Below are 72,089 nucleotides of genomic sequence, written 5' to 3' on the forward strand. Positions count from 1 at the left end.
GATTCTTGGTTTCCAACATCCTTTTTCACAAGTCAGAGTCCCTAACCACTACTCATTGTTCCTTACCTTATTACACATATACATATTCATCGACACTTCTTCAATATTTCATCTTAATAAATACATAGCATAATCAAATTCCTCATATAACATCAGGTTATTGATCATAAACATACCTCAACAGCATAATACACATCGCCGCCGTAAAAATAACATCATAACACCCCAGTCAAATCTCAAAAACGTCGTAGCTTTCCGCAATAATGTCAAAACCTAAAAAAATCTCTCTGCTCATTTCAAGAGTGTCATCTACCTCAAACGAACTTTAAAATCATGCTCCCTTACCAAATACATCATTCAAAGCTCTCATAGTATCACAATGGTTCCGAAAAAATATGAACAGTTCACAAAGTACAGACAAAATACAATTTCATAAGTGTGAAGTTATCCAATTACGCAAACATCTCTCACTGATGTAGTAAAAAAATGTTTGTTTCTCTGTTAAATAATCAGATAGCTGTGTAATTCTGTGTTAGAGAAATATGGTACCGATGTGTAAAGTTGTATAAGCAAATACCATATTAGCTAGGGCTCCTTGTGCTTGCCAAACACATGGTACACAAACTAAGCGTGTACCCCCCTGAGGATTAATGTAATTATACCCTCAGGTGTTATAGATTACAGCAATGGAATGAAATGTATCACGGAAAACCTTTGTATCATTGTAATTCAAAAATCTTTAAAAATAAATGTTTTAAGTACAAAATTAAATACTCAAATGCGTGTCCTGTAGCACTAAATTGTGCGTCTTGTTGTAACATAATCTCTGTCATTACTTAAGGGTAAAAAATGTGCCAAGTATCGTAATTATCGTCATCCGCAAGCAAAGTTCTGCGGAAGTCAATGTACTTACCTCATGATAAACAAAAGTGAAATGCTTTGCCTATAGATATCTTACTTATTACGCTTATTGCCGTGATGAACAAAGTACTGTGCTGCAACGTATTGTTGTGCTACGGAAGAGGCTATACCACAAAAGTTACTACTAAACCATGTTTTACTTTCCAGAATAATACAGAAAAACATTGCAGATATAAAACGGATACAGTGCAAAAGCAATAATATAAACTGTGTCACTCATTAGTAGCGTCGTGATATAATCGTGTAGCTGTCAAAGAAACCAAATACCAAGTCATCTTTAATCTCACAGAAAGTACTTCAAATAAAGAATGTCTTTTCAACTAAACCAAAATGTTGCATTAAAATCTCATTAACAGTATATGCTCTAAGTATGTAAGCCATATATTCGTTACGTAATCGTGCAACTAACAAGGAAGAATGTACAAATAACAACACTGTGTCGTCTGTTCACTATAACAATGCATTCGTAATTATTTGTCTAAGTTCCCTAGGTTCTTGACTGGATAGTTAACTTTAAAACATTGTTGCATGTTAACAAATTCTAAGTCTGACAAAGCATACTAGTAATGTAAAGTGAAAAGTTATATGGCAAAGACAAAGTTAAAAAGCAGATTATCTTTCAATAAACGGTTTTACATGTGAAATGTGGTGTAAACCTTTACTCTTCCTAGTACGCAGAGTTTCAACTTCAATGCAATTATCATGTGATATACGTTGGATTCTGTAACGTCCATTGTAAACTAGAAAGAATTTGTGACTCAAGTGTTTCTTCTTATGTGACAGTGAATGAGCATTAATGAGAACTTTCTGACCAATATATAATTTCTTTGCATTTGCTTTACCGTGTAGTTTTCTCCTTTTGTCTGCTGCAGATTTTATATTTTTAAGAGCCAAATCAATTACGTCTTTGTGTCGAAGTTTACGTGTATTCGGGAAAGGTACAAGCTCTCTGATTCTGTTCGGTGGTTCTTCATTCTTCAGTACAAGAGTAGGTGGTAAAGCAGTGGAATCATGAGGCATTTCATTCAGCACATTTTGAAATAAGTGTAAATATCTGTCCCAATGCTGATGCTTTCTGTGACAATAAAGTCTGCAAAGCTTATTGATTTCTTTCATAATCCGTTCAGACGGGTTACAATGTGGTGAGTACAATGAAATAAAAACAGGTTTGATTTTATGATTCCGAAGCATGCATGACCAAACAGCAGATCTGAATTGCGGTCCGTTATCTGAAATGACTTTAGCAACGTGGCCAACTTCAAGTAAGACATTTTTAACAAAGGCGTTGGATACAGACCGTCCAGTGGCTTTACGTAACGGAGTGAAAGAAACAAATTTTGAAGTAAGTTCAACAGCGACTAGAACGTACGAAAATCCATTCGATGTTCTGACAAGGGGTCCCAAGAGATCAACAGCAGCAAATTCTTTTAATTTAGAAGGAATAATAGGAAACAATGGAGCACGACGTGAGATAGTAGATGGTTTCGCCTTTTGACAAAGTTTACAAGTAGACAAAACTCTTCGAATTCTCTTTTCCATATTAAAATAACAAGTCGTTCGAAGAATATGATAACATTTTCGTGGACCAAAATGTGCGTAGCTGAAATGAATGTACCAAATGAGCTTATTAACAAAATCGTCTGGAATGCAAAGTACCCATAGCTTGTCATCAACAGTGCAGCGTTTGAAGAGTATGTTGTTTCTAACCAGGTAATAATGCCGAATCTGAGTGTGTGTCTTTTCATGCCATTTACTTTTTATGTCTTTCCAAATCGGATCTTTATCTTGTTCACGAGCAATGTCCTTTAAAGATGTGGTGATGAAGTTTTCAAAGGCGACTTTCTGAATGTAGAGAATACTGAAATTTTTCTCGATGTTGCCTTCTGTATTACTTTTCTCAAGCCCAGCCGGTGCGCGTGACAGTGCGTCCGCAACAATGTTCTAGTTGCCGGGAATGTAGACTATTGTGAAGTGGAATTCTTGCAGAAACAATGCCCAACGTTTTAACCTGTCATGATTTAATTTTGAAGACATAAGAAATTGTAATGCACGTTGATCACTGTATACTTTTACGTGCTTACCAGAAAGAAAGAAACGGAATTTGTTAAATGCCCAAACGATAGCTAAAGCTTCTAATTCAGTAACGGAATAATTTTTTCAGATTTTGTTAGCACTCGGCTAGCAAAAGCAATGGTTTTCTGAACGGTAGTGTCATTTTCTGTGGCTTCTTGAAATAAATGGGCACCAAGACCGACTTTAGAAGAATCCGTGCTAAGGCAGAAATCTTGTGCCAGATCTGGATGAGCTAGTATTGGCGCGTTAAGTAGCGATTCTTTCAAAGAATTGAATTCCAACTGTGCTTGTTCGTCCCAGTTCCAAATAGTATTTTTTCCAGTGAGAGAACAAAGTTTTGGTGTAACTAGAATTTGCATATTCAGAAAACGACGGTAAAAATTTACGAGACCTAGAAAACTGCGGACTTGTTTTTTTGAGGGTGGAACTGGAATCGCTCTGATTGCTTCTAACTTTTCAGGATCCGGCTGAATGCCTTCAGAAGAAATAACATGTCCCAAAAACTTCACCTTTGTCCTACCGAATTAACTTTTCCAAGTTAACTGTAATTCCAGATTCTGCAGAAATATGTAACACGCTGTTGAGGATGCGATTGTGTTGTTCCCATGAGGCTTCTGCTATCAGAATATCGTCCACATATAAGGTGATGTGACGTTTTAAGAACTCAGGTAATATGGAATTTAGCCCGCGAATGAATGCTGCCGAAGAAATGTTCAAACCAAAAGGGAGTTTCCGAAACTGATAACAAACACCGAAACAAAGGAAAGCTGTGTATTTTCTACATTCTGGACGAAGTTCGATCTGATAAAAGCTGGATCTGAGGTCAATAGAAGACAACACTCTTACACCATTAAAATTTTGAAGAAGTTCTTCTAACGTTTGCGGCCTGTCTGTTTCAGGAATGATGATAGTATTGATTTGTCTCGAATCTAAGACAAGCCTGATCGATCCATTTTTCTTGTGAACAACATGTAATGGATTGTTGTATGAGCTTACTGCAGGCTCAATAATGCCCTCGTCAAGCATAGATCGTATTTATGTTCTAACATGGTCCCTATAATGTGCTGGAATTACGTATGGTCTAACACAAAATTTAATATGCCCACGAACACGAAATTGGTATTGAAATCCCTTGATTGTTCCTGTTTTGTGAGTAAAAACTGTGGAATATGATTGTAAAATCTCAAAAAGGTCTTGCCTATCACTGTCATTACAATTCTCAATTGTTTGAATTTTATTCTGAATTAACTCATTAGTATCAAATGCGCCGTCGATATCATCCCTTTCAGTACTTGCAGAGTGATTGTTAGTGTCAAATTCCGTCGAAAATTCCGAACTGTTGTCTAACAGGAGGTAAAGCCGATTAATTTCTTCGTCATGGTTTGAGAGCCAATCTTCAAATTTCAAAGCTATTGACTTACCTTCCTTCTCTAAACTTATTTCAGCATCGTGAAAGTTTAAGATTGCTTTTTATTCATTCAAAAAGTCTACTCCCAATATAATTTCCGTCGACAATAATGGAACAATAAGAAAGTTCATAGAGAAGCTGTGGCTTTGACAAAAGAATTCTAAGTTGGTTTGTTGGCGTACATCTCCACTTTTTCCAAAGATTGCACCTTGCAATATAATCTTACGTAACGGAAGTGTGGGGCAATCGTTCGATTTGTTGCATTTGCTAAAGGCTGTTTCACTAATTACTGAAATGGGACTGCCAGAGTCAAGTACTGCCGTAAATTTTACGTCATTTACTGTAATGTGAATCACAGGATATGCAATGTTGTTATGTTTTACGTAGTGTTCGTGGAGTAATATGTCCCTAATGTCTTCCATTTTTACGTAATTACTAGCCACGACAGCTGCGTCGTCAGTTTCATACGTACGTTTTGTGGCTGCCAGCGGTATGAGTCATTGCCTATTGTCTCTTTGTTGGCGCGCGTCGTTATTGGGATTTGGATACCTAACTTCTACTAATTCACCTTGTCGAGAGGGCCCCGCCCTGTTTAAATCCCGCCAGTTCTGATGCAATTCAGGTCTGTCGCTACGATCATATCGTCTGTCGTCATGTCGGTAGATTCCATAGTTTCTTTCTTGTCGGTCACGTTGTGGAGAATTTCTCCCTGAATCGTAACTGCACGCTGGACCGTTGCATCGAAAGTTATTCTGTCTCCCTTGATAATAATTATTTTGGTTCCCATATTGTCTGTTTTCTGATTATCTCTGTGATAGTCATTACTGCGGAGAGGTGAGCTTTCCCTGTAATTATTACTACTCTGCCAACGGTTGTCATACGGGTGGTGTCTGTTTTGGTCACGATTTACGATGTAAGAATAGCCTTGTCATGTATTGTTTCTGTCATCGCGGAATTGTGACAGATGTGACCTGTAATTGTTGTGCTCCTGTTTTCGCGTTCCGCGATTGTCAGTGTCAATTTCCAGTTCTTGTAACAGTCCCTGAAAAGCTTCAATGTCATCTTTGCAACGTCCTGCCAAAATAATATGTCGTAAATGTTCAAGTAGTTTGATTAAGAACATGCGGATGAGTTCTGAGGGGCTGTATGGGTTTGACAGGTACTGATTCTTGTGCAACATGTCTTCAAAATATTTCACAAGACTGGAGAATTCAGATTGTTCGAAATGTTTCATCATTATGATGCTATGTTTTACTCGGTTTTGTGTAGCTTGAGACCAATATACTGAGAGGAAGGCATGATAAAATTCTCCTTCACTGTGGCAATCGTGAATGACCGATCGCATTCTTGCAGCTGGTTCATTCTCTAAATAGCCACACATAAATTCTAATCTGTGCTCTAATGACCAGTTGGGAGGAAAACAATGAGAGAATTGATGGAGCCATGCTTGTGGATGAATGTTGTTACCAGAATTCTTAAATGTTTTAAATTTACGTGTAGTAATGAACAGCTTATAGTCAAAATCATCATGTCGGCGAGTCGCATATCGGTCATTGTTACGTCGTTTCGGCGGTTCCATTTCAAAATTCGTTGCACCTTGCCAATTTCTTTCATAATTTCCGAAATGCGCTGTGTTATTATTTTGTGGCTGTTCCGTATTTCTATGTCCCTATTCCCGTATTGGAGCACGAGTGTCCTCTGAAATACGTAATTCTTGTATTACCTGTGCCAACTGATCTTGTACTTCCTGGATTTCTCTTTGGTGTTGCGTATTAATTTGATTCTGATTTTGTTTGAATTTCCTAATTTGTTCACACTCTTCTGTGTCATTAAAGACTACCGGTTTTGTGTCATTCAGATTATCATCTACCTTCGTAGACAAATTATTTAACTGATCCGAAAGGTCAACTACTTTCTCTGATAATGAACTAATTTCCTCCATGTGTCTTTCTGAACCAATTTTCAGAGTATCTACTGTGTCCATTTAAGTTTTCCTGAGTTTTTGCAAGTTGCGTAACCGAATCGGTAGATGCAACTGAGTCAATTTTAGCCTGCAAGGTCTCATGATTTTCATGAGCAATAGTCTGCAGTTCTTTTATGGCTGCTTCGTGATTCTGTAATGCATTTTCATGCCGCGAAAAAATAGGTTGAAAATGCTCACAAATTTGTGTTTTTACGTCATTACAGACTTTTTGACATTTCGATTCAATGTTATGTAAATCAGTAGTTAAATCTTCACGTGTTTGTTCAAGCGTGGTGTCTAACTTCCGAAGATTTTGTTCCATTGTGTCTAACTTTCGAAGATTTTGTTCCACTGTGTCTAACTTTCGAAGATTTTGTTCCACTGTGTCTAACTTTTGAAGATTTTGTTCCATTGTGTCTAACTTTTGAAGATTTTGTTCCATTTGTTTCTGATTTTGTTCAAGCGTTGTGTCTAACTTTTGTAGCCTTTGTCCCATTTGTTGCATTAACTGTAATAACAATGCACTGGTGTCTGAAACATGTTCCTCAGTGCTTTTCGGCAGTGAATTTGCACCGGCAACATTCACATTTTGACAAGCAGAAAATGTGTCTTGACTTATTTGAGAAAACGGTGAGGACCCAAAACCTGAATCTACAGTATTTGCAAGATTGTGTCCTGTCATTTCGGAATCCTGAGGCGAGCTGTTGCCGACCGATCGATCGATAATGCTTCCCTGTTCAATAATTATTTTACTGTCCACACCATCATTTGCAGCCTGCTCCATTTCCCTATGCACAAAATTAATACTTTGAACATTAGTTAATTCATTAATCGGTGGCGCTAACACACTGCTTTCGTCTTAACTGTCATTTCTCAGTTTACTTTGGAGCCTAGTATTACGTTTTTCACACGCCATTATTGTCACAATGTTTCACACGATAACACAGAAAAGCACAATTTCAAGAGCAAAAATAAGAGAACACATTAACATAGCACTGAAAATAATATCGTGTTAATTGCAAGCGCAGCTGCGAAATACTTGGTGCAAATCTACATGCATAACTACAAGAACAAAATCAGAAGATTCCAGTGAGGTATCCTCGGCTAAGGGTCGACATATGAAACGTCCCCTTAGAAAAATTATACATGACTGTGTTTAAACTGACACACAATATTTTTTAGCGCAACGCAATCTGACTTTCAATAATCCCTACAAAAGAATGGCCCTCACTAACATTAACCTAAACCTTTCACAAATCACTTACCTCACAAAAATCTTCGTTACTCGAACTACTGCAATACAGCGAGCGCCACTACTGCGAGCTAAATAAAAGATTCAAACTACGGAAGGCACTAACTACTGATAGGCATAGTTAGCAAATGAAATATTTTAATAGAGAACAGACAATGTATTTACCTTAATAGTGTTGAAAAATCATAATATACATAGCAGATCATGACATCCAGTCTTACAAATTTCAAAACTCCGCCATATCTGTCCCCACATCCACCACTGCTGGCGGCTCACCTCCAACTGCGCAACGCTACGCGCTGTTCACATCCAGCTGCCCAACACTACAATGGCAGACAACAATGCAAACTAGCCACAGACTGCACACAGCACAGCCAGTGATTTTCATACAGAGCGCTACGTAACGTTGCCAATAAGAAAACATAAACAGCCTACTTACAATATGTATGATCTGTAGACTTCTCCTAGAGTCTGAGTGGCAAAAGGCGACATTTGTTAGCAAATATTTATTAATAACAACAACTTGATTCGTGCCAGAATACATGAAATTTCCCTATGTATCTCTCTGCTGGCGTCGCGAGCGATTTCTGCATCGGCACGTCATACCATTTGCTCCGAAAGTGCCCGATGGCCAACCACTTCTGCTAGCCAGCGAGGGAAACTACTTCTCGCTCCTTATTCCATACGTACTTCATCGCTGATACATTCACTTCACGTGTGTGAAATATCGAAACTGCAAATAAAGTGAAATTACCTTACAAAGTCCAACATTGTCCAACATCGTTTTTGTGCTATAGGTGTTATGGTGCTGGGAGCCTTAACGTTCCACGAGCTTATTGACCCACAAGACCGTCAGCACGGTAAATTAGCCAGTCAACGTTATTGTTACGCTGTTCTCCTTTCCCAGGTGTGTCTTTTCGCTGGTGCATTCGGCCCTGACTTCATTTTTATGGATGACTGGGCGCGACACACATCAAGGAGCTCCTGGAAAGAGAGAATATTCAGCGAATGGATTGTCTTGCCGTTCTCCCGACTTAAGTCCCACCGAACGTGTGCCGGAGGCGTTGGGGAGACGTATTCCAGAACGTCTGCATGCACCAACGACCACCCGCGGCAGTGTCAACTTGTACTGGTGGGGAAATGGAACGCCTTACCACAGCAACTCCTTACCAACCATGCGCCCATCATGGGAGCACGTAGCGCACCATCCATTGACGGCCGTGGTGGTCACACACACATGAACGGCCTTTTATAGTATCCAGGGGACCATCAAGAATCGCAGTGATTTCAGTGTGATTGCTGTCTTTGAGTATGAGGGTCATTTCTATTCGTGTCATTGCGTACGGTGACCACATTATTTTTTAGTCCTATTCATCCGCCTATAATCGGAAACAGGTTTATTTTTTATTGTTTTTACTGGCGACCAGTTTTTAAGGATACAGGGTACTTCTCCAGCTCAATGTTATGTAAAAATCAGCAACTATTTCTTTCAGGGACTATTTATAATGTATATGTTTTACAGATTTTTTGTTGGTATCAGGTAATCCAGCACACTTTCTAATAAACTCAGAAGTATTTTGAATATTTTTTGACCTGCTTAGGGTTATTAAGAAAATTATAAAGAAACTGATACAATTTTTTTCCAAAATGCTTCCTCAGATTTAGGTACAATTTAACCCAATGTTATACATTTGAAGGAGATCAAATTTTTACCAGATATACATGACATCATGGTTGAGGTATTAGATCTATTTAATTCCACCTATCATCTATATTACAAGGTTAAAAAAATATCACATCTTAGATAGGAATTTTTATAATTTTCTTCTAATAAAAATGTTATTTTTCTATAATTTAGTTGATTCTGCAATAAAGCTTAGGTCTACTACATAATTATTGACTATTAAAAGTTCTACAAAAAATTAGAGCAATGCTTGATAAACTTTAGGAAATATTTGTACCTGAATTCTGAAAAATACAACTTGTGGAAAATTGCGAATGAGGATATGACTCCAATTAAACTGTGCCTCAGAACATTCCTCAAGCATAGTCTTCATCCTGCAGCATTTATTCGTCTTCAGGCTTCCTCTTGGCATTCCTTTTAGCACTTCTTGCTTCTTTGGTAACTTGAAGAGCGAATCTTTTAGCTTCATGCACTTGTTGTCTGTTGCATGCAAGCAATTGGTCTTCCATATTAGAGCCACATTTTATCCCTAAATTTCTCAGGGCTGCCAATCTTCCTATCACTCCATCACTGACACATATCACTGCATCTTTTGCACCAACATTTAACGTATTTAATCCTACAAAAACATTCTTGGGTAATCTTTCCCATATGTAGTGGTTGAAATTTTCATTTGTATTCTGAGTGCCCCGTTGAAGACATTTCCTAAGCAAAACCGGGTCACTCAGGTCTCTAAAAATTGTTTGTACTTCATTCATAACAGGGTCAGGAAGAGAATGTTTATGATGGTATATTTGACCACTTTCTTCCGCTTTTTGGTAACCACACCAAGAATCTACTTCTTTAGGGCAAAGTCCATGAACAGGGTAGTTATCTGTGGACAACTTATGATAGTAGGTGGCACATACAGTTTTTCTCATTGCTGTAACATCATTCAGAGGTGTAGTTCGGCTAATGGCCAGTCCAGTCTCTGGAGAAGGTCTATTTCAGTTTCTGTCAATCTACCTCGGCCAGACAGAGATTTCCCATCAGATAGTAGCTTTCCCTTCATTTCTGTTCGTAGCTATCTCAATCTAGCACCCATCCTCTTTTGCACATGTCCACAACACATCAGTTTTATTACCAAGGTATCTCCATCAACATTGAACTCATTAACTTTATTGAAAGCTTTTGAGTCTCCATCGCCTAGGTACTTCGTATTCTAACGTTATAAATGGGCACCGACCTCTGAAATATTTGTAGAGCTCCATCACACTGTACGAGTATACTCCCACAGTAACCATCATGATGTCCAATATGTCCCTCAGTGTTACCATGGCATGTGTGGCAGTACTTGGATAAGCACTCAACATCAACAACTTTTCCATTCTCCAGAGCACTTACAACACTATTCTAGGAATGATGTCTTCGACGATGCCATGTCCCATCAAATGCAACAGCAACGTCACTGGTTCTACTAATATTTACAGTTTCTTCTACTGCACGTTTCATAGCTGCTTTAGACGCAACCGTCAAGGCTCCGAAAAGTATTTTTTAGTACTTGCTGAACCTACTGGTAGGAGGAGCACGGTCCATCAAACCACAAAACGTCTGAGCAACCTTTTATACTTTTCATATTGCACGCACTGCATAAAAAACTTCAAATTTACATCATATGAACTATGCACAATGTCAGAAGTCATTTTGGAGGTAGATTTATTGCAGGATCTACACAGAACAACTAATTTTGACGCTAAACCCTTCCTGCTACTTTGTTGTTCAGTTATTTCCAGACAGCCTACACCATCACTTTGTTTACATTTCGCCACTTCCTTTATCAAAGAAGATAAGATGCCCACATGAACAACAACAAATCCACTACAAACAGCGTCATTGTTAACACAAAAATTTGAATCACCAGGAGGCGTGCCATGTGGGAGTTTCTTCCCTGAAGAACTGATACGTTGGTTACATTCAACAGTGTCGCTTGCTTTGTTTGCGAACAGGGTACCACGGAATTTCCCTTTATTGAATTTCTTGATGCGTGGCATAGTTCCTATTTATTGCACACTAAAGGATATGTAGTTCCACAGATATATGTAGGACTTGGGCAATAAACATTCAGTAACACGTGAACAAATTGCTTCAGTGAAACAAAAGTAAATACTAGCAAAGATAATCATTTACAGACACTACAAACCTGCACTGTTTCCAACATGTACAATGTATCACACATATAATCATTGGAAACAGGAAGTTCATAGTTCATTTCGGAATAATTCCTGTTTCTGTAAGAGAAATAAAGGTGGTGTGACGGCATACATGACTGTTACTTTAAAATTTGATGTATTAAGGTTATTTTTCATTTGAAACCCTATAATGTTTATATCAATGTGATCAGAAAAGGTTATAGAATCTAATAACGCCATAAAAAATTTCGATTTTTTTCACCATGTATAAGTACCCTGTATCCCTAAGTAGAAATTTGTGAATCGACTAAAAGTAGTTGTCAAGGAGAAGTTATTCTAAGTTAGATTTAAAACTCGCTTTGCTACATGTCAGATATTTTATATTACTGGCCAAATTATTAAAAATTTTATTTCGCTCTATGTTGACCTCCTTTCTGAGCCACTGACAGTTTTAACAGTGGGTAATAAAGATAATCTTTCGCTCTAGTGTTGTAGGTATGGATATCACTATTCTTCTCAAATTGTGATGGATTACGTATGACAAATTTCATTAGCGATTGTATGTATTGTGATGGAGCAGTTATGATGCTTAGCTCCTTGAAGAGGGACCTACATGATGTCTGCAGGTGAAAAACTCATATTATTCTTATTGCTTGCTTTTTTTTTTGCAATGAATACATTCTTTCCTAGTGATGATTACCACAGAAAATTTCTCTTTAAGATATTTGCGAGTGGAAATACGCGCAATATGTCAGGAGGATGAATCCTTGTTTCCATGATTAGCAATAATACAAAGAGCAAAAGAAGGCGAACTTAATTGTTTGAGCAGATCAGTAATAAGACTCTTCCAAACCAAGGCTAACACCTAAAATTTTTGAGCATTCTATCCTACTTACTGACTCCTCCTTATATACTGCATCAATTGTTGTTATGACCATTTGTTGTACAGAGCTTAGTGTGGTTTATTTTTCTTCAAAATTTAGGGAGATTCCATTTTATGAGAACCACTCAGTTCTTTGGAAAGTATGATTTACTAATTTTTCTTTTGCTTTCACTCTAATGTGATTTATTGTAACACTAGTATCGAAGCAAAAACTACCAATTCCTCTTGTTGAAGGTTATGTGGAAGGTCATTCCCATGTATAAGGAATAGGAGTGGACCCAAAATTGAATCCTGTGGGACTACCTTTGTGATTTCTCCAAAGCCACAGAAATTTTCTACCCTTCAGACAGTAGTAGCTTTTGCATTCTGTTTGTTAAGTATGGTTCAAACCACCCATGTATAAATATCAATAGTAACTGATAATGGCGCCTTCCTAGGTTGTAGCAAATGACGTAGCTGAAGGCTATGCTAAACTATCGTCTCGGCAAATGAGAACGTAAGTAGGCAGTGAACCATCGCTAGCAAAGACGGCTGTACAACTGGGACGAGTGCTAGGAAGTCTCTCTAGACCTGCCGTGTGGCGGCTCTCGGTCTGCAATCACTAATAGTGGCGACACGCGGGGCCGACGTATACTACCGGACCGTGGCCGTTTTGAAGGCTACCACCTAGCAAATGTGGTGTCTGGCGGTGACACCACTAAGAGTATATTACTTCTTGGAATGTATGGAAAAATATGTCAGTTAGGAACTGGACGATAATTGTTTCAGACTGTTTTGTCACCTTTTTATGAAGAGGTTGAAAAACCGCTTATTTTAACATATGTGGAAACACTGCTTGTGGTTGCGATACATTGTGTGTATCAATAAGTGCATTGCTTATTAAGTTGAAACAGCTTTTGAGAATTCTGTGGAAGAACCATATTAGGTCTCCTGTACCGTCCAGGGGACCATCATGAATCGCTGTGTAGCTACTACCTGTGAATAAAAGTGTATTTAAGTGTATTTCTTTCAGTCACCTTTTGTAATACACTACGTGTGGTCCTAGTTTCATCGAGCTATATTACTGGGAAGTGGCATATAATGGGAAAGTTCCTTTCGTCTTAAAGTTTCGCACACCAGTGTACGAGGTCTGTTCAAAAAATTCCGGTAGTTTGTTCACAAAATCTTACTACCCTTACCTTTTATTTATTGTGTATGGTCACCGCTCCCAACTCCGTTTCCACTTCCGGAAGCAGTCTAGGTAGATCTCTTGCTGGATCGCGCGAAGCGCCGTTTGCGAATTTTCTTTTATCTCGTCTTTCGTTGCAAATCTTCATCCTTTCAACGGAGTTTTCAACTTTGGAAAAAAAAAGTCTGCAGTGGCCAGGTCTGGAGGGTGTAGTAACTCACCAACAGAGATGAATGTGCGGGTGCGTTATCGTGACACAAGAACCATGAATTGTCTCATCACATTTCAGGCCGCTCTCAGATTTTCTCGCAGGCACCGAAACATGTCCCAATAACTCACGCCGCGTCCTCACAGCTTTACTTCTGCCAGTACCCCGTCTCCTACTCTCCAAGTAGTTCAGATGGTAGAGCATTTGCCCGCGAAAGGCAAAGGTCCCTAGTTAGAGTCTCGGTCTGGCACACAGTTTTAATTTGCCAGGAAGTATCATATCAGCGCACACTCCACTGCAGAGTGACAATATCATTCTGGAAATATCCACCAGGCTGTGGCTAAGCCATGTCTCCGCAATATCCTTCCTTTCAAGAGTGCTAGTTCTCCAAGGTTCGCAGGAGAGCTTCAGTAAAGTTTGGAAAGTAGGAGACGGCGTACTGGCAGAAGTAAAGCTGTGAGGATGGGGCGTGAGTCGTGCTTGAGTAGCTCAGGTGGTAGAGCACTTGCCCGCGAAAGACAAAGTTCCCGAGTTCGAGTCTCGGTCCGACACACAGTTTTTATCTGCCAGGAAGTTTCTTGTCTGTGCACACTCCACTCCAGAGTTGAAATCTCATTATGTCCCAATACTATCATCGATTAACAGTTTGTCCCTATGGCACTAATTCATGACGAACTAATCCTTCAAAGTCAAAGAAAACAGTCGGAACGACGTTGACAATCGACCTGACCTGGCGAGCTTCTTTTCTTATTGGAGAACATTTCCCAACCAATTGCGAAGACTGAACCTCGGTCTCAACATCATAAGCGTAGACCTACGTCTCATCACCAGCAATAATTGTCTTAAGGAACATCTTGTTCTCATTTGCACGATCCAAAATCTTCTCAATGACTGGGAGGCGAAGGTCTTTCTTGTCTTGACTCATCAGCCGTGGGACCAACTTGGCGGCAACACGATTCATTCCAAGATGTTGTGTCAGAATTTCATGACATGATCCAACTGAAATGTGACATTCTTCTGCAACCTCTCGGACAGTCGTTCTTCGATTGGCACGGACAATTTCGTTGACGTTCCTGGCATGAGCGACGTCGGTAGACGGCAAGGGCGTCCTGAACGAGGGTCATCTTTAACATCCATTCGGTCATTTTTAAACCATGTCAACCACTCGTAAGACCGAGTACGGCTTAACCACTTATCACCGCAGGCTTCCTGTATCATTTATGCGTCTCTGTGAAGGTTTTCTTGAGTTTCACGCAAAGTTTAATGGAGACGCCTAGCTCCTCTAACTCTGCCACCTCGAAATTCGCAGACTGTGCAACACAATGTTCTACCCAACACACTACTCAACTATAACTAACAGATATACAACAACGGAACTTCCGACATCTTCCCGTTAAACGCAGGCGTATGCAGGAATGCAAACCGCATTTCGCCACAACACAGTGTAATGGTTCTTTATTTGCGAAACCATTACCAAATGGTTCAAATGGCTCTGAGCACTATGGGACTCAACTGCTGTGGTCATAAGTCCCCTAGAACTTAGAACTACTTAAACCTAACTAACCTAAGGACATCACACACATCCATGCCCGAGGCAGGATTCGAACCTGCGACCGTAGCGAAACCATTACCACCCGCCAACACTATTTTTAGATGCCGTAGATTAATGAATATTTTTCTACGTAATGTCTCATATTTTTCACTCTATTCAAATTTGGTTTCATTTTTATATGTATGTACGTCGATATTTTGAGATGTTGATATCGATATAATATCTAGTGTGAATATCTTTGTACTTATTGTTATCCTTGATGCTGGTTTGTGACTTTCGGCGCGGAAGCGTATAGAGAAGTCAAGTTTTTGTGTTGAATATGAACAGTGTTGACTTTGTGTTGGAAATGAAAAGATGAATCTGAGTTGTGGACGATGAAAAATGTAGTGAGTTTTATTAATAGCAGTAACGGCTGCGAAATTGTATCATGAAGTAATGTTTTGAACATTCGAAAGTATAAAAGGCTTAATAAAATTAATGTGAATTTTTGTGAAAAGTGAGTGTCAAAAATTATTTTCAAGTGACCATTGTTTAAAAAAGTATGAAGCACATTGCAATGAAAAACATAATTCATCAAATTAATCCTGAAAGATTGTCTTAGTAAGTTCTTCAAGTCGGCGTAATTAACAGCCGAGTGACTTTCTCACCAACAGCGATAGTCATGCTACCTAGACAACATTTTTAATTACGAGCCAAAGACAGAGCGAGATCGTCGTTGGATTGCAAATATAAGATAAGTGATATTATTGCTAATTTTCTTCAGTGGCTGTAATCATTTGATGTAGCAATACCTGCCACATTAAAGACCTTTTAGTTGCTCAATAAAAAGATCATACTTTGAGTGCGCGTCGTGATAACTTTTTAATTAATTAACTGTTAGTGGAGGTATTGTTATAACACCACTGGCGTGAAGTTAAGAATATCCAGAAATCTTTTGAACAGACCTCGTTTTAGTGAAGACAGTTACTACCAGCACCTGAATGAACGTGCTGTAACAAGTAAGGCACCCACCTCACCAGGCAGTGTTTGCGGCCTCAGCCGCGGAGGAGGATTACGACTCCAGTGTCCTCACCATTGTGCCACGTAGCGTGGCGCCTGACCGTGATGGTGTTTTGAAAGCCGATACAGCTCCGAGTGAATAGCTGCAGGTGAATGTAGGCCGCCGCACCGTGCCGCGTTTCCTTGGAGAGAAAGTGCGTCCCGGCAGGGCGACGGCGCTGGCGCCAGTGCGGCCCGGCGCGGCGCGTCCTTGCGGCCGGCCGGCCGGCCGGTCCGGCAGAGGCGAGGCGAGGTGTGTGTGTACGCCAGTCATTAGTCGGCGCCCGTCGCGCAACTGGGTCACCAGTGGGGCAGCGCCGCGCCGAGTAGTGCAGTGCACTGGCGACGCCCGCCGTTGGCGGCGTCTGCGGCGCTGGCGCTTGTAAGTCCGCGAAATTGCCCCATTCAGAACAGCCGGTAATTTAGTCCACTCAGATTAATGAGGAGCCTTCCACCGGCTGTCGTAACCGGCCGGCCACCTACTGGCGGACGCGGTCTGCCCGCTGCACCTGCGCTACCCATTGTGTCGCAACTCGTAGAATACTCTCGCCTACTGTCGCCACATTTGATACCGACTTTTGCTTCTCTCTGCAATTTACGAGGGGCTTTAAATAAATAATGCGACACATTTTTTTCTTGGCCGCTTGGTTGAAAAAGTGCTGAATTTCTCGTGGAACATTCCCGCTTCAGTCCCTACAGTTTCATGAAGTTACAATAGGTAGCGGGGCGATACCTAGCCTTCAAAATGACGGTGCGTTGCAAGCAGAGAGCTGCCATTTAATTTTTTTTTCGTGGGAAACTGTAGCATCGCAGATATTCACAGGCGCTTGCAGAACCTCTACAGCGACTTGGCAGCGAACAAAAGCACGGTGAGTCGTTGGGCAAGGCGTCTGTCACCATCGCAGCCCATAGGCGTCACTGGATGCGGATATGGAGAGACATGTGGTCAGCACACCTCTCTGCCGGCCGTACGTCATTTTCCGAGACTGGAGCCGCTACTTCTCAATCAAGTAGCTCCTCAGGGTGCTCCACAAGGGCTGAGTGCATCCTGCTTGCCAACAGCAGTCGGCAGACTGGATGGTCACCCATCCAAGTGCTAGCCCAGCTCGACAGCGCTTAATTTCGGTGATCTGAAGGGAACCGGTTGTTCCGCTGCGGCAAGGCTGATGGCTCCTCATGAACCAGTAGTTTCCTTGACAGGCTACGTGCAGACACATCGGAATAAGCATCCAATAGTTCTGTCTTTTCCAACTTCCAATCTGAGAACGTTCCTTATTTTAAAAAATAAAATAAAATAGATTAGAGACCCTACGAACTGCGTACTAACGACTAGCATCCTTTTAAAAGTTCAGTGTTGTTCTCCATGAACCATCTATTGAACGCATTCTTGAGTGTCTTCTCTCTGTCCTCCGGCAAGGTGCCTGTTGATTGTCCCAGTTCCATTTTGAAACATTAGTCACTATGAATTTATTCTTTTCACTGAATCAATTTCAGAGTCACTAATCTGACTTCGTATTTATTCATTACAGAATTAGCCTGACCTAAAAATGTTTATTCAAATAAAATCGTAAAAAAATATGTATACGAGGGGTCTTCAGAAAGCAAGTTACACGTGTCGTCCGATGCTAAGATCATTGCCAAAGAAGACTGGTCCATTGTCAGAAGAGAGTGAATGAGGTGGGATTCATGCAGAGACAGTTCTGCTGTCATACCGTTAACAGGCGCATCACAGTACTCCAGAGCTGAAGTACATGGGAAAGTACGGTTCTTGTGGGCGAAATGTGTAAATTGCTCACAAAAAAATAGTTCAAATGGCTCTGAGCACTGGGGACTTAACTGCTGAGGTCGTCAGTACCCCAGAACTTAGAACTACTTAAACCTAACTAACCTAAAGACATCACACACATCCATGCAGAATTCGAACCTGCGGCAGTAGCGGTCGCGTGGTTCCAGACTGTAGCGCCTAGAACCTCTCGGTCACCCCGGCTGGCTGCTCACAAATTTACTGTGAAATTCTGGCGGTATTTGGACCAAACTCAATGTGGCGTCCGGCCAAATTCTGTCAACAATTTGGTCACCGTCGCACAGACGTGAGATGTGTTGAATTGGGAGAAACGCCATCGACATTGACTGCAGACGACAATTTCCAGGCGATCAAGGAACTGATTCGCAGTATTTTCAGATTTCTCAACGATGAGCACGTTCTCACAGTGGTTCTGGAGTGGGTCCGTGACCAATGAGTAGATTTTTATCGACGCTGAACTGAACGACTGGCAGAATTTTTCGGCCGGTGTTTAGAGAGATTTAGTGACTATGCTGAAAACTGGCGTCATGTATCTGTGTCACTTTGTAGTGCTGCATTCAGTAAAAAATAAACTGACGGAAAAAGTCGCAACATCAAACAATCAGTGTAGAGTAATGAAATTACAGGAATATATTTGTCTAGGTAACATATTTAAGTGATTAACACGGGTTGTTGTAAGCGCGAGATAAGCCATTGGATATGTGAAACGCTGGTATATTAACAGGTGTAACCTGCAAACGTGCATGCATTCTGCTGTAGACGTGCCAAATGTCAAATTGTGGGATGGAATTCCAAGCCTGTTGCACTTAGTCGGTCAGTAAGGGGCGGTTAATAGGGTTCTGGATGACACGGAGTTGTCGTCCGACGGTGTCCCATACATGCTCTATTGGAGACTGATTTGGTGATCGAGCAAGCCAAAGCAACAAGTAGACACTCCGTAGAGCATATAGGGTTACAATGGAGGTATGTGAGGGTTCGATTCCCAGCGGGGTCAGGGATTTTCTCTGCCTCGTGATGACTGGGTGTTGTGTGATGTCCTTAGGTTAGTTAGGTTTAAGTAGTTCTAAGTTCTAGGGGACTGATGACCATAGATGTTAAATCCCATAGTCCTCAGAGCCATTTTTTTGGAGGTATGTGACCGAGCGTTATACTGCTCGTAAATACCCTCTGGAATACTGTTCACGAATGGCAGCACACCAACAGATTCACAATCGCACCTCAGGCCATAATTCAAGTTGTAGGTCCGGTGTGTCTAGCGCAACAAACGTCCACCTTGTCCTCCAATCAGCTCTCGCTTGACACCACTGAAGTTGCATATGGCGGTGGTTTGGGGTCAGTGGAATGGACGCTGTAGATCGTCTGACTGGGAGGTGTCATTGAAGTAACCGATTTGTAACAGTTCATTGGGGCTACTGCTGCTCTAAATTGCTGCTGCAAACTCTTTACGATGCACAAGAGCCGAACACGAAGGTCTATCCTCTCGGTGGTGCTAAGTGGCCGTCCAGAGTCCGCTCTTTTTGCGACTGAACAATCTCGAGACCACAGCTGCTAGCAGTCATGTACAGTGGATACGTTAGTGCCAAGTCTTTCTGTAATATCGCAGAAGGAACATCCGGCTTCTCGTAGCCCTATTACACGACCTCGTTAAAATTCAGTTAGGTGTTGGTAATGGCGTCTTTGTCGCCTTAAAGTTATTCTTGAGTAACATCAGCTTATCACTACCAGTCTCAAAGGTAACTAACTCTCGCAAACGTTACAGAGTGTATTTAAAGCAAACCCGATTTTCATGCTCATAGTACTACTAATAGCGCCGCGACTTTTGCAGGGTGTTTCAAAAATGACCGGTATATTTGAAACGGCAATAAAATCTAAACGAGCAGCGATAGAAATACCGTTTGTTGCAATATGCTTGGGACAACAGTACATTTTCAGGCAGACAAACTTTCGAAATTACAGTAGTTACAATTTTCAACAACAAATGGCGCTGCGGTCTGGGAAACTCTATAGTACGATATTTTCCACATTTCCACCATGCGTAGCAATAATATGGCGTAGTCTCTGAATGAAATTACCCGAAACCTTTGACAACGTGTCTGGCGGAATGGCTTCACATGCAGATGAGATGTACTGCTTCAGCTGTTCAATTGTTTCTGAATTCTGGCGGTACACCTGGTCTTTCAAGTGTCCCCACAGAAAGAAGTCACAGGGGTTCATGTCTGGCGAATAGGGAGGCCAATCCACGCCGCCTCCTGTATGTTTCGGATAGCCCAAAGCAATCACACGATCATCGAAATATTCATTAGGGAAATTAAAGACGTCGGCCGTGCGATGTGGCCGGGCACCATCTTGCATAAACCACGAGGTGTTCGCAGTGTCGTCTAAGGCAGTTTGTACCGCCACAAATTCACGAAGAATGTCCAGATAGCGTGATGCAGTATCGTTTCGGACCTGAAAAATGGGCCAATGATTCCTTTGGAAGAAATGGCGGCCCAGACCAGTACTTTTTGAGGATGCAGGGACGATGGGACTGCAACATGGGGCTTTTCGGTTCCCCATATGCGCCAGTTCTGTTTATTGATGAAGCCGTCCAGGTCAAAATAAGCTTCGTCAGTAAACCAAATGCTGCCCACATGCATATCGCCGTCATCAGTCCTGTGCACTATATCGTTAGCGAATGTCTCTCGTGCAGCAATGGCAGCGGCGCTGAGGGGTTGCCGCGTTTGAATTTTGTATGGATAGAGGTGTAAACTCTGGCGCATGAGACGATACGTGGACGTTGGCGTCATTTGGACCGCAGCTGCAACACGGCGAACGGAAACCCGAGGCCGCTGTTGGATCACCTGCTGCACTAGCTGCGCGTTGCCCTCTGTGGTTGCCGTACGCGGTCGCCCTACCTTTCCAGCACGTTCATCCGTCACGTTCCCAGTCCGTTGAAATTTTTCAAACAGATCCTTTATTGTATCGCTTTTCGGTCCTTTGGTTACATTAAACCTCCGTTGCAAACTTCGTCTTGTTGCAACAACACTGTGTTCTAGGCGGTGGAATTCCAACACCAGAAAAATCCTCTGTTCTAAGGAATAAACCATGTTGTCTACAGCACACTTGCACGTTGTGAACAGCACACGCTTACAGCAGAAAGACAATGTACAGAATGGCGCACCCACAGACTGTGTTGTCTTCTATATCTTTCACATCACTTGCAGCGCCATCTGTTGTTGAAAATTGTAACTACTGTAATTTCGAAAGTTTGTCCGCCTGAAAATGTACTGTTGTCCCAAGCATATTGCAACAAACGGTGTATTTCTATCGCTGCTCGTTTAGTTTTTATTGCCGTTTCAAATATACTGGTCATTTTTGAAACACCCTGTATGTGACTGGCCTGAAATCTGAATAGACATTATCTTCCAAATGTAGAAACTTTCGTTTATGTCGCATGGCTCCTTGGTGTTGTGGTTTCTTTCTGTCAGTGTGTTTTGGCTGCCATAATAAAGTTCAAAATGGCTCCGAGCACTATGGGACTTATCTTCTGAGGTCATGAGTCCCCTAGAACTTAAAACTACTTAAACCTAACCAACCTCAGGACATCACACACATCCATGCCCGAGGCGGGATTCGAACCTGCGACCGTAGCGGTCGCACGGTTCCAGACTGTAGCGCCTAGAACCGCTCGGCCACTCCTGCCGGCATAATAATGTGTAACGTATTTTTTTGAAGTGCTCTCGTAGTAAACAAAGGAAAGTTTCAATCTGTCATAGTCTCTAGGTAATGGCCCGATATGTATAACAGCAATACATACAAGGATTCCAAGCTACCTGAGATGTTATTCGCGTTCTTACAACTCTCTAGATTTTGTTTTCTTTCGAATTACATTATTCCATATCGTTGTCATCCAGTCGCTCGTCATTCTGAATATGCACCTGTACGATAACAGCTTTCCCTTTGTAGTTGGGAATGTTATTGGTTCAATCCTTCAGTGGACCCACTATTTATTTATTTAACCGTATGGTTGGGGCCCCCTCTCGGGAAGGCCGTTCGCTGGGTACCGGTCTTTCAATTTGACGGCACTTCGGCGACCTGCCGTCGATGAGGGTGATAGGATGATGATGAGGACAGCACAACATCCAGTCCCTGGGCGGAAAAAATTCCCCAACCCAGCCGGGAATCGAACCTGGGCCCAGAGGATTGACAATCCGTCACGCTCACCATTTTTTTTTTTCCTTTCGTGGGCAAGTGTTCTACCGACTTTTTTTTTGTTTTTTTTTTGCGGATCCGAAGTCCGACGCCTTTTCTATTTCTTTTATTTTTTTATTTTTTTTAATAATATTGTAAATTTATCCAAAGTTCATCCGATTACATGTATTTTTCCCATTATATCAATTGTAACTAGTAAAGAAAATTGTGTTAGAAATAAAAAAGTGACGAACGGGACTCGATCCAGCGATCTAGTGATTACGGGGCTTGAACGCTACCCAATTTTTATTTTATTTTGCCTTTCGCAGGCAAGTGCTCTACCGACTTTTTTTTTTTTTTTTTTTTTTTTTTTTTTTTTTTGACAAACAAAATTAGAATGTACATCCGTAGCAACAACAGAACAAGAGTTCCTTCTATACTATGAAATAGAATTTGAAACCAAGACTGTGATGATAGATAATAAAGAAAGAAAAAAGTAACCAAATCCCGCACGCCATTCCATGTGCATGGCCCATCTGCGTACAGATTCCATGTTCCAAATTGGTACAACATTTCGCAGCGTGTGGAGCCCCATGAAGGCGGTCATCCTCTTCCCGGTACTCCCCAACTGTGAGGGGGGTTATCGAAGACACTGCGCAAGTAGTTCGCAAATAGTTGTCGGTATCGGGGTGTACACTCAAGTGTGCTATGACTGTCCTGGAGAAATTGCCAGTAATCAAGCACCATCTTCTCATCCTCTCGAAAGAGGTAGTATATGGACATGCCTTTAAACCATGTGAGAGCGTGAGTCTTCGCAGGTGGGAAATAAGTATCCTCTGGACAAAGGAGGAGCCGTGGCTCAATTGTGCGAGGCGCGATACGGAGGTAGCAGGCGAGGATCTTCTGCACTAGCAGCCATACCTCTAACGCCGATCCACATGTTAAACGGTGTTCGTCAGTATCCACGAGGTGGCAACGTGGGCAAAGGGGGGAATCCGCCATCCCAATAGCGTGCAGCCTTTGTCGTGTTACAACCTTCCCGTTCACCACCTGGTACCACGCGGCTCGTGCCCGCGTGGGGAGGAACGACTTCTGGACCGCTCTCCACACTGCAGGCCATAGGGTCGTAGGGCTCTTCCTCTCAATCACATTGCGAGGTGTGGACCTTAGCAGCAGTCTGTAAAAGTCTCTCGCCTTGCGAGTGTTGGGAAGGTCTGGGTGCACGTAACTATACTCAAGAATAAATGCCGAGAGGTGCGAGAGTGAGGGTGTAATGTGTGCAACCGTGACAGGTGGCATAAGAGACGCCGGCAGCAATTCCTCTAACAAACGACCCGTAAGGGAAGCATCTTGGTGGGTCCACAATTTCATCATTGTGCACAAGTATAATGCTGTAGCCCTCGCTCGTACATTTATAAGTCCCAGTCCACCATCAAGCGGAGGGAGGGTGAGTGTTTCGTAGCGGACTTTGAATAGGTGTCCGGCGGTAAGGTAATATCCAAACGCTGCTTGCAGTCTGTGTGCCATCGCTGTCGATATCGGTAGGACCTGGGCCATGTGGATCATCTTAGTCGCCACGTGAAGGTTGAGGTATTCCACACGCCGTAGGAGGTCCATCCGTCTAAGTAAGTTCCGGCGAACTTCTGTGCGTATTGCCTGTAGTAATCGTGCATAGTTCATGGCAGCCGTGCGGCGCACATCCTGTGTAAATGTTATGCCCAAGAACCGGATCTTGTTAACTAGTGGGAGTGGGGCTAAAGCGTCCTCCTGTAGACCTCTCCCAATCGGCATCGCTGCCGACTTGGCCACATTCATGAGGCTGCCCGCTGCCAAACCATAGCGATTGACCCATTGCGTCACCGAGCGTACCTCGTCATCAGATCGGACAAGTAATAGAAGGTCATCAGCATATATTCTGCACTGAAAGGTATGATCCCTCAATGAAATGCCCGAGAGCCTGTTTTTCAACCCTCCGACAAGTGGTTCGAGTGCGATCGCGTAAAGAATCATGGAGAGTGGGCATCCTTGGCGAACTGACCGTCGGATCGGAAAGGGACCCGCAATCCGTCCATTCACCAGTACACGGGATGCAGCTCCACGGAAAAGGCGCTGAAAGATGTCGATAAAGTCAGGCGGGAAGCCCATGCGGGCCATTACGGACAGAAGGAACTTGTGGTGAACTCTGTCGAAGGCGTGGTCGAAATCAATAGAGATCAGAGCAGCTCGAAGGCGACAGGATGTGGCGATGGCTATTAAATCCCTGCATTCACTGGTTGCCGTTTGCATGTTGATCACTCCGCCCTGTGTCGTTTGCTCCATTGAGAGGAGCAGGGGCAGAACCTTCTTTATGCGGCTGGCGAGTAATCGGGCGAAGATTTTATAGTCCGAGTTAAGCATTGTAATGGGCCTGTAGTCCTCGACCGTCCGACCTCTGGAAGGCTTGTGTATCGGTATAAGGAGACCTTCCACGAATGCAGGTGGCACGTGGGAACCAGGGGTCATCAGTTCTTGGTACATGATGATCCATCGGGGCATCATGAGATCGCGGAAAGTACGATAAAACTCGAGCGGCAGTCCGTCTGGCCCGGGAGATTTGTTGAGTGCTCCCTTGTTAAGCGCGTCCACGATGTCGGCTCGTGTAATCCCACCTAACAGCGTCGCCACTGCTGCATTGTCGAGGGTGTGCGACACGTGCTGCAGTATGTCGTGATCGCCCGCTCCCTCGTCCTCTGTATTCACCTCGTCGTAAAACCGGCGATAGTGATCTGCGAAGGCTTCTGTAACCGCCGCCGGAGTTGTTACGACCCTACCACCCGGCAATACGAGGTCCGTGATCAGCTGCTGTCGGCGTCGGCGGCTGTCGAGCACGATGTGATGCATAGACGGGTTTTCTCCTTCCACTCGGTCTTGACGTCGCGATCGCACTACGACCCCCTCCAAACGTTTCCTCGTAAGACACAATATTTTACCTTTAATTCGGCGGCTTTCCATTTGTCGGTTTGGAGATGGTGGTTGGCTGTCGAGTTCGCGAAGCATCGTGTAATAAAAGTCCAATGTGTGACGATGCCAAGCTGCGGTATCTTTTCCGAATTGTGTTAGCACACGCCGAAAAGCTGGTTTTGCACAGTCCACCCACCATGCTAGAGTCGATGGGTATCGGGGAAGACGACGTTCGCAATCCAGCCAAGTGTTGGCGATAATCTGACGGCATTCCGGGGCTTGAAGATGTGCCACATTCAGCTTCCAGGGTCCTCGGCTGCGCCATATCCGCTGCTGTTGTAGAGTGAGTGTGCATATGAAAGCGCTATGATCGGAGAAGGCAAGCGGCCAACGTTCGGCGTCCAATACTCCCGGCGCTAGAGCTCGTGATACATAAATGCGGTCTAGGCGACTGGCGGAGTGACTAGTAAGGTATGTCGGCCCGGGACGGTCACCGTGCACTGTCTCCCACGTGTCGGTGAGAAGCAGGTCTCGAACCAGGAGCCGAAGTTCTTGACAAGTCGAGAAATGTGGGACTTGGTCTTTGGGGTGGAGCACACAGTTAAAGTCGCCGCCGAAGATATATTGATCGACGCGGCTGATGAAGAGGGGTGCGATATCCTCCGAGTAGAACAGCGATCGTTCGCGGCGTTGGTCAGTTCCTGATGGAGCGTAAATGTTAATGATGCGCGTGCCCAGTGCTGTGATCGCCAGCCCCCTTCCTGACGGAAGGTAAGTCACTTCTTCGATGGCAATGCCGTCGCGCACTAGTATTGCCGTACCGCTGCCATTCCGGTCCGCCGGTGACACATATGTCACATAACCGTAGAAAAGGGGGAGGGCCGCTATATATACTTCTTGTAACAGGGCAATGTCAACATCCGAAGAACGAAGCATCTCACGCAGCAACTGGATCTTCACTGCCGTTCGTATCGTGTTGAGGTTAAGCGTGGCGACACGATAAGCTTGTTGACGAACCGCAGGTGTTAAGTTATCCATTAAGACTGGAATTACCTATGACGCTTCTGACTGTATTGACACCTCCGCATCCCCCCAAACCTCACCTGCAGGCTGTTCTAGAGAGCCGGCGCCAACGCCGTGGGCCCTGTTGGCGTAACTTGCATGGTTCCTTCGTCGTCGTGGTCATCCACCCACGTCGGGGAACTGAAAGCAAGATCGGCTTCCCTAGCGTCCTTAGGACACGACATTGGTGCTTGCACTCCAGAAGGTGGTGGGCAGCATCTGTCCTGCATCTCGGCATCCGATTGTGCCACTGTAGATATATGTGGTTGGTCCTCAGTATCGTTCGATGGTGCCACACTGCAGCAAATGGCGGCTGCCTCTGTGGTAGCGTCGTCATTGAAGGTGGAATCGTCATCCTCTGGAGGCGGTGTCGCATCCCGTTCGGAAGTTGCTCTACGCCTCCGCTTCCGTCGCTTCGGAGAGCGTTGCTTCCTGTTCTTCTGCGTCAGACGATGGCAAAGATTCACGACGTTCCGGCACAAAGGCAGCCGTAGGCACAATAAGCGAATCGACGGCCATGCTATCTTCCTGTATGTTGTTATCCGTCGACGGAGGCGGCGGCATCGGAGTTGAATCCGTAGCTTGTGGAACGGGTGTGGCATCATCGCCCTGTATTGGAGCATGGAGCCGCGACACAGCAGTGGATGTCGGCTGTCGTGGTGAAGTGGTAGCTGTCGTGAGGGCTGCTGCATAAGTCACAGGAAGCAGCGTCGGCTGCGATGGCGGGTCTGCTTCAGCCGGCGGCAGTTGAGTGATGCGACGTTGCATACATTCTGATCTGAGGTGTCCCTCCATCCCACAACCAGAGCAGGTCTTTGGTTGCCCATCGTAGATGACGATGGCATGGCAGCCACCGATAGTCAGATATGAAGGGACATGCCGTTTAAGTTCGATTCGGACCTGGCGGACGCCGTTCAGCACAGGATGTGTCTGGAATTGCGTCCATTTTTCCGCAATATGATCATGGACCGTGCCGTAGGGGCGCAGCGCTGTCACGACGTCCTCCGCCGGTAGTTCGAAAGGAAGTTCGAAAATTCTGATCGTGCGAAGTCCCATGCCAGAATAATCGACGTGCACAGTCCCCACATTGCCATCAGCATGGCAGGAACGGAGGCCCTGTTTCGTGTCCCGAAGGATCCGTTCACATGTTGCGTCGTTGATGATCTTCACATATACGATACTACTCACAATGGACAAGTGAATGCCGAGAATGTCGCTCGCTGGGAGTTTAACTTCTTCTCGTAGAAATCGTTCGACTTCGAGTGCTTTGGGCCGTGAAAATTCGTTGCGGAACGTAAATTTGAGCGTCGATTTTCTGTATTGGTGCGCCATAGTGATCTATATGCTGAGTACGGCACGCGCGAAACGGCCGAGTACTATGTAAACAACACGAGCGCTCGCTCCGCGGCAGGAACACAAACAGCGCGTCCTCACCGCAGCACAGCCAAAGGCCAACTATTTCCATTCAGCTACTGGGGGCTGACAGGGGACCCACTCACTGCCTCTTTATTGTGTCTGCCGTTTAGTCCATCTGTTACCGAAAGTCTGTCTCACTACTCCATCTTCTCATTTTACCAACCTGTTGATTTGATTTTTGCCAACATAGTCGGAGTCCCAAACGCTTATGTTCCCTTTCATTTATTAAACCGGACGCAGCATGTTGTGTTGTCTGCAGTAATGAGGATAGTGTCTTAGCTACACTATAATACTTAACATTTTCTCATTGTAGAACTTCTTTGTCAGCTGACTGACCTCTTCTAATTTGGTGTTTCCTGTTTGAATCTGTTCTTCTAGACCACCGCATATAAATAATTGCGTCTCCTGTATTTTTCTATGTAAAATCAAGAAACAAAATATTTTTTCGTGGTAGTTGATAACATGATATAACTTATAATAAAGACAGCGCCCGTAGCAGACGTTGCTTTTTTTAACTAGCTTCGTGGCGTTTACGTATCAAATAACATAAATAGTGTAGGTACTATTTCCCTGGAAAAAACTGAAGAGATCTGAAAAAATATCTACTTTTTGTAATGATGTTTCATGCTGATTTCAAACCTGATAAACTTTTACTCTGTCACGTCAAGTTTTGAACATACCGGAAAAGTTTCAAGGAACACAGCTTGATTGGAAATTTAGTCAGTGTTTATTTATTTTTCACACTATGCCTTACAAAACTGATAATACGGCTGGAATTGCAATGAAACCGTCTTTTCCGCACATCGAAATATTTTCATATTTAATTGCTGTCAACTGGGTCACAGGTCCACTGCTGCAATTATTTCCATTTGGTGTTGGATTGGATTTGGAACGCGAAGCCGGTCACTGTGGCCGAGCGGTTCTAGGCGCTTCAGCCCGGAACCCCGCTGCTGGTACGGTCGCAGGTTCGAATCCTGCCTCGGGCATGGATGTATGTGATGTCCTTAGGTTAGTTAGGTTTAAGTAGTTCTAAGTTCTAGGGGAGTGATGACCTCAGGTGTTAAGTCCCATAGTGCTCAGACCCATTTAAACCATTTTTTGGAACGATAAGAAGAATAACCATCTGGCATTTAGTGTTCCTACGATATGACATAAGCCTACAAAACTAAGCCACACACTGTTATTTCTGCATTCCAGACGTCAAGGGGTTCTTTTGCAGAGCTCGTGAAGTATCCCGTAGAATACATAGTTGATGAAGCAACGCAATGACACCGCGCTCTATCATCTCTTTCGATCGACCTAGCCTCTGCCACCCCCTTGAAAATGTTCATCTGCCAAATGACGCTGAACTTTGCGACGTCACAAGTGATTTGGCACTGAAAGCAGAACTACTTAGTTCACGTCTCCAAGAAATTCATTTGCTTGCACTAAGTGCAATAAACTCACACATTCGGCGTAGAGATTAATTATTCGCAGCCAGTTTTTGTTACTACGCGGACGTTTAAGGTTTTATGTCTTACGTCGGGGAGAGGTGGGGGAACGATGTTGGAACATAGTGTCAGTTCATCGATTCATCTAAGGCAACTTCGAAGGCAGTGTTATTACACAACAGAAACAGATATGCATCATCACCCATTCGACGTCCGCCCCGATAGCTGAGTGGTCAGCGTGACGGTTTCGACTCCCGGCTGGGTCGGGGATTTTCTCTGCTCAGGGACTGGGTGCTGTGCTGTCTTCATCATCATTTCATCCCCATCCGGCGCACAGGTCGTCCAATGTGGGGTCGAATGTAATAAGACCTGCACCAAGGCGGACGGACCTGCCCCGCAAGGGGCCTCCCGGCCAATGACGCCAAACGCTCACTTCCGTTTACCTATTAGACATTATGCTCACATGGATGAGATTTAGAATTACGACACAAAGTCTCTAGTTACTGCAAACACACCCTATTGCGATAATAGTGGTCACGTCCATGATAATTTGAAAGAAATCTGTATTCTTATAGAAATTCAGACAGGATACAATAACTAGTCCTGTTTCATCGCAGAGTGAGACAATGCGTTATGTGTATACATTTGACTGAGCATGTCAAATATATCATACTACCGCTTCATATCAAACTGGATCTCATGAATTTCGTATTGCCAGTAGAGAAAGACTCGGACTTTTGCGGCACTTGGGCAGCGAGTTTCCGGAGTTGGGTTACGCGTGAGTAAATGTGGGCAGATCCTAAGTCCACAAACAGTTCCATGGAAACTATAAACCTGATGATTATATGGATGTTGTGCAGAAGTATACTCGTTTAATAAATGAAAAGCGCCAGTTTGCTTTGGTTCTACAATATTAATTTATTGTGTTAATCGGTTTTCGGCTTACAAGGCCATGTTCAGATACTTGCTGACCACTGCCGCCAAAGAAGTTACAATGTTTGTAACGACAATGAAAAAGAAATGACACATCTAGATTGAAGGACAAACGCACAGTAAATGACATCTTAGGCAGTGTGGTGGTATTGGAATGTAAAAAGTAAAAAGGTGAACAATAAATTAATATAAATAGAGTAAACGGGAAGAAACCTTAACACTAAACTGGAAAATAACAGTTTTTGTTCATAAACAAAACCACCAAAATAAAATAAAATAAAATTAGTACTCGACAAGGCTACTTTAGGAGGTATAAAACATGGAGAGCGATACACAAACCACTTACAAGAAAGAATTATCAATCTTACTATGGAATGTATGAAGAAAATCAATACCGGTAACGTAAACAGAAATGAACAAAAGCAGGAAAATGGATAAGTGTGAAGGAACGTATAGTAAATTCTATCTTTCAGAGTTGGTGATACTGCATTTTAAAAAGTTTAAAGTTGAACAATATACAAATATGAAGGTAGGAAACACGAAAAATGTTAACACTGTGCTCAAAAAATGTGTCTACGAGGGGCGTTTGAAAAGTCCACGCAAAACTATAACTACTTACGTGTTTGGGGTAAACCTTTATTATTTTTCGACGAAGTCTCCTTTTAGACTTATACACTCCGTCCAACGCTGTTTTAATTGGTTGATCTCTTCCGAATAATAGGAATTGTCCAAGTCTGCAAAATAGCTATTAGTTGCTGCAATCACCTCCTCGTTTGAATCAAATCTTTGTCCTGCCAGCTATTTCTTCAAATTGGGGAACAAATCGTAGTCCGAGGGAGACAAGTCTGGAGAATAGGTGGGATGTGAAACGAGTTCGAATCGTATTTCGATTAATTTTGCGACCACAACTGCTGAGGTGTGTGCTGGTGCATTGTCGTGATGGAAAAGGGCATCTTTGCGGTCCAATCGCCGATGTTTTTCTTGCAGCTCGCTTTTCAAACTGTCCGATAACGATGAATAATATTCACCTGTAATAGTTTTATCCTTTTCCAGATAGTCGATGAGGATTATCTCTTGCGCATCCCAAAAGACAGTCTCCATAATCTTTCTGGTCGAAGGAATGGTCTTCTCCTTTTTTGGTGCAGATTCTCTCTTTGTAACCCATTCTTTAGATTGTTGTTTGGTCTCAGGGGTATAGTAATGCATCCATGTTTCATCCACAGAGACGAGTCGACGCTTCAAGTCCTGCGGATTCTTTCTGAGCAGCTGCAGACCATCTTTGCAACACTTCAAACAATTCTTTTTTTTGGCAAGTGTGAGCAATCGCGGAACCTATCTTGGGGATAGCTTTCTCATGTCCAAGTGTTTATGCAAAATATTATGTACACGTTCATTCGAGAAGCCCACAGCAATAACAATCTCACGCACCTTAACTCTTCTGTCATCCACCACCATATCATGGATTTTGTCAATGATTTCTGGAGTCGTAGCCTCCACAGTGCGTCCAGAACGTTCAGCATTTGTGCCCATATGGCTACACCGAAAATTTTGAAACCACTTATAAACTGTTCTAATCGAAGGTGCAGAGTCACCGTAATGTTTATCAAGCTTCTCTTTAATCTCCTGAGGCGTTTTGGCTTTCATAAAGTAATGTTTAACCACCTCACGAAATTTTTTTCGTCCATTTCTTGACAATCACTCGACTTCCTTGATTCACACGAATGCCAGTCACAAAGAAATAGACCAATGTGGCTGAAACTTGGCGTGCGTTCTTTCCAAAGATGCTACTAACTAAACACGACCTCGATACGCGCCGGTGGTGCCATCTCTCGAACTTTGCACGGACTTTTCAAACACCCCTCGTATGTAACAGTTTGCATTAAATAAATGAAACACGTAAAATAAAAAACAATACTTGACAAGACAACCTCAAGAAGTATTAAACTTGGAAATTAATAAAGTACCAATTAAGGAAAAGACTTAAGAATTGTGCCTACAGCATGTAGGGATTACATACAAAATTTTAATAAAACAAAAGAACTCAATGCATAGAAGAAAATACGGGAATATGAAGGAAGAGACACTATGGGAAGTAATGAAGAACTGAGAGGATTATGTGAAGTCTAGGAGAAGGGCAATATTAAGCTGTGTCTGGTCATTTAAGATTAGATCTGGACTGTGAGCTAGCTGTTTGTTAATTTACAGGGCTTCCAGCAGATTGAGGTTTTGGCCTTTGTATGCTACGAGAAGAACATGGCACTCTAGCTGGTGGGCGTGGCCCTCCCTCAGTACACACTCAGCAAATGCAGAGTCAGATTTCCGCAACCTCCAGCCGCGTTCATGGTCAGCCAGCCTAGTTGCTATGTCTCTGCCTGATGACCAATGTAAACCTTGTCACAGTCAGAAACAGGTAATTGTGTATACCCCACTGTTGGCTGATAATTGGGTCTTACCTGTGCTATTGAAGCTATGGTGTTCTTAATGTATAGGGACTCATACTTGCAGGATTTCACTATTTTTGCTACAGTCTGTGATACCTCTCCTAGACATGGTACTGTACACCACTTTTTGCAGACAGTGGAAGGAGCAGCTGATGCGGCATAGAGAAGAGTTATTACTTTCAGATTTTCTTTCCTATACAAGATGTCGTCAATCAGGACTTGATTGTAGCCACTGGTTGCATGTGACTATGCTTTATAATCACCTGCGGACATGGGGACGGATATGAGACGCTGTACCACAGAATGGAAAGCTGCATGTTTGTGACCGATGGGGTGTTGTGAGGGAGAAGGTATTACTATGTCTGTCAAAGAAGTCATGTGCTATGCGTTTGTAACTTCTTTTCGTTTGCAAACTTCTTTGGCGACAATAGTGAGCAAATGTCTGAAGATGGGGTTGTAAGCCGAAAATAGGTGAACAAAATAAATTAATACTCTACAACAAGAGAAAACTAGCGCTTTTCATATAGTATAATGTTGTTCTACCAAGAACCGTCGGAAGATTCAATTAACGTAAGTGTACTCGTATTAGAGGTTCAAACACCTGGGTTGCAACAAGTTTCTGAAAACATCTGCTCGGCTCAAATCTTGACTACTTACCTGAGAACTTAGGTCCAGTCAGCGATGTTTCTCATAGAGACATTTCGGTGATGAAGTCACGCTAACAGGGTCACTAGAGAGCAGCGATATTGGCTGACTACTGCTGGGCACTTCTGTCCGTTATGACACATTTTCAGCACACGAGTCTGCAGCTTAGAAATTCAAAGCAAATACGCGTCAAATTAGGGAAATATATCCCTCCTATGCATGTTAAACGTGCAGCCATGTTCATTAATATTCCACGTCTGATAATAAACACTGTAGTGAATAAACTGCCTGTGTGGTGTTCAGCGCGATAAAACGTAAACGATTCACGTATGCATCTCAGGAGAAGAAAATATGTGTATACCTTTACATTTAAGGGCTTCCCCGGATTTTCAGCAGTTGCCCTGTATTCCCATTCGCCATTATTCACGGTCATTGTAATCTCCTACGTTCAGATCTCTCTTGCTCACAATTCCTATTATTACCACACTGTGTTTTCCTTTTTTCCACAGCCGTCCATGCTACCTCCTTCCTGGTGGTGAACATTCCACGATTTTTTTTAACCATGGTCCTTGCTATAGTCGCTGTATACGTCCATACCATTAAAGAGCTCTATTCTCAATTCTTTACACGATTTGTTGTTTCATGTCAATTATCTCCATAATTTCCTCATTTCTTCTCCTCTCTGTTCGTGATATCCTGGCAGCCTTTATTTCATCCATCTATATTTCCTGTAATCTACTTCTCTGCCACTCCCTCAGGGTCCTCCTTCCACACCATATGTTAGTATACCTTAAACTATTGTGCGCAGAATCGTCTTCTTTGTTTCTTGTGACAAATCCCTGCTCCTGGGAACTCCATTTAGAGTCTTAATTGTTCCTCTCGCTTGCTGGAGCCTGCCTACCACATCTGCTTCACAGTTTCCCAATGTATGGATAATCGATTCTAAGTATCTGAACTGCTTTACTGCTTTAATAGATCCTTGCTACAGTACTAATTCCTTCCATGTCTTTCCACTACTAGATATTTTGTTTTGCTCATATTTATTCCAAGCCTGCGACGTTCAAACGATTCCATTAACTTCTTTATCATAAACTTGACACCCTCCATAATGTATACGTTTTGAACAAGTTCGACGACATATTGCAGCCCTAAGTCCTTTTGATGTTTGGAGTGGCTCACTCAACTTCAGCCACTGCATACGATTTCTGTCATTCTCCTAATCAGAGATACAGTATCTACTGTGCTTCCATCTTATACCCATCGCTTTCCTTGGTACGTTTCTGTGTACAGAAACATACGAGTTTTCTAGCTCCGCATATATTAGGTGTGTTTCCTGACCTTTAGAATAAGCCTTCTCACTTATTTGTGTGATGCTAAAAATTGTACCGTGCAAGATCGTCCAAAAATGAAGCACGGTTGGCCCTCTCGCGTCTTTCTCTCAATTTCACTCTCCACTCTATTTTTCAACATAGCGTTAAAAGTCTGCTGATAGACGCCATAACACTAACCTCTCTCAATTTGCTTGGGTGCTTCTTGTTTCCTTTTTAATACATAGTAGATGCTCACTGAAGGGCCAAAGACACTGATACACTGGCGTCATATCGTTTAGGGCCCGTGGGAGCACGCAAAAGTGCCGCAACACGACGTGGCATTGTCTCGACTAATGTCTAAAGTAGTCTGGAGGGAAATGACATCATGGATCCTACAGGGCTCTCCATAAATCCGTGAGAGTACGATGGTGTGGAGATCTCTTCTGAAAAGCACGTTGCAAGGCATCCCAGATATGCTCAATAATGTTCATACCTGGGGAGTTTGGTGTCCAGCGGAAGTGGAGCCACTCTGTATCAATTATGGACGTGTGGGGTGTCGCATTTGTCCTGCTGGAATTTGCCCAGATCCTTCGGAAAGTACAGTGGACATGGATGGATGGAAGTGATCAGACTGGACGCTTACATACGTGTCACCTGTCAGAGTCGTGTCTAGGCGTATCAGCAGCCCCATGTCACTCCAACTGCACACGCCTCACACCATTAAAGAGCCCCCACTGGCTTGATCAGTCCCCTGCTGACATGCAGGGTCCTTGCATTCAGGAGGTTGTCTCCATACCAGTACACGTCCATCCGTTCGATACAATTTGAAACGAGACTCGTCCGACCAGGCATCTTGTTTCGAGTCATCAAGAGTCCAATTTCGGTGTTGACGGGCTCGGCCGAGGCGTAAAGCTTTGTATCGTGTAGTCATCAACGGTACACGAGTGGGCCTTCGCCTCCGAAAGCCCATATATAGCTGATGTTTCGTTGAATGGTTCGCACAATGACACTTGTTGATGGTCCAGTATTTTTGTCACGTTGAGCGATTCTCTTCAGTCGTTGTTGGTCCCGCTTTTGTAGGATATTTTCCGGCCGCAGCGATGTCGGATATTTGATGTTTTACGGGATTCCTTATATTCACAATACAGTCGTGAAATAGTCATGTGGGAAATCCCTCACTTTGGAGACGCTGTGTTTCATCGCTCGTGTGCCGACTTAAACACCACGTTCAAACTCACTTAAATCTTGATAGCTTGCCATTGTAGCAGCAGTAAGCGATTTAACAAGAGCGCCAGTGTGTCAGACACTTGTTGTCTTATATAGGCGTTGCTGACCGCAGCGCCGTATTCTGCCTGTTTACGTATCTCTGTATTTGAATACGCGTGCCTATACCAGTTTCTTCAGCGTTTCATTGCACGAGGGCGGTTCAATAAGTAATGCAACACATTTTTTTCTGAAACAGGGGTTGTTTTATTCAGCATTGAAATACACCAGGTTATTCCCCAATCTTTTAGCTACACAAAACTATTTTTCAACGTAATCTCCATTCAATGCTACGGCCTTGCGCCACCTTGAAATGAGGGCCTGTATGCCTGGACGGTACCATTCCACTGGTCGATGTCGGAGCCAACGTCGTACTGCATCAATAACTTCTTCATCATCCGCGTAGTGCCTCCCACGGATTGCGTCCTTCATTGGGCCAAACATATGGAAATCCGACGGTGCGAGATCGGGGCTGCAGGGTGCATGAGGAAGAACAGTCCACTGAAGTTTTGTGAGCTCCTCTCGGGTGCGAAGACTTGTGTGAGGTCTTGCGTTGTCATGAAGAAGGAGAAGTTCGTTCAGATTTTTGTGTCTACGAACACGCTGAAGTCGTTTCTTCAATTTCTGAAGAGTAGCACAATACACTTCAGAGTTGATCGTTTGACCATGGGGAAGGACATCGAACAGAATAACCCCTTCAGCGTCCCAGAAGACTGTAACCATGACTTTACCGGCTGAGGGTATGGCTTTAAACTTTTTCTTGGTAGGGGAGTGGGTGTGGCGCCACTCCATTGATTGCTGTTTTGTTTCAGGTTCGAAGTGATGAACCCATGTTTCATCGCCTGTAACAATCCTTGACAAGAAATTGTCACCCTCAGCCACATGACGAGCAAGCAATTCCGCACAGATGGTTCCCCTTTGCTCTTTATGGTGTTCGGTTAGACAACGAGGGACCCAGCGGGAACAAACCTTTGAATATCCCAACTGGTGAACAATTGTGACAGCACTACCAACAGAGATGTCAAGTTGAGCACTGAGTTGTTTGATGGTGATCCGTCGATCATCTCGAACGAGTGTGTTCGCACGCTCCGCCATTGCAGGAGTCACAGCTGTGCACGGCCGGCCCGCACGCGGGAGGTCAGACAGTCTTGCTTGACCTTGCGGCGATGATGACACACGCTTTGCTCAACGACTCACCGTGCTTTTGTCCACTGCCAGATCACCGTAGACATTCTGCAAGCGCCTATGAATATCTGAGATGCCCTGGTTTTCCGCCAAAAGAAACTCGATCACTGCCCGTTGTTTGCAACGCACATCCGTTACAGACGCCATTTTAACAGCTCCGTACAGCGCTGCCACCTGTCGGAAGTCAATGAAACTATACGAGACGAAGCAGAAATGTTTGAAAATATTCCACAAGAAATTTCCGGTTTTTTCAACCGAAAATTGGCCGAGAAAAAAAATGTGTTGCATTACTTATTGAACTGCCCTCGTATATTATATGATATGAACCAATTACCCCCCCCCCCCCCACCCCTGCCCCGTTGTATGACTGAACAATTTAAATGTAAGTCTCACCGTTTGAGGAGATCCATATTTCCGTAATTCTATCACATTTCGGTCCAGTCCACTTGTCTTTCAACGTCTTGGCTTTTCAGCATTTCTTTATTCGTTTCTCTGTTATACCTCCTACATTACCTCATGTATTTCTTTGGTTGACTACTTCTATCATCTGGTCTATTTTTTTTTTCTACCAGAAGTTCTTCAAAATGTTTTTTCCACTGTCCGGCAGATATGCAGGGGTATAGACAAAAACGTGGGAAGAACTTAGTGCTTGAATATAAATGAAGTTACTGCCAAGATTGTGTTTTTTTATTTAACCACGAACGACAGTACGCTGCAAGTTTCACTTGTGGTCAGAAGAGCGTTCTGTGCAGTTATGAGCGAAGTATGTCGGACTTCAGTATATTCGAATGTGGGCAAATGATTGGTACTCATTTGGTGGGTGCTTCCGTAACCAAGGTGGATGAAGTATTTCGTATTTCAAGAGGCAACGTATCGATTTATACCACATACAGGGGAGCGGAAAAAGTCACCTGCTAAGTCAGAACGCCGACAAAAGTGCGTGTTGAGCTATGGAAACAGACGGTCATTGTAGAGTACTGTGAGGAAAAATAAGACGACGACAGCTGCAAAAGTCGTTGCAGAATTGAATGTCGCCCTTGCGAGCCCTGTCACCACCAAAAGCACGTAAAGGGAGCTCCACATGCACGAAACTGCAAGCCGAGCTGGAATTCCAAAACCACTTATTGGTATGGAAATGCCCGTGATAGAAAAACTGGTGCCGAAGCCGTATAGCCTGGGCTACTGACTAGTGGAAGAATGTCGTGGGCGAATGAATTTTGTTTCATACTGTTTCCAAGTTCTTGTGAAGTTCACGTCCCAAGAATGAAACATGTTGGGGGTTCTGTGACTATATGGGCAGCCATATCGTGGTATTCGACGGAGCACCATGGTTACTCTGCTACGCAAATTACTGTCAAGTATTATGTAATCATTTTGGTTGATATGTCCATCCCACATTACATTGTTTGTTTCCGAATGATGAAGTTGTGTACCAAGACCATAGGGTGCCAGTTCACGTACTTCGCGTCGTCCAGGTCTAGTTTTGAGAGCACGAGGCTGCACATTTTCCCTGGCCACTGCAGTCACCAGATGGTTCAAAAATGCAGTACGGGACTTAACAGCCGAGGTCATCAGTCCCCTAGAACTTAGAACTACTTAAACCTAACTAACCTAAGGACATCACACAGCACCCAGTCATCACGAGTCACCAGATCTCAAAGTTATTATGCCTTTGCGGTCTAGTTCGGAGAGAAGGTTGCATTGTCGCTATCCATCTTAATTATCGTTACCTGACCTTGGTACTATTTTCCAGGAAGTATAAAATTCTTTTGAAAACCGTTAGGGACCTTCATTTGTCCATTTCTAGACGACTGGAGGCAGTTTTGAATCCAAGTGATTTCCTACATATAGTTAGTCGTGGTAGTCGGTTGTGTTGGTGGGGTTTCATATTTACATCCACCTGTTATACAGAGTGGTCGGAACTTCCCGTTACAGACTTCTAGGAATTGTAGAGGGGAGTGAGTACATCGTATTTTGAATAGGGATCCATGTCCGGAAACGTCATCCAACGAGACTACAGAGCGTCAAAGTTATAGGCGCGGGCGTGTGTAAATGTACGTATACACGGGGTGATTCCGTGATGATGTTACAGACTTTCCAGGATGGAGAATGATAAATTTATTAATTTAAAGTAATGATTCCAGAATGAGATTTTCACTCTGCAGCGGAGTGTGCGCTGATATGAAACTTCCTGGCAGATTAAAACTGTGTGCCCGACCGAGACTCGAACTCGGGACCTTTGCCTTTCGCGGGCAAGTGCTCTACCATCTGAGCTACCGAAGCACGACTCACGCCCGGTACTCACAGCTTTACTTCTGCCAGTATCTCGTCTCCTACCTTCCAAACTTTACAGAAGCTCTCCTGCGAACCTTGCAGAACTAGCACTCCTGAAAGAAAGGATACTGGCAGAAGTAAAGCTGTGAGTACCGGGCGTGAGTCGTGCTTCGGTAGTTCAGATGGTAGAGCACTTGCCCGCGAAAGGCGAAGGTCCCGAATTCGAGTCTCGGTCGGGCACATAGTTTTAATCTGCCAGGAAGTTTCATAAAGTAATTATTCCTGTACCGGAAACGAAAGAGTCGAAAGTTATAAACGAAACCTGTTCTGATACCTCTGACAGTTGAATACATGTACCGGTTCTTGTGTTGCGAAGAGTGTAGGGCTGATAACTTCCAGTGGTGGTAGTGTGGACAAAAACGAGAAAAAATGTCCAATAAACGTGGGCTGTGAACACTTACTCAGTAGAGGAGATGTGTTTCACATTAGCGAACCGAGCGGGGTGGCGCAGTGGTTAGCACACTGGACTCGCATTCGGGAGGACGACAGTTCAATCCCGCGTCCGGCCATCCTGATTTAGGTTTTCCGTGATTTCCCTAAATCACTCCAGGCAAATGCCGGGATGGTTCCTTTGAAAGGGCACGGCCGACTTCCTTCTCCGTCCTTCCCTAATCCGATGAGACCGATGACCTCGCTGTTTGGTCTCTTCCCCCAAACCAACCAACCAACCAACCAACCACATTAGCGAAGATGAACGAATAGTCATACCTCCTCAGGTATGCAATTTAGAGCCCACGTTTATTGGACATTTTTTCTTGTTTTTGTCCACACTACCACCACTGAAAGTTACTAACCCTACACTCTTCCCAAAACAAGAATCGGTAGGTGTACTCAACTGTCAGAGGTATCAGAACGTTTTTTGTTTATAACTTTCGACTCATTCGGTTTCGGATCAAGGTCCCTTACCTCAAATTTATACATTTATCGTTCTCCATCATCGTAGAAAGTCTGTAACATCATCACGGTATCACCTCTTGTATTTATAGACGCCCGCGCCTACAATTTTGACGCTCTATAGTCTCGCTGGATGGGTTCCTGTTCAAAATACGATGTACTCACTTCCCTCTACAAGTCTTAGAAGTCTGTGACGGGAATTTCCGACCACCCTGTATGTTGTACTTGTATATATGTATGTATGTACCTGTTATACGTTGTACTTGTCGATCTCCTGTAGCCAAGCGGATGCTCTGCTTACCCGCGTACTTCTTTGCACGCGTCTTTCTAACATTTTCTTGTTAATTTCTTAGCGCTCTTATGATATACGGTGTAGGCCTATCTATTACAATGCTCTTAACTCCTAGAGCTTAACCATACGTCACATTGTTTCTTGTTTTGTTCAGCCATCTACAACTACTCCGTGGTCATCTATTTAGTTCTTAATCTTCCCTCCCTAAAGCCTCCTCCGCCGCTTCCATTATCGACTGCTTCAGGAAACCCTATATTTCACTGGTAATCAAGTCTGCCACGGCATCCTACCTTAGATTTAATCTTTTCTGATACATCACTTTCATACTTTGTTCTTGTAGTAAATATATCCTACATTTTGGATCTTCTGTCGTTGTACTTCCGACAGCGTCTTCCTTCTCCTCGTGTTCTATCTCGGTCTTAATCGGAAAAACAATTTTAGAAATAATTACGTTTATAGTAATCACTCTATTCCTCTTTCTATCCTTACTTTTGTACGTTAATCACCTTTGTCTTCGGATGGTGCCGTTGGAGAGGAGTAAGCTACGTGATAGTACAGAGTTTTAACCTTTCCCTCCGTATCATTTCATCATCATTAGCAACAGCACAAACACTATCTTCCATTATATTTCACAACCAGTATTCACACTTTCACTCGCATTACCTGAAGGCGATGGCGAACTCTCTCCAGAGCATTACCAATAACAGCAATGCAGAACTTCTGCATTGTTTCAGACACTCATTCAAGAGAATGTATTTCAATATTACTCACAGCCCCAATAATTTACAGGAAGTAAAATTGTTTTCCTGTTATAAGAGGTACCAGGAACTGTACAGAATGCTAAATTATTAGAGTGGTACCTTGTTTACCATCGGTTTTGTGTGTCTTGGAATGAAATATATTCCTTTACGATGTTAGGACCAGTACCGTGGCACACAATAGTGAAGGGATGTTTAATAATCGAACGAGACAAACCCTGGCCCAACTCTGCCGTTGTGATTGCGGAGGGTATACCTACATAGATTGACATTTACATTACGTGATAGTCCCCAATTTGGCCCATTTTTATCATTTCATATCAATACCGTATCTTACTTCTCCTCCTCCTCCTGCTGCTCCAGCTCCTTCTCCTCTCGTCTCCTCTTCCTTCTGGCACATTTCTGAAACGCTTCGCAGTAATCCGAGCGGAGAAAAAAATTGTTTTGAGCAACGCCTGTTTTACTTTGACTACAACCACGAGTTACCTGCTCTTTCATCACCCCAATGATTTAAAATGGCTCTTCAGCGAATCAGGGTCACTTCATAAGGCTGTAAATTAATGGAATACCTTCTCGTCAGATTTAGCTACCAAATTAGTGTAAAAACTGAGAGAGTATACCATAGTGGCGTACGCAACTTTTCCGCTGGGCGTAACTCTGGGTCTGGAATTACGTAACGAAATGAACCCGGCCTTCAGTTTTTATCTGCAATCAGTGTCCAACATTACGAATAGGCAGCGGCGAGTTAAAGCGGTGATTACAGTCACAAATCTGAGACTGCGACGAAAGGAAATATAGAGGCTGTGAGGTGTTGGGAATGGAAGTGCGAACGGAGCGCGAAGCTGAAACTGTGAGTCGACCACGGAGCGTTTGTATAACTCATCAGCAGAGCCATTGCTCCATTCGCTCTTAGACCTGGCCCAACGCGAGCTACGGCAAATAGTACTAATCCGTACTCAATGTTCGGAGCAGTGGGCAGTGCACGTTGTATAATGGATTTTACTGGAAATTTAAAATACGTTTGGGGAAGAATGAATCTGGTCCTGTAACGCGCACACTTCTGAACATCAGGTTGACTCCATTTGATGCTGAAACTACGATAATTGGGTGTTACTTCCCTAGAAAGGTTTTAGTACATTTTCCACCGTGGGGAAATCCCGGGTAATTGAGATAGTGTTCCGTTCGCAAATGACACATTAAGACAAGTGGCGTAGTCGTTGAGACTCTGGACTCGTATTAGGGCGACACAGCTTCATTTGACCGCTCCGCCCCTATGGATTTAGGTTCGGTGGTTTTCCTTAATCTCCGAAGATAAGCTCCAGTTCAAGGACACTGCCGATTTCCCTTCTGAAGCCGAGCTTGTGATCCATCTCTAATGAGCTCTTGATCAACGTTCCTTCCTTTCTTTATTTTGGTAATATTGTTTCAAGTAGGAACTAACGAAGATGTCAAAGATCTCAAAGAATACCTGTTCCATCACGCTGTTAGTTTAAACGTGTGGTTTATAGGTACTTATTCTGAGGTCGTGTCCATTGACGACCGTGCCATGTACGCTTGTGCATGGCATGCTGTTTTTCTCACATATTTACCAGGATGAAGTATCCACACCAATGTGTGCACTTCAGTCAAAATTACCCAGTGATGCTTAATAAAAGCCCTCACTTAAACTAACGTTCTGGTGGCAATGATGCAGTTCTGTGGGTTAATCTACGACGTGGCGACCTCACAGAAGAGGTCAAATAAGAAGTAATTAATTCGACATAAATTTTTATCTATGTCGTAGTTGTGATTCTTCAATTTCTCCAGGCGTATTTCATGATGAAATAAATCTCGGGTGAACAGCCTGGTGTGTGGGTGTACAAAGGACACAATATTTCGGCAATCGACCTTGCTGCCATCATCAAGTGTGCTGATGTACTGCCAAGGGACGGCAGGCGTCAGGTATATATCAGATTGCCCCTCCCCCTCCCTCGGACGCTCCCTCCTACGCCCGCGCATGCCGTGAACACCAACGGCACACGAGACTGCAACAGTCTAATAAGTCTGCAATCGCCTAGCATTGCCTGTCAGAACTTCACGGCATGGATTATGACAAGACGAAGGTCCTAGCACATACTTAGAAATATTGGGACTGTATCATCAAAGAAGCTATAGAGATCAGTGTAAGAAAACCTGAACTGAATCGTGACAGCGGCTATTCCCTTAACCAAGCTTGGAAATCCCGGATTAAGGAGAAGATAGAAATATCCCAGAGTGTACTGACTTCGAGGGCATGGGGAGGAACCTTCGAAACGCCGCCGGCAAACCTCCCTGGGCGCGGACCTACTAGGGAACTCCCAGACGCTACGCTACGCAAATGCACGGAGAATCGTACTCCGGTGTGTTGTAGGGTGAGCAGATCACGCCTTTCCTACTTCTGCCTGGGTGAGTTTGTAGTAGTCCTCTCGGTGGAATCTTCCTCACGTTGCGTTTGTCCGTTTACTGCATCTTTCTCATGTTGCGGCGTGCCTTCACTCCAGCAACAGGTCTGGCCACCTTGTGGTCGGGCGCCAGAGCACTTGGTTCGCCAATGTGCATACCAGCTCGTTCTCTGACATCCGGGCGGCCGCGTAAAAACGATGCGCCTCCTGCCGGAATCTGTGCTTGAGCAGCGGGACTCCCGCTACTCTGTGGAGTTCTCCGGTGCTGAAGTCTCGTGGCAGGTGAAGCGCTAACCTAAGCGCCTTGTTCTGGACCGTCTGCAGCTTTGCGATGGACGAGTCTGCCGCGTTGCCCCACACCACAGCAGCGTACTCTAACACAGGCCTGATGAGTGTCATGTACAAGGTTATGCCACAGTGTGGGGGCAGGGTCGTCGCTGGGTTGAGCAAGGGGTACAAAAAGCGCAATCTGCCAAGCGCTTTACCCCTTACTTCCCCGATGTGCGCCTTCCACGTCAGGCGCCGGTCCAGAGTGACGCCTAGGCAGCGTCCGGTGTTCGACCGTGGGATGGGGCCTCCCATGATGCTGAGTGGCTGGAGGTCGGCAGGAATCTTCTTTCTGGTGAAGATCACCGCCTGACTTTTGGCTGCGTTGAACTTGAGTGGCCCAAGCCCCAAGGACGTCGCAAGCCGGTTGCAGGCGGTGACGCGTCAGCCTGGCGTTGATGCATCTGCCGTAGAGCGCCGTATCGTTCACGTAGAGCGCAACGTGGATGCCGTGCCTCCTCGGGACGTCGGCGGTGTACAGTGAGTAGAGCAAGGGGCCGATGACGGACCCTTCCGGTACTCCAGCTGCTATGGGGCGTGCTGTCGACGTCCCGTCGTCGGCGCGCACGTGGAAAGTGCGCCCAGTCAGATAGGATTTGAGCAGGCGGGCGTGCGACACCGGTAGGCCTTGTGTAAGTAGTTTGCACACAAGGCCGTCGTGCCACACGCTGTCGAAGGCTCTGGAAACGTCCAGGAGTACCGCCCCCCGAGACACTGGCGACTCTCCAGCACCCCCATCGCCTGCTCCACCAGTCGAACCAGTTGCTGCTGCGGGGAGTGGCCCCTCCTGAAGCCGAACTCTTCGTCAGGGAACAGGCCTTCCTCCCCGACGTGTCGGCACAGCCTTCTGACATACAGCCTCTCGAAGACCTTCGAAACTGCAGGCATCAGGCTGATGGGCCTGTGGTTTTGCGGCAGCCGCAGGCCTTTTCCGGCCTTGGGGACAGCCACAACTTCCGCGTGTTTCTACGCAGATGAGAAGCTGCGAGCACAGAGTTGAAGATCTTCGTAAGTTGCCGCACGGCGCTCGGCGCCAGCACTCCCAGACGCTGGGCCACAAGCCGGGCGTCGAACCCCGGCGCGGACGGCCGAGACAGCGCCTGCTGCGCGGACGGCGAAGGTAGGGCCCGAGGGAGGGTGAGGGGCAATATGATATATACCTCACGCCTGCAGTGTCTTGGCATTACATCAGCACACCTGATGAATGCAGCAATGTCGATCGCCTAAATATTGTGTCCTTTGTACACTCACACCAGGCTGTTTATCCGACATTTATTTCGTTATGTTATAGTTATCAGTAACTAACTAGAAGAGGCATTCTGTTTTTTGCTAATTCGCATACTGACCTTACCGGTTGCTGCTTTCCTATAGTGATACTATCATCACTGTTCCTTTATGTTCTCAGCTTTTATGTCACTTTGTCCCCGGCAGACTTGGTTTGTGACCCAGTAATACGAAGAAAGAATGGTAACGAGCTAAGTTTTCGAGAAATGGTGAATCATTGGGGTGACAGCATTGGTGTAGTGGTAGGATGACACTAGTGATGATTGTAAATCTATTGAACAATGCGCAGAAGGTGCTATTTAATTTCCGACTACTTTTGAGACGATATAGTTTTCTGTCTATGGTGGTTTAGATGCAAGTACCACAATAAACCGCAAATAAGTTCCTAAGCCATTGTCGGAATTGCTCCAGCAGTGTGATATTGCCTTGATAGGAAGATTCACCTTGGTCTTTTGCTAAATATTTTGCTACAGGAATCTTTTGACGTAAGGTGACTTGTTCAGAGCAATTCTTGACGTGGATGTCTTTCTGCCTTCCGTGTGTTTCGCCTCATCGTGAGTTTATAGTCACTTCATAATGTAGTGCATCCTCAGTCAACTCGGGAGTACTGTTTAATATTTCCAGTGTCCTTCTGTAGTCAGTAGTAGCTGTTTACTTATCAATTTCATCCACGAAAGCTGTTACCTCTATGCAACCTCCACCGTCAGTTTCCAAGTATGTGCGCGTTTCGGAGAGTGCAGATACTGCAAGAGTGACTACTATAGTGCGCAGTTCAACTCAAGACGAATGAAACTCCCTAGAAAGAAGATTCAGCAGACAAGTAGATGTTCAAGAACGGTAATTGCGAATAACTTTGGGGAAAATTTAAAATATTTGTTGATCGATTAAAGAAGGAAATACAAAAAAGAAGTTCAGGTAAGGAAACAGGCCTGTAGCAATACACAAGGTGAGTCAGTAACTAATGCCACCTAGAATAACACCGAAACTATGATAGTAGCTGAAAAGTTTGTGGACAAAAGTTGCATGGGACAAAGGGGGCCATAATATGACGTTGGTGTTTTGTTGCTAGGTGGGGTCGCGACAGAGATATGAAGGTCAACTCTGTTTTTTAAATGGGATGCTATAGTTTGGTACGTATTTTCTGGTAGCGGCTATCGAGACGAATCCAATGTTGTGTAACAATAAGGTCTTTGAAGGTCAGCGAATGTCAAAATAGTGGCATGAACGTCCACTTACAGAAGGTGTTCGAAGTGATGACCATTGGTATCAGTGCAGTGCTGCAATCTTCTTGTCATGGATTGAGTGGCATTCCTTAACACATCGGTTCTTATCGAAGCACATGCTCTGACTATTCTCTCTCGTATATAGTGCAAACAGTAAATGTTCGCCGAATACGGCGTATCAATCTAACGTGCCACTGACATGTAAACACCATTTGACGGTTTCGCAATACAACACTAATAGGAACGATAAGACTAGTATCGTCGAATCAAGTGAATGTTAATGATGTATTCCTTCGAAGAACAAGTCGATATGCTTCTTATTTACGGAGAATGCCAACGAAATTCAGTGAGAGCTAGAGACTTATACGCTGAAAGATATCTTCAACGTACTCACCCTACACGTCGTACATTTAAACATGTGTATGATAAATTGAGAACAACTGGATCTTTAACACATCGGAAACATATCCGACAAAGGAAAGTTACTAACGAGGAAACGGAAATTGGCACTCTTGTCACTGTGGTTCGAGATCCTTGTGTTAATTCGCGTCAAATCGCAAGAGAATCTGGCATGAGCCAGAGTAGTATTGTTCTGTTCTGCATCGCCATAAATATCATCTTTACCATATCATTCTCCACCAAGAATTAACTGGTACGGATTGTATGCATCGCACTTAATTCTGCCGATGGGCTCAACTTCATATTCAGAGGAATGACACATTTATTGATTTGATTTTATTTACTGATGAGGCTACATTCACGAACCTTGGAAATGTTAATTCGCATAACATGCATGATTGGGCAACTGAAAATCCATGTTGGCTACGACACGTTGCACACCAAAAAGCGTGGTCGGTGAATGTATGGTGTGGGGTTCTGGAGGACGAGATTATAGGCCCCTGTTTCATCGAAGGAAATCTTAATGGTAGGAAGTACACCACATTCCTGCAAGAAACATTAGGTCTGTTGTTGGAAAGGAACATGGAACAGAATGTGGTATCGACACGATGGGTGGCCGGCACATTTTTCGCTGATTGCTAGAAATGAGTTACAGAGACAGTTCCGAAATCGTTGGATTGGAAGCGGAGGAGATGTGTCATGATCGGCGCGTTGGCAGACATGTCGCCTCTGGATTTTTTCTTGTGGGGATTTGTAAAATACATTGTTTATAGAGACGTTCCAACTACACGTGAAGATATGCGAGAGAGAATTGTCAGAGCATATGCTTCGACAAGTGCCGATGTGATAATGAATATCACTCAATCCATGATAAGGAGATTGCAGTAATGCATTGATACCAACGGTTATTACTTCGAACGCCTTCTGTAAATGCACGTTCATGCCACCTTTCTGACCTTCGTTGACCTTCAAAGACCTTACTGTTAGACATCATTGGATTTGTCTTAACAGCAGCTATCAGAAGGTAAGTACCAAACTATAGCATCCTAATTAAAAAAAAAAGAGTTGACCATATCTCTGAAGTGACCCTACCTAGCAATAAAAACCCAACGTCATGTTATGGTTCAAATGGCTCTGAGCACTATGGGACTTAACATCTGTGGTCATCAGTCCCCTAGAACTTAGAACTACTTAAACCTATCTAACCTAAGGACATCACACACATCCATGCCAGAGGCAGGATTCGAACCTGCGACCGTAGCAGTCGCGCGGTTCCGGACTGAGCGCTTAGAACCGCTAGACCACCGCGGCCGGCCTCATGTTATGGCCCCCGTTGTCCCATGTAACTTCTATCAGACAACTTTTCAGCTCCTATCATACTTTCGGAGTTATTCTTGGTGGCAATAGTTAGTGATTCGCCCTGTATACTATTTGATCAAAAGCATCCGGACACTCCTATGTGTTTAGGAGTCGACCACTGGATTTCACAAGAGCCAGACACGCCAGTATAAAAGGAGGTAGGGAGCGTTGTGTTGTCAATGGAAAACCAATAACAGCAGAATGGGTCGGTCAAGGGAGCTCCCTCACTACAAACGTTGACTAATCATTGTATGTCACCTGAGTAGCGAATCCATCAGGGACATTTCAACGCTTGTAAAGCTGCCGAAGTCGGCTGTTGGTGACGCGATTCGGAAGTGGAACGCAAAAGAACAATCAAAGCTAAAGCAAGGCCAGTCACACTTCATGCACTGGAGGACAAGGACCGTCGAGCAACGCAGAGCGTGACTGTGAAAAATCGCATCAAATCGACGGAAGGAATCACTCGTCCAGTCCAGTCCAGCTAGCGCAATAACTGTGCACATGGAGTTAAAAAGATTGGGGTACATGGTTGGCAGCTCCTCACAACCCACATATTTTCGTAGTTATTTCTTATTTCGTACAGAGTGAGCAGCCACTGGACAATGGCGGCTCACTCCGTAACCTGTGCCAGTCCGTGTACTCTCCTTACCACGGCTAAGAAAACGCTAACTGCGGACGATATGAACACATTTTATAGTACTGTGTACTCCGAACGGTACAATAACAGTTCGGAGACGATGATTGTTTGCATTAGCATGATAATGTGCCCTGTCACGATGGAACATCCTGCGAGGCAATGGTTGGTAGACAACAGCTTTCCTGAAATGCACTGACCTGTCCTAAGCCCCGCCCTGAATTCACTGGAAAACTGTTGGTATGAGCTAAAATGTCTTTTTCGCTCTACACGTCCAACATCACAACCTTCTCAGGTTTCGGCTCTTGAGGAAGTATGGACTGTCATTCCTCCACAGTCATTCAGACGCCTCGTCGAAAGAGTTCCAAGCAGAGTTGCAGAAGCAGAAGGGTGGACACATCCCATCCCAACGTCCACTACTACGTAAGCTTACTACACAATCGAGATTATCCCGGACGGTTCTGGCTTTTTAGTGGTGTTCTGGTAATGTCCAAGGCTGCAAAAATGTGCGACGTTTGAGAATTTTAGGACTGATGACGAATGTTTTGTGATTTTTGGTCTCTGTCTTCGACAACGAGTTTTTAAACATTTTCTTCCGGTCGTGCTTCTCTCAGCCGATCTTGGAGCAATCGCTGACGTCGATGAGGACGCGTGCCTACCGTTTCGTCCGCAACTTTTCACGTATAATTTCATTACACAAAAGGTGAAGTATGTTTGTGTTGTCTTTGTGTGTGAAGTAACTTGTCTACACGTTTTTGATCATTTTTTATCACTGGTCTTGTAGAATGTGCATGTTTAGTGCTGTCCTACATAGTAAAATAAATGTCTCAAATTGCGTAATTATTGTAATAATGGACATTCTAACAACCCTACCACAACAAAGGTCAAAATTTAATAATGTTTGTGGTGTTGCTCACGCTGCTAAATACTGCATTTTCGGGCAACAACAAAGTTATTATGTGACAGGTGTCACTAGAGCACAGTTAATAAAGTCATTTCATGTAATAATGAATAAACTAGGCACTCATCTTTTCATGTTTCCCACGCTGGTCTCGTTGTAAAATCATGGCTCAATCGTCGAAAATCTAGATGGTGATGATTCCAAGCTTGGATGCAAAGAGGCCTCGGTTTTATTCTGCTAAATTCAAAAGTTTTATAGATGCGCTTCACAAACCATTCTTGAATATTACACTTTTGCAGGACAATGGTGATGTAAAAAAGTAATCAGCACTTAGAATTTAAGTTACACTTCTTTTTTATTACTTTTGTTGCAACACACAAAACATCACTTCACAATACAAAACATACTTGAAAACATCTTCCTCACTGTTAAAGATCACATTTTGTAAGCTGACTACGTTATACGTTTTTCCTACATGACGTCCAAGACTTGACTTTTTCAAGGTCCGACTCTAACTCACTTACAATCGCTTACGCTCCCAAAATTCAGAGTTACAAGTACGACAAAGATCATAGTGGCAAAAGAAACAATACACGTAAGAATAATATCATTGCAATATAAATATATCGATGTATCCACGTACCTCTACATTAATCAAATTAAATCTGAATGTTGTCTCATAAATATGTTAACTACTTCTACAGAAACACAGTAGAATATTACTGGTATCGAGAGGTTCAGGTGAGGTGCCGTAATAGTTACGTAATTCAAGTACCATTACAACATGTCTATTGAACTCTGTGTACTGCAGTATTTTATATTACACATAAACCAAAAGATGATATCCAAGTCCACACGAAAACAAATGAACATGTGAGTGCTATTAATACTACTGCTTCTACAAACAAGAGAATTTATTAAATCCATAGACCAAAATAACAGTGATCTGTAGTGTTCTGCCTAAGAGGAAATTTTTAAGGTGACAAGAGACTGATATTTAATGTTGCAGTATTTCTGAAGTGGCTTAGTTGCGATGTCTTTCTGTGGGACATCTGCTCCAGTTAAGGGAATATTTTCAAAGAGCCGGCCGGGGTGACCGAGCGGTTCTAGGCGCTACAGTCTAGAACCGCGAGACCGCTACGGTCACAGGTTCGAATCCTGCCTCGGGCATGGATGTGTGTGATGTCCTTAGGTTAGTTAGGTTTAAGTACTGTAGTTCTAAGTTCTAGGGTACTGATGACCTCAGAAGTTAAGTCCCATAGTGCTCAGAGCCATTGTTTTATTTTCAACCATCGGGAAATCCTCAGAAAGACGTTGACTTTCAGCGTCTACTGCCATATATCTGCTAAATGACAAAATTAATTTAAAATTTCTGAAAAAAAAGCCATGTCTAGTGAAAAATGCAAATGAATAAATAAAATAGTACTGTTTCAGTATGCTTTTAAGACTCACAACTAATTATGAAAATATGTCCTGAGTGGGACTCAAAAAATATGGTCATATGCTTGAGTTGGACTAAAAAAAATATGGTAAGCCAACTAATACGTCCCCGGACGCTTTTGATCAGACAGCGTACATTGCAAGCCGCTGCAAGGGATAAGTGTTATACGCTGATATAAAAGAATAAAGAATATATGGGATTAGAAAACACATAGAGTAAGTATTAAGAGTCAGACAAGCTTCCGAAGACATGCGACCAAACAAAATACGAGGCATATATAACGTTCTTCAGGAATTTTTAATATCGTTGGAGGAACTTGCAACAAAGTGGTAATAAAGATTAGTTTGACAATCTATGAACTGGAGCCGCATCAACGGACTTTCAGAATAATATCATCTACTTCTACATACTCGCACGTATTGCGCAAGCCATTATACAGGACTTAGTAGAGGATACCTCATACCACTGCTAATCGTCCCCTTTCCTGTTCCACTTGCAAATAGAGCGAGGGAAAAACGACCGTCTATTTGCCTCCGAACGATCGCTAATGCCTCTTTCTTGCCGTCGTGATTTTTGCGTAAAACATACAATGGACGCAGTAAAATCATTCTCCAATCAGTGGCAGATGCTGTTCTCTAGTCTTTCTTAATATTGTTTTGCGAAAAGAACACCATCTTCCCTTCAGATATTCCCATCTGAGGTCATGAAGCATTTCCATAACAGTCGCGTGTTGATAGCCGTTTCCGGTAACAATTCCAGCTTCTCTCCTCTGCATCCGACCTGGTGGGGATCCCTGACACTCGAGAAGTACTCAAGAACTAATCACCCAATTCTTCAGTATCAAGTCTCCTTTATAGACGGGCTACACCTTCGGAAAAGTCTCCTAATAAACCGAAGTCAACGCCTCACCTCTCCTACATATGTGCTCGTTCCATTTCGAATCACTTTGTAACGTTACGCCCGTATGTTTGATCGAGCTGACTCTGTCAAGCAGCACACCGCTACTACTGCCTTCGGACATTACAGGCTTGTTTTCCTTTCTCATCTGGACTATCTTGCCTTTTTCTACATTTAGAGCAAGTGCCACTAATATACCACACAGAAATACCATCTAAGTCTCCTTTATCCTTCTGGAGCCACACAACGACAAAACAGTGTTACAGTGTGATAAGCAAAGATTAGTGCTCACCCTATCCATTAATGTATGTAGGAAAGAAGAGCGTCCTACCACACTTCCCTGAGAAACACGTGACGATAGCCTTTTCCCTGATGAACACTCGCCGTTTGGGACAACATACTAGGTTCTATTACTTAAAAAGTCTCCGAGCCACCCACGTACCTAAGCACCTATTCTGTACGTCTGACTGACGCTAACAATTTTCTGTAAGGCATTTTTTTAAAAGGTTTCCGGGAATCTAGAAACAGGGAATCTCTTTTTGCTCTTCGTCCATGATTCGCAGGATATATAGCGATAAAAGTGCAAGTTGAATTTAGCACGCGTAATGCCATCTGAATGTGTGCTGGTTTGTGGACGGAAACATTGCTGTCTTAAGGAAAATTATCCACACTATCCCAAAGATATCAAAGTCAGATAAGTACGAGAAGTAGCGCACAACCAGCTTAACAGCTAACGGATCTAAATTGCAGACAAGAATAATGTAGAGAGGAATGGAAAAGAACATAGACGATTTTTTTGGTGATAGTCAGCTTGGCTTCAGAAAACGTTATGGCGTTCAAGATGCTGTTCTTAAGTTCCACTTGATAATGGAAGCAATACTTCAGAAAAACGAAGACAGTTCTACAAGATTTGTTCAGAAAGAAAAGACATTACCTGACTTAAAATGGTGCTAGATGTTTCGAATTCTTAGAATAACAGGTGTAACCAATAAGGAAAAGACGAGTATAGAATACACACACACACACACACACACTCTTATGTCTGTAATTTGTTTGTGTCTCAATATACAATATGTTCAAGACCCAAGAGCGAACAATGTGAATGGAAGACCAAGGAAGAAGTGCTCGGATTAAAAAGAACGCGAGTCCAAAGAAGCAGTCTATCTTCACTACAGTTCAACCTGAACATCGGAGAAGTAATCTACACCTACATCTACATACATACTCCGCAAGCTACCGTACGGTGCGTGGCGGAGCTTATCCTGTACCATTACTAGCCGTGTACTTTCCTGTTCTATTTGTAAATGGTGTTGGGGGGGGGGGGTGGGGGAGGGAAACTAGTTTCTGTATACCGTCGTATACAGAAATTCCTCTTATCTTGTCTTCGTGGTCCATACCGAAATGTATGTTGACAGCAGCAGAGTCGTTCTGCAGTCAGCTTCAAATACCAGTTCTCTTAATTTTCTCATTATTGTTCCTTTAAAAGAACGTCACCTTCCCTCTAGGGATTTCCATTTGAGTTCCTGAAGCACCTCCGTAAAACTTGCGAGTTTTTCGAACCTACCGGTAACAAATCTAGCAGCACACCTATGAATTCCTTCGATGTCCTCCTCTGATCCGACGTGGTACCGATCCCACGCACTCGAGCAGTAATCAGTAATATGTCACACTAGCGTTCTACATGCAGTCTCATTTACAGATGAACCACACTTTCCAAAAATTATCCAAGAAACCGAATTCGACAATTCGCTTTCAGTACTACGACCCTTACCTGCTCATTCCATCTCATATCTCTTTGCAACGTTGCGCCTAGATATTTAAACGACTTGACTGTGTCAAGCAGGACACTAGTAATGCCGTACTAGAAAATTATGGGTTTGTTTTTCCTATTCATCTACATTAATTTACAATTTTCTATGTTTTTAGCTATATGCCATTCATCATACCAACTAGAAACTTTGTCAAAGTCATTTTCTATACTCCTACAGTCACTCATCGACGACATCTCCCCATACACTACAGCATCATCAGCAAACAGCAGGAAACCGCTGCTTACTCTGTCCGCATGATCATTTATGTACACTACTTGCCATTAAAATTGCTACATCACGAAGATGACGTGCTGCAGACGCGAAATTTAACCGACAGGATATGCAAATGATTAGCTTTTCAGAGCATTCACGCAAGGTTGACGCCGGTTGCGACACCTACAACGTGCAGCCATGAGGAAAGTTTCCAACAGATTTCTCATACACAAACAGCAGTTGACCGGCGTTGCCTGGCGAAACGTTGTTGTAATGCCACGTGTAAGGAGGAGAAATGCGTACCATCACGTTTCCATCTTTAATAAAGGTCGGAATGTAGCCCATCGCTATTGAGGTTTCTCGTATCGCGACACTGCTGCTCGCGTTGGTCGAGATCCAATGACTGTTTGCAGAATATGGAATCGGTGGCTTCAAGAGGATATTACGGAACGCCGTGCTGGATCCTAACGGCCTCGTATCACTAGCAGTCGAGATGACAGGCATCTTATCCGCATGGCTGTAACGGATAGCGCAGCCACGTCTCGATCCCTGAGTCAACAGATGGGGACGTTTGCAAGACAACAACCGTCTGCACGAACAGTTCGACGACGTTTGCAGCAGCATGGGCTATCAGCTCGGAGACCATGGCTGCGGTTACCTTTGACGCTGCATCACAGACAGGAGCGCCTGCGATGGTGTAATCAACGACGAACCTCGGTGCACGAATTGCAAAACGTCATTTTTTCGGATGAATCCAGGGTCTGTTTACAGCATCATGATGGTCGCATCCGTGTTTGGCGACATCGTGGTGAACGCACATTGGAAGCGTGTATTCGTCATCGCCATACTGGCGTATCACCCGGCGTGATGGTACGGGTAGCCATTGGTTACACTTCTCGGTCACTTCTTGTTCGCATTGACGACACTTTGAACAGTGGATGTTACATTTCAGATGTGTTAAGACCCGTGGCTCTACTCTTCATTCGATCCCTGTGAAACCCTACATTTCAGCAGGATAATGCACTACCGCCTATTGCAGGTCCTGTACGGGCCTTTCTGGATACAGAAAATGTTCGACTGCTGCGCTGGCCAGCACATTCTCCAGATCTCTCACCAACTGAAAACGCCTGGTCAATGGTGGCCGAGCTACTGGCTCGTCACAATACGCCAGTCACTACTTTTGATGAACTGTGGTATCGTGTTGAAGCTGCATGGGCAGCTGTACCTGTACACGCCATCCAAGCTCTGTTTGACTCAATGCCCAGGCGTATCAAGGCCGTTATTACGGCCAGAGGTGGTTGTTCTGGGTACTGAATTCTCAGTATCTATGCACCCAAATTGCGTGAAAATGTAATCACATGTCAGTTCTAGTACAATAGATTTGTCGAATAAATACCCGTTTATCATCTGCATTTCTTCTTGGTGTAGCAATTTTAATGGCCAGTAGTGTAACAAGTCTTAGCTAGCACGCTTGTGCCCATAATTGCCGATTTTTCGGTGTGTGTCAGACGATAGTTCCTTTTGTGTTCACTTAGGTGTGTATTAACACTTCTTTTCATTGTTCCAATATAAAACTTACCCCAACTGCACGGAATTTTATACACCCCTGTCTTTGCAAAAGTGTGTAGTGCGTCTTTCGCCGATCTAAAACATTCACTGATAGTCTTTGTGGTTCTAAACATTGTTTCAACTCGGAACGTGGCCAGAACTTTTCCAATATGGTTCGTAATATTCTGGATAGATCCGACAGTTGTTGTTGTTGTTGTGTTGCAATGTTTTCGGACACTTTTCTTCTGGGTTGGAGTGCTCTATCTATCTCATTTTTCTTATAAGCTGTTCGCTAATGATTTAGTTCCTCTTTCAAATAAACTGACTGACACATTATGTAAGCCCTGTCCACCAATGTTTCAGTAACACCTCTCTTCTGCCTGGGAAGGTGATTCGAATCCTTATGGAGGTAACGATCGGTATGTGTATATTTCCCATATAACTAATGTGCTAAAGTGCCATCTGCCCGTTTAATTACTGAAACATCCAAAAAATTAAGCAGTCTATTAATCTCTGTCTCCATATAAATTGTATCTTATATTAATACTATTTAATTGCACCGAGAAACCATTCAGATCCTCCTCACCTTGATTAAATATCACTGAAGTGTCGTCCCTAGATCGATACCACCTCAGAGGAGTTTTATAGGCTTGCTGCAGCGCCAGCTGTTAAAAAAAATCCATAAAAAGATTGTCAACCCCTGGACTTAGAGGGCTCTCTATTTCCATTATTTCAACTTGTTCTTAGAACTCATTGTTCTACTGAAAATAAGTCGTTGATAGGCAATGTCGAAACAAAGCTATTATGCCAGTGGAAAACATATAAGCTATGTAAGAAAGAGCTTCGTTAATCGGAACCATGGTGAACATGGATACCACATAAAAACTGACAAGTATATTACTTGGGGTAGGATTAACTTTCTTTCGATTGCGGGGTCACCTGAGTTCAGGTTAATCCAAAACTATTCCCAACTGCGTCTCCCAACGAACTCCATGATGCCCAAGTAATCGCTGCATTAACTCAACATTAGAAACACCAAGTCCAAGTAGCTGCAGCCAGATATCACTTCTTTCACTTGTAGAAAAAGCCAGAACAGACGTACTGTTGGTGGTACATAGAATTAATGGGCATAACTAGGAAATATAAATTTAAGTGTAGTTGTGTACCTTTTACAGTGATTTAATGATTAGGGAAGGAATAAAATGGTTCAAATGGCTCTGAGCTCTATGGGACTTAACATCTATGGTCATCAGTCCCCTAGAACTTAGAACTACTTAAACCTAACTAACCTAAGGACATCACACAACTCCCTGTCACCACGAGGCAGAGAAAATCCCTGACCCCGCCGGGAATCGGACCCGGGAACCCGGGCGTGGGAAGCGGAACGCTACCGCACGGCCACGAGCTGCGGACAGGGATGGAATAACATTCACTGTCTCAGACAGTAGAATATGGGAACAGATTTTAAAGAACTCTGATCCATCAATTCCTCAAGTGCTGCAAATTTTAGAGCGCTATTATTCGGGTGCCATAGTGGCCGGTAAGTTTGACCAAGCCCCGAATTGCCGGGTACAGTTGCCCCTTGTTCGCGACCGCCCCAAGCAGCCACTACAACTAGCGCATACAAAGCCGCGCGGACAGCCACTTGGAGATGTAAACAGGCCTGTGAATTCAGTGAAGCCTTGCCCTAGATGTTTTGCTCGCCATAAAAGACAGGATTTCCCATCACGTAACGCAACGTGTCAAATGTGTGGAAAAAAAGGCCATGTCCTAGCAGTTTGTTTGCAACAGCACATAAACGCCAATTTTGCCCGGTCTCAGAAAAAACAGGCTAGTGCACATGCAGTGAAAGTTGTGTTTTCCAAACCTACAACAGGTTCTGAGAAAAGTAAGATTAAGGTGGTGCTACCTTCTCGCTCTAGTGCCGTGCAACCATGATCTAACAAACTATTTGTCTCTTTACGAATTGCTTGCCGTCGTGTGAACTTTCAGTTAGACACAGGCGCCTCAGTAACTTTGCTTAATCGTACCACGCCTTTCTAAATCTATCAAGCACCTCATTGCTTACAACGGACAGGAAATTTCATTGCTTGGCCAGCGTAGACAGTGCAATTTGCCTGCCACTTACAAATCTCACACTAGACGGTGAATTCTACTGTATTGAAATCAAGAGACAGTGAGAACATTTTCGGTTTAGATGCCTTTGATTTCTTTGGACCTAGCATCCACGAGAACGTACTTTCCGTATCAGCTTTTGCGACAACAGACAATGTCAAATGGTTCAAATGGCTCTGAGCACTCTGGGACTTAACTGCTGAGGTCATCAGTCCCCTAGAACTTAGAACTACTTAAACCTAACTAACCTAAGGACATCACACACATCCATGCCCGAGGCAGGATTCGAACCTGCGACTGTAGCAGTCGCACGGTTCCAGACTATAGCTTGCAGAACCGCTCGGCTACTCCGGCCGGCACAGACAATGTCGCTAGCTTGCTTAAGAATTTCCTGAACTATTTTCGGAAGGAATGGGAAAAGCTAATAACTTTGTAGCGCATATTACATTGAAAGACAATGCACAGCCTAGGTTTTTTCGGGCCCACCCCGTTCCAATTGCATTAACCCTTCTAATACCGAGTATTTTTTGTTACATTGAGTACCATTGGGGTCTTTAGCGATCCCAACTGAATTTATTTTTTATTAAGAATAGTTTTAATAATGGTAGAATAAAATCACAGTCCTTATGTTTTCCACAATCTAAAACATGATGTCAGTGACATTACATTAAATTAAAATGCATATTTTTTTAAAAAAAATTATTTATTTCCATAAAATTTACAAACGATTCTCATGAAACTAGAAACATTTTTTGTTTACTTCAGAATTGACATTTATGACGCATTCCACTTACAGCAATAAATTCCAGAATGGTTTTTACACACAGAACATCCACATTTTGAACATTTATCGGTGAATTTTCTATCCTCAGACCTTTTACAAAACGGGCACCTTCCTCTTTTTTTTGTCTGTACTGTCGATGGAAGTACTGGGGAAATAATTTTGTCTGGCTCTCTTCCGACGAGCTGCTTTCCTAATTCTATGAGAAATGCCCGTCCCTTGTAGTTGGTCCTTTTTGCCCAGTCTGGTGTAAGATGCAGCCATATGATAAATGCATTCAGTGCACTGATATCAATCATGTTGTAAAATAATACGATTGGCCACCTTCTGCTCATCCTCTTTGTAGTCTACGTTCTAACCAGCTTGTCCATGGTATCTACTCCTGATTTTATTTTTATATAATCCAGAATAATTACTGGCTTGTATTCTTCATGATCGTCCACTTCCTTCCTTGAGTACATTGTACTGAGCAAAGTTACAACTTTTCCATTTTTCGGACATTATGAAACAATAGAAGCATGCTCTTGGAATCCAAAAATAGATGAATATTTGACTCGACCTTTGGTCTGAGTGGAAGCTTGTGGTAGTCCTCTTTTATTTTTTCTAATTGTTCCTAAGAGTGTGAGACTGATTTTCAGAAGTTCTCTCGCCAAACTAAGGCTAGTGAAAAAAAAGGCAGTTGCTACATTTCTGCCACTGTTTTCTAAGCCTTTCACCATATCTAAAGCAACTCTCTTGCCTTGACCGACTTCACGAGATTCATTTTATTGTTGACCTGTGTAAACTTGGAGATTGAGAACGTAAGACGTTGCACTGTCACATACAGCCCATAATTTCAACCCATATTTTCCTGGTTTTGAAGGAATGTATTGCCGAAATTGACATCCACCATGAAATGCCACAAGTTGTTCATCAATTGTTACGTTGCTGTGAGGATCATATGTTTCTTGAAATGTGTGTACCTACATTTCAAAAATTTCTCTAATGGGAGCCAGCTTGTCAGGAGCACGGTTGTGACGTCTCACATCTGCGTCATCAAATCGGATACACCTTGAAATTTGCGTAAAGCGATTTCTAGCCATTGCTTCACTAAAAATGGGTCTACTATCCTCTTTGTTCCACAGATGTGTAAGTGCTTCATTATGGGCCTTGTAAGCACCTGCTAGGATCAAGACACCGATAAAGCACTTCAGCTCAATGGCATCTACCGGTTTCCATTTACTACCGTAATCAAGACTATCCTCTTTGTTAGTCCACATCAACAATGTTTCTCCTAAGAAACATCGGAAAAGCTGATTCTATGGAGTCTACATTTTTCACTGCGAATTTAGTTGAACCTGGCTTTACTCGCATTATGTTCCATCTCTCTTCTCTTCCACAAGCTCTTCTCAACTCGTGTTTGTGCCACAATTCTTCTTTGTTTTTAGACCTACACAGAATAAAAATAAATAAAAAATACAAAGGGTATATCTTGGCTCTAGACCCTAACGCACATTTACAAAAATACATTGTGTACTTATATATAACAGTCAGAAATATGTGTTACTTCCTGTTCGGGCTGGACATCTGCGCTGTCCAAATCTTCTTCTGAACTTCCGTCTGATTGAGGAATATCCTCTTCTAAGACGTCAATTTCTCCATCGCTGCATGAGACATCAGAAACTATATCGCTGATATCACTATTTGATTCTCCAGGTAGAGGATTATCGTGCATTAATATTTCAAGCACTTTGTCTTCGGAAAGGCGACGGGATATTTTCCACTAAATGCAACACACACAATAGTAGTGTCCACTTGTATGGAACAAATAACAGTTGGCTTATAAAGTATTGGCAACAATTACACGTTACAACGGTATTTACAAGAATAAAACAAAGGAAATAAAGCAACAGTTACGGATTCGATGCAGCATTATTGAGTAATAATACCGCAAGAGAGAAATGGGGTCGCATTTAACCCCAATGGTATTCAGTGGTTCTCTTCTTGATTTTCTGCAAAACTAAATATTTTCAAAAAGTTATGTAAATATATTGTGAACCCATTACTTAACTCAGGGAAAGTCTGGGTTGAGACAAAGTAGCCAGTGAATTGAAACAATTCCAGGATAATGTTGTAACTGCTCCCATTCAAGATAGTCAGTGGGCAAATCCTCTCATTTTGTTGCCTAAGCTTTCTAGTCCCATCCACATTTGTGTTGCCTTCAAGTCTATAGTCGACACACTGACAGTAGCTGACATTTATTCGTTACCTCACCCAGAGGAACTCATGGACAGGCTTTGTGCAGGACGTTACTTTTCTAAGATAGATTAGCCTGATGCTTGTAAATTCCACTGGATGAAGAATCACAGGAAGTTTTCGGTGTAAATACACACTTAGGACTGTTCAAGTATTTGCGTTTGCCCTGCGGCAGTGCTTCCGCACCCGCCATTTTACAACGTTACTTGGAATACCTGACTGCAAAAATGCCAAGCTACCTTGACGATATTGTTGTTTTACGTCCTAGATTAGAGGAACACATTGCCAATTTTCGTGCTCTTTTTCAGTAAGCATGACTCAAGTATCGTCTCGAAAAGTGTGACTTTTTTCAAACTGAAATAGAGTACATAGGGCATGTGATAAACTGTCAGGGTGTGCACCCCCTAAAATTTCATTTGCTTGCAATCCGTGACCTGCCTGTTCCTAGCAATATGTCTGAAGTGCAGTCAGTACCAGGCAAGATGACGTAATAGATTCGGTTCATACCGAATGCTACTCAAATCGCGGCTCCATTGCATCGCTTGCATCGTAAAAATGTACCTTTTGCTTGGACTAAAGACTGTCAAGACGCATTTCAGAAACTCAAAAATGCCTTGCTCAGTGAAAGATGTTTAGTACATTTTGATCTTGCCAAGCTAGTAGTTTTGCAAGTCGACGCTTGTTCCTACGGAATCGCCGCTGTGCTTTCACACAGAATTGGTGCACAAGACGGATCTGTTGCTTTTGCCTCAAAGTTGTTAACGCAGATTCAGTGCAGTTATTCTCAAATTGAAAAAGAAGCTCTCCTTGTTGTGTATGGTGTGACAATATTCCGTCACTATCTGCATGGTCGCAAGTTCTATTTAGTGACAAATCACAAGCCTTTGCAGTCCTCGTTTCATCCGTCAAAGCTGGTTCCTAAACGCAGTTCCCAAAAATTGCAACTGTGGGCATTGTTACTTTCGCACTATCAGTATGAAATTGTGTACAGACTACAGCAAAGGAGACGCCCTATTTCGACTTCCGATTGGCCCAGACTCTGATTTTCATGGGTCTGCCGCATGTTGTTGCCAAATCGATGCGCAGGAGTCTGAATTGCTGAAATCTTTTCGATTGCACTACAGAAAAATGGCACAGGCCACGGAAGTAGAGCCAGACCTCAATATGCTGTCGCATTACAATCGCATGTCTTGGTCTCGCTCATTGAACAATATGCAGAACTCGTGCGCTGATATTTTGCTCGTCGGCATAACCTTTCGGTACAACAAGGTGTGATTCTAGTTCAAAATGACGTTGGGCAAACACGTTTGCTTATTCCCAAAATGTTGCAAAAGGATGTGTTGCCATTGCTCCACCAAGGACATTGGAGAATTGTTCTCACTGAACAGTTAGCACGACAGCAGTGGTCCGCAAGTATCGCTTTGCGCAATGTGACCTTGCTCTTTTCAGGGTTTATGGCAACCGTGGGCGCTGGGAAAGAGGAGTGATCCAGGAACGCATTGGCTCTTCTACGTATCTGATTGCAAGTTGTGACGTCTCGTTTTGTCTGGGCTCGATGGTGGTGGTTTTCAGAATCGAGATGACGTGGAACGGCGTCCGTCGATCACGACAACGCCAATCTGTAACTATTATAAAAACAAACTCCTCGTGCGGTTTGGTTATTTTTCAGATACTGTCTCTCAAAACTGATACCAACGTCTCGATGGAGCAGCACGCCGGTGTGTGTGCGCCGCCCTTGCTTGTAATTAAAGCAATGGTGTTCGATGTCTATCGATCTTCTCCACTTATAAATATAGCGACTGCACCACTCGATAACGCGATGACTCCCTTGATCTGAAATGATAATCAAAAGACCTTTGGGTGTTCGTTACAGACTTTTCGGTTTACGTGAACTTGCTGACTGTAGTTCTTATACCCTGTTTGAGACTGGGTATTCAAACGTTGAAAATATAATGTCTTGAATCATCAATCCATCACCTAAGCCGATTGAGCCGTGGTAAAATATTGCTGTTTTGAAGAACGCAGCGCAGCGCTTTATGTGAAGCAGTCGCCCTCCGTTGCTGGCGGTGGCGACGCTGTGGTAATAGCAGCTTTGGTGTCTCCCTCTGGTAGGAAAGCAGAAAGGTTGCCTGTTCACGTGCATTTAAGGGGCGCTATCAGCTCGACAGGGGGTCAGTCGGAGGGAGGCTAGGCCAGTCTCGCATCACCAGTTGCTGGTCTGTCTCTCGTTTGCATTTGTGCGGCAGTTAGTGTCTGTCTGTCGTCGGAGTGCTAGCATGTGTGTCGTTTGGATCAAACTTTAAAGCCAGAAAATGAGAGTCTTGCCAGTCCGCCAGTAACAGAATTCAGCTAGTGGTCGCCCGGTCGGGGCTGAGTTCCTGCATCTGAGTCTGCGCGTAAGGCCGCCAGTCTGCTCGAGTTGCTCGGCAACGGTCACTGGAGATTGGATCGGTCGGTTGGTCGGTCGTACACTGAGACACGAGATGACTTGTCCGTCTTGAGCGTCAGCGCATGTGAGGTTCCCACGTGAGTCCAGTGGGCAGCGTCGTATAGAAAGGGGTAGTGGCTTCGCGGTTCACACGAGAGCAACAGGAGCGAAACCACGACATCGGTCTGGCCGGGGCGAACTGCGACGCCGTGAAACGGGAGATCGGCGCGCCTTCCTGCGTGAGTTGAAGCGGCTGGCAGCGGACGGTTAGGGAGAGCGATTTGGGGGTGCTGCGCCATGTCTTCGCCAGAAATCGCAGTTTAATAGAAGTTAAGTGATTTTTGATATGTTGTTTCATTTACTTGTTAAATTCTACTTGTTTTCTTGGTGAGGTCACCAGCCGCTTTGTTTTAGGGTCGTCCCACCATTTTTCTCCGTTTGCCCACCCGCGGGAAAGTGGTTATTTTTGAACTGGGTGGTCCGTTTTCCCTTGTGGAATTGGGGAGGGTTTGAGCAATCTGCGGGTCGGGTTACTTAGTAACCCCCCTGTCAATAGCTGCCTCTGTCATGTTTGTCGGATTCGGTGTTAACGAATTTATTGCTTAAAGGCCGAATTCTTGAAATATGTTTTATCTTGCCTACCATCTTGCGAGGTGGTATAAGTGTAATGTAGAGCATATTGTACGTTTCATGGAAGTCTGCTTTTTATGGGTTTTATTTAAATAGTCATTTTAGGTTATAAGGTTGCCACCCTTCCACCGTAAGAGTCCTTTAAAAAAAAAAAAATTGCACTTTCGGTGGCAAATAATCTGAGTGTTGTACCATTTCCATCCCTCTTACGGGGTGCATAGTTTACGTGTTTGTGTGATTTGTTAAAAATTTTTTGGTTTAAAGTAATCTGGTGTGCTGCAGATTTGCACCAGTGTACTCTTTCAGAGGTTGTTGTGAGCTGTCATGACTACGGCCCTGTTGAAAGGGAGCAGGCAAGGTTCTCAGCCCGAAGGCTCCTACTGTTAATGCTGTTCTTTCTGCCTCTAAATAAAATTGTAACTTTATATTTCGAGGGTGCTTTTCTGCTTATAATTTTAAATCTGTTTTCTGAAAAAGAGTTTAGGAATAAAATTCACATTTGTTAAAAGTAATTTCATTTTCCATCAGTTACTTCCTGGCAACTTTTTCCACGCTCACCTAGTGTGATTAAATGCGTTAACGTTCTTGATGAATCACTAGTAAATAAAGTAAATACTTTAAGAAAAGATTTTGAAAGTAAGTTTACGGTTTACCGATGCCACATCATGATGTTTGGAAGGATATTGAGTTGTTAATTATTATTCCGTCGTCAAGGCGTTGCTACGTCGCGTATTTGACAACTACACGACGTAATTCCAGAGATAAGATACCCTTGAGCAATGTTCATAATACGTCGTATTTCGGTGTAAACTTATTGCTGTTTACAGTTAAATTGTCACTAAATCACTTTTCACTTTTATGTTATCCGAAGAATCAGTTAATTCCACAAATACACTTTAAATGTCCGTTAAATGATGTATCCGACACGAAGAATTAAAGTTGAATTAAAGTTTATTGTTCTTCGTGATTATTTGTCCCTACAATTAGCGCACACACCAATTTTTCATTCAGGGAATTGCGTCTGTTAGCATCAGCAATTCTGACTTTGACGGTAGCTTCTGACAACACGGCGCAATTGTAAGTTCTTAGTGATTCCGTTTATCTGCTGTCTACTCAAGTCTAATAATTGAGTTTATGAGGGCGATCAGTCTTTTTCTGTGTCCTTTCATGTCCGCAACATAAAGTATCACGAAAGCGAAGTCCCATCACAATTCGGCAATGACACGACCTATTTTTCTGTCACATATATCAACTATCCTGTTATCTGTCTGAAGATGACTTTACTTCAGTCCGACTTCTGACTAGTACTTCCAACGATAAAACTTTTAAACTTCAGATCGGTTTTAAAACACTCTAGTAGCGCTTAACATGCGTACTACTATTGCAAGAGTACAAGAGAGAAGGGAACTTAACATCTCCGTTGCCGAGTTACATTGCAGTAACAGCAAACTTACAGCTCGATGCGGCTATAAGTCTTTTCTAGGATAAATGTTATCTTTGGTCAATTTTTGGTCTGGGCTTTAACCTTCGTAAATAAATAATTTTTTGAATGATTTCTTTAAAGCTTCTGTTTCGTATCATATGGTATTCTTTCATTCAGTCCTTTCTTTATGATAAGCATTAGTAATTACTTAACGTTCTTGTTAATCAAACTGTGAAGAGTGTAAATTTTGTTGTCGGTAGCTGTCATCACTGTCAGGATGACTGATTTTTCTATCTATTTTCCCAAGAAAAGGGTGTTCATTATGGGTTCTATAACTGGGGTGTTACAAAGTTCCGATGGTTTGCAGCGCCGCCACCAGAAACAACTTCTCGCATGTGATTTTTCCTGTGATTTTGCTGCTTTTCTGGCCCCAGATTCATGACCTCACGGGACCACGCGGCCTTCGCAGCTTGTGCCACCATGGCTACTCAGGAGGAGTCGTCGTTGTCGCCGCCTTCATCACCCCAGGACACAGCCTCAGGCCGGGTGTATGCCCTGGCAGCAGCTTACTGGAGAATGCTCCTGTTGCCTCGCAAGGCGGATGGTGGGGTACTGTTGGGAGTACGCCATACTCCACAGTCACGGCTCCTGGCTCATCTCTACATCCAGCGCCCCGCCTCCCTCCCCGTTGTCGTTCGCAGCCTCCCTACACAACAGTGGTGCGGCATTTCGAGGGGGAGGAAAGTGCTGGGGTAAGCTGTCGCCAGCACGCCAGTCGGCGAAGAAGTTGCAAGAGGATCAATAATAGGCGCTGAATCAAGCGCGCCTATCAGGAGAGAGACCAAAGACAGACTCGCAAGCAATGTGCCGCCAACGCCCTCTCAACCGCCAGTATTTAGACTGCCGCAGAGGTCTGGAGGGCCCAGTCAGTCAATCAGTCAGCCCAACCAGTTACAGTTGCAGCCCAGAGAGTCGCCATCTCTAGCAGTTACAGTCAGTCAGTCAGTCAGTTGCAGTCAGTCAGTCTCAGTTACTAGCTCAGTTACTATTCTAGTTGGCATCTGACAGTTCACATTATCAGCTACCAGAGTGTAGAGTTTATAGCCAGCAGTGAGGCTAACGTGGACTATTACGGAAGAGCTTGTACCACATGGACTAGCCTTAAGAAAGGAGCTTCTTGTTGCGGTAAATAAGGAACCCTGTTAATACATGTGTGTAGTTGTGTTGTATAAAAAAGATACCACCCACCAGACAACGTCCTCGCCCTCGCTTCCCCTGGTACAAGACTTTACAGTAGCAACGACGACACAAAGGATGGACAAAAGGCGTTACTCGTTGCGGCGGGATCTCAAAAAATTTCAGTCACCGACTTTCTCCTCCGACTGCGAAAATATTTGTTGACGCCGGGAGAAACGATCATGTAATAAAATAACGAAAATCAAAGCTCGTACGAAAAGATATAGCTGTCCGTTTTATCCGCGCGCTATTTGGGAGTGGAATATTAGAGAATTAGTGTGAAGGTGGTTCGATAGACGCTATGCCAGGCACTGAAGTGTATCCATGTAAATGTAGATACAGATGTAGACGCATGCTGCCGCTCGCACTACGCAGTGATCAATCTCCTCGGCACACAAGCGGCCGGCCGGGGTGGCCGAGCAGTTCTAGGCGCTACAGTCTGGAACCGCGAGACCACTACGGTCGCAGGTTCAAATCCTGCCTCGGGCATGGATGTGTGTGATGTCCTTCGGTTAGTTAAGTTTAAGTAGTTCTAACTTCTAGGGGACTGGTGACCTCAGAAGTTAAGTCCCATAGTGCTCAGAGCCATTTGAACCATTCGGCACACAGCCAGGTCCACCCACAGCTGGCAGCCGCCAAAAGTCATCGACTCCGGCAGAGGGAGCAAACACTCTCTCTGCCCAGTGACTCACTGAACCAGAGTTGTGCCAAACATGTTGCCAAAACATAATCATGCCACTCTTGGTAAAAATAACGCAAATGATTACCGAATTAAAACAGCATACCCACGCCTCAAAAAACTCATGTTAAGGTAGCTTTTGTAAACCCTCGTCGCCAGTTTTGTAAAGGCCTCGTCGCTACCGCTATGGAGGCTGAGCTGCCACTGTTGTTATAGCAGGCTAAGTTTGTGAGTTCGTGAACCGGCTTCTGGTGCAGTACACCACCAAGACAATTTCACCGTGCCACTGTTAGACAGCTGCGCCCCAGGGTCAGGTAACGGGATATGAGAACGAAAGTTCTACAACACTTCAACAAATTAGTAACAAAGTCACACAAACGAGTTAAAAGTTTTTATGTATCTTGTGACTTGTTGAGTGATTAAGACTGCAATACTGCAGGCCCTCAATGGCTAACTGCAAATAATCGTAGGTAAACTTCACGGGGTAGAGCAAATGCAATTTACGACTGTCTGTTCGGTTCTAAGAGCTCACTAAACGACGTTCCGAGTCTAAGTCAGCCCTGAACGATGATCTACACTCCTGGAAATTGAAATAAGAACACCGTGAATTCATTGTCCCAGGAAGGGGAAACTTTATTGACACATTCCTAGGGTCAGATACATCACATGATCACACTGACAGAACCACAGGCACATAGACACAGGCAACAGAGCATGCACAATGTCGGCACTAGTACAGTGTATATCCACCTTTCGCAGCAATGCAGGCTGCTATTCTCCCATGGAGACGAACGTAGAGATGCTGGATGTAGTCCTGTGGAATGGCTTGCCATGCCATTTCCACCCGGCGCCTCAGTTGGACCAGCGTTCGTGCTGGACGTGCAGACCGCGTGAGACGACGCTTCATCCAGTCCCAAACATGCTCAATTGGGGACAGATCCGGAGATCTTGCTGGCCAGGGTAGTTGACTTACACCTTCTAGAGCACGTTGGGTGGCACGGGATACATGCGGACGTGCATTGTCCTGTTGGAACAGCAAGTTCCCTTGCCGGTCTAGGAATGGTAGAACGATGGGTTCGATGACGGTTTGGATGTACCGTGCATTATTCAGTGTCCCCTCGACGATCACCAGTGGTGTACGGCCAGTGTAGGAGATCGCTCCCCACACCATGATGCCGGGTGTTGGCCCTGTGTGCCTCGGTCGTATGCAGTCCTGATTGTGGCGCTCACCTGCACGGCGCCAAACACGCATACGACCATCATTGACACCAAGGCAGAAGCGACTCTCATCGCTGAAGACGACACGTCTCCATTCGTCCCTCCATTCACGCCTGTCGCGACACCACTGGAGGCGGGCTGCACGATGTTGGGGCGTGAGCGGAAGACGGCCTAACGGTGTGCGGGACCGTAGCCCAGCTTCATGGAGACGGTTGCGAATGGTCCTCGCCGATACCCCAGGAGCAACAGTGTCCCTAATTTGCTGGGAAGTGGCGGTGTGGTCCCCAACGGCACTGCTTAGGATCCTACGGTCTTGGCGTGCATCCGTGCGTCGCTGCGGTCCGGTCCCAGGTCGATGGGCACATGCACCTTCCGCCGACCACTGGCGACAAAATCGATGTACTGTGGAGACCTCACGCCCCACGTGTTGAGCAATTCGGCGGTACGTCCATCCGGCCTCCCGCATGCCCACTATACGCCCTCGCTCAAAGTCCGTCAACTGCACATACGGTTCACGTCCACGCTGTCGCGGCATGCTACCAGTGTTAAAGACTGCGATGGAGTTCCGTATGCCACGGCAAACTGGCTGACACTGACGGCGGCGGTGCACAAATGCTGCGCAGCTAGCGCCATTCGACTGCCAACACCGCGGTTCATGGTGTGTCCGCTGTGCCGTGCGTGTGATCATTGCTTGTACAGCCCTCTCGCAGTGTCCGGAGCAAGTATGGTGAGTCTGACACACCGGTGTCAATGTGTTCTTTTTTCCATTTCCAGGAGTGTATATCCAAGTGGGAGATAGCTGCCCTTCTTTCTTCTGAGTAGGCTTCTGTCCATTGTCGTCCGGTCTGAACCGTGATTTATTTGCAAAGAATGTTCTTAAGAATTTATTTTATTTACTATCGATTCATCAAGAACATTAACACATTTAATCACCTATGTAAGCATGGAAGTAGTTGCCAGGGAGTAACTGATGAAATCATAACCAAATTCCTTTTAACAAATGCGAATTTTATTCACTTTAATAGTGCCTAAAATCATTTTTTAAAAGAAACAGATTTAAAATTTGTAAGAGGTATGCGCTATATGCGCTGCCTGCAACAGGCAAGACTTAGGAGAGTCTCTGACCAGAGAGCAGTATGTAGTTAGTTGTTGCTTGTCGCTAGTCTGCGTGAGTCTTCAGTAGTCTCCAGGAGTCTGCGCTAGTGTGTAGTAGTCTGCGTGAGTCGGCAGTAGTCGGCGGTAGTCGGCGCGTGTCGGCGGTCTGCTCTGGTCGGGACTCTGGAGGATGAGTATTATTGTAGAAGGTAATGAAGCAGCCTTGCGCATATCTAGTAATGTATGTTAATTGTCATCCAATTTCTTTTTTTAAAAAAATGCCACAATAATAATTTTTATAATATAAAGTAATTTTTTTTTAAAAAAAGCATTCATTTCAATTTAAAGATTTTATTCAATGGATTATCTTTCCTTTCATGAATCACAAAGCGTGTGCCAGCATTGCACGGAGCTGTGCAGAAATTTTTTTATGTAAGAGCAGATATATTCGCAGTTTTTATTGAGGTAAGAATTTTTGCTTTTTTTATTCAGAATACAGGGCCGAGGCGCAGCGTTGCTGTCGTCATAAAATCTACCAGGTTACTGAATTTTTTTATTATTTTGTTGTTTAGGAATTTTTCTGTTTCGAACTTAACATGAAATGAGAAAAGAATTTTGTGGGAACATTAAATGTGAGTGCATTTCTGCGCAAAGATTATAAATGGGAGCCAATTTTGTTCAGAGGTTACAATATTTAAAATTCATTTAATTCTTATTTCCGAGGGGAAGTTACACTTGGATCATTTTAATTAATTATTATTTTCGTGTGGGGAGGTTACACTTGGCGACATCCGGCCAGGGTCGTATTTCTTTGTGAATCTTCTGAGAAGTAGTCATATATCTGCTCTTATTTATTTAAACGTAGTTTGCATCTGGCGCTACGCATTTGCTAATTTGTCACTGTTTCTTTCACAGATCATCGGCAATTTGTTGCTCTTTGTTGTAATTGTGTTTGTTGCATTTTTTGAATTGTCCTTGTTTCATTTGTGCTTAATTTTGATTAGTCAAAATGCCGCGAAAAACTGTTAACAGTACATCGCGATGTGAAATGTGTGAAATAGCCGAGTAGAATAATTTGACCGATAATATTTGCGACACTCAGTGTAATGATGACAATCCTCCATTTACTGACAGTCCGTGCCTACCGACCACTAGTAATGATTTTGATCCTAATGATGAACAAATAAATTCAATTGTGTCCTCTGTTAATTTAACGACAATTGGTGACGCGGGACGTTCTGTTACAATGAACGCTGCCCAGTTTAACACACCCAATTTGCAAAATTTGAATTGTGAACAGATAAATTTTTCTAACGAAAATGAACAGTGTACTCAAAGTACGACAGATTTATTTGATTCCGATTTAGTGACCAACAGTGCACATTCGATTGGCAAACCTTTTCAAGAATCAGAGAATGACCAACTGGTTACACAAAACGCGACAAAAGCAGATACACCAATACACAGCACAGAGAATACAGTAGCTAATTTTAGCTGGGATCAAGTTATGACATTATTGCTACAAATTAATGAATCGTACTAACAACGTAATGAAAATTGCAAACAATTCAGTGAAGAACTAAACAACAGTTTCAAACAACTTAATGAAAATTTCGACAACCATTTCAAACAACTTAATGAATCGTGCAAACAATTTAATGAAAGTTTTAAACAGCCGAACGAAAAACACGACAACCTTAATGAACAGAACAAACAACTTAGTGAACAGATTACAGCCGTTACCGTGCAACGTCATGATACTAAAGAACAATTACGTGAGGATACTAAGACTTGTACTACGAACAGTAGTGAAGAAATTAGATCTGTTGCACAAGAATTAAATAATACACATGCGGCCACAACAGAATCACTTAGAGATGAAATTAATGCAGTCACTGAAAAATGTTCAGAAAACGCAATACAGATACGTGACGAGTTTAATTTCAAGTCACCAGAACTTTCACGCACTCTGGATACGGAAGTCGATAAGAAATTCGACCAACAGAACAGTCAAATTGACGAACGTTTTAATCACCACCTACAAAACAGTGAAACGCGTTACCGTAAATTTATACAGGAACAGAATAAAGTAAAGCGACAAGTGATGGAAACAATTACCGCACAGAGACAGGAAGATAAACGTAAATTGTTTACGAAAGCAAAAACATACGTAGACAACAATATTGCTACAGTATCAGACGAAATTAATACTATCAAACAGTTGAACACCGAATTGCGTGATGAAATTTCCGATCTCAAATCAAAAACAGATACACACACAGTAGACTTTCAGACAGTGACCGACAGACTTGAACAATTAGAACTAATACAGGATTCCGATGTCATCAAAGCAGACGTTAAAAAATTGAACGAAACCACACGTAAAATACAAAAACAAAGTAATGCTTGTGACACTAAAAACGATGATCAGGTAAAAATACTGACTGAAAAATATGATGAATTGGCCAGTCGTATTGACGTTATTGAAAGTAACAATGACAACAAATCAGACGATACTTCACCGATTTCGTTTAATCAAACACCTGAATTCCAAAATTTACGGCAGACGATCAGTGAGATAGATTCGTCCAATAATA

This window comes from Schistocerca piceifrons, chromosome 1, assembly GCF_021461385.2.
Source record: "Schistocerca piceifrons isolate TAMUIC-IGC-003096 chromosome 1, iqSchPice1.1, whole genome shotgun sequence".
Lineage (NCBI taxonomy): Eukaryota > Metazoa > Arthropoda > Insecta > Orthoptera > Acrididae > Schistocerca > Schistocerca piceifrons.